The sequence below is a fragment of the Eriocheir sinensis genome, chromosome 46 (genome assembly GCF_024679095.1).
Source record: "Eriocheir sinensis breed Jianghai 21 chromosome 46, ASM2467909v1, whole genome shotgun sequence".
In the NCBI taxonomy this organism is placed as follows: domain Eukaryota; kingdom Metazoa; phylum Arthropoda; class Malacostraca; order Decapoda; family Varunidae; genus Eriocheir; species Eriocheir sinensis.
The window spans coordinates 13,201,780-13,273,868 of record NC_066554.1 but is presented as its reverse complement, the minus strand read 5'-3'; the positions used below and the strand labels follow the sequence as shown (position 1 = coordinate 13,273,868).

The 72,089-nt window shown below is 44.0% G+C and overlaps 1 protein-coding gene, 1 long non-coding RNA gene and 1 other non-coding gene across 4 annotated transcripts; all 3 read left to right on the top strand.

Moving 5' to 3' along the window:
* Positions 1-31,261: 31,261 nt before the first annotated feature.
* Positions 31,262-49,201, top strand: LOC126981150 (CDGSH iron-sulfur domain-containing protein 3, mitochondrial-like). Its single transcript, XM_050831862.1, has 4 exons — positions 31,262-31,395; positions 40,330-40,509; positions 48,306-48,490; positions 48,753-49,201. Exons 1-3 carry the CDS (start codon positions 31,348-31,350, stop codon positions 48,477-48,479), a joined length of 402 nt encoding a protein of 133 aa, XP_050687819.1. The 5' UTR covers positions 31,262-31,347; the 3' UTR covers positions 48,480-48,490; positions 48,753-49,201.
* A 3,707-nt stretch (positions 49,202-52,908) lies between these two features.
* LOC126981148 (uncharacterized) lies at positions 52,909-66,553 on the top strand. Of its 2 annotated transcripts, none has more exons than XR_007733790.1 (7): positions 52,909-53,053; positions 54,812-54,992; positions 55,658-55,778; positions 57,097-57,242; positions 58,222-58,335; positions 66,056-66,334; positions 66,480-66,553. It is a non-coding gene; the product is annotated as an uncharacterized LOC126981148 (long non-coding RNA). The 2 variants fall into 2 exon arrangements; XR_007733791.1 differs by having other exon boundaries at positions 56,985-57,242.
* On the top strand, positions 59,864-59,935 carry Trnal-cag (transfer RNA leucine (anticodon CAG)). The gene has a single exon. It is a non-coding gene; the product is annotated as a tRNA-Leu (tRNA).
* Positions 66,554-72,089: the final 5,536 nt, after the last annotated feature.

Genomic DNA, 72,089 nt, shown 5'->3' with positions numbered 1-72,089 from the left:
TACCTGGGCCTTGTGGAACACCACCAGCGCAGCGACGTCCCGGCGGTGTTCCAGAGTGTCCAGGGGTGTCATATCCTGAGGGAGCTGCTGGTGGTTGTTCTCCTCCAACAGTCGCTGCACACGTCGTTCCACCTTGTCCAGTCTCTGCAGGTGTGTGGCCGCGCTGGACATCCAGGTCAGAGCCCCGTACTCCAGGTAGGGTCTTACCTGGGCTTTGTAGAGGAGCATAATTCCTCGCTTGTCAAGGAAATTCGCCACTCTACGTGGAGCAGAGACACGGAGGGAGGCTTGGTGGGCGACGTGTTTCAGGTGGCGGTCGAAGTGTAGCTCTCGGTCCAAGTCCACTCCGAGGATCCTGACGTAATCTTGGAGCGGGAGGGTGACGGAGCCAAACATCACCCTTCCTTCGACAGCTTATGTGGCTGCCGGGGACCGAGAAATCACCATTGCCTGACTCTTCTCAGGAGTAATTAAGTTCACCTGCCAGCGCTCCCTCCATTCCCGTATCAAGCGTAGTTGCTGGTTGACGTCAGCAACCGCTTGCTGGCTTTCTTGGCGTGGGTAGGAGAGGAAGAGCGTGCAGTCGTCAGCGTATGCAGAAACTGCTGGCAGATTCCTGAGAAGGTCGTCGATGTACAGATTCCAGAAGACTGGGCCCAGCACAAATCCCTGAGGGACTGAGGCACCCACTGGGAGGTCCCTGGATGCTGCCCGCCGCCGACGACATGGAGGCTTCTTCCTTGAAGGTAGTCGCTCATCAGCATCAGCAGGTGTCCTTGGATGCCTTTGGCACGAAGCTTCTCCAGCAAGCCCGGCCCGCGTGCCACACCCGGTCAAAAGCACCCGTGATGTTGAGAGCTACGACAAGGGTATCCAGGCCGGTGTCCAGGGAGTCCTACCAATCCCTGGAGAGGAACAGCAGAAGGTCTGAAGTGGAGCGGCCAGAGTTGAACCCAAACTGCTGGTCAGTGATGAAGGCGTTGTTTTCGAGGTGGCGGGTGATGGCCTCCACCACTGTTCCTTGGAAGATTTTTCTAACTACAGACAGGAGGGAGATGGGTCTGTAGTTGGCAGGATCAGGGTCTCTCTCTCTCTCTCTCTCTTTAACTGGTGTTATCTTCGATTATTTATTCCACTTATGTATGTCTCTTGTTATTTCTGGTAAACAAACCATCCACACCACTCCACAACCATTAAATTTTACCCCCACAAAACATACAACCAAGTCTTCTCAGTAATAATTAAGCAATGCCTGACCTATATATTGCATTTTCTCCATCTACTGGTTAATGTAATTCTAACAATAATATGCATTATTGTGTAACACAGTTGGTTGACGTCGAGTCAAATAGACTTATTTGCCCCAATACTACATTTTGTTTACTCATACTGAATTTTGATAAATTTTGAGACACTACATAAAAGGCTGTACGTATTTCTACATTAAAAGTAAGACCATGGTCAATATATGATGAACATTATATAGAGGAACTATGAGGGATCGAAGCTGATGTACAACATTTCTTCTCAGTTTGCACGGAACATAGACAAAGAAATGCTGGTGTTTTTTCTATAAAACTTGTACATACAATGCATGTTGAATATGCTGCAGCAGTTGAACAACTATAAACATGTGATATGTGGAAGAAGTAAGGAAGACATGCTCATTTATGCTGACGATCTGGGCGCGAGAAACTCAATATTTTGGATGTACTTAGCAGGCTCCGCCCACCGGCTAAGCTCCGTCCCCTTGCTTCACCTCACAGTGAAGAGCTACCTGCTAAGGAAGTCTCCATGTATTCTTCCTCCAGGATTCATACTGCCTGATTCATTATGGAGCCATTTTCCATTAAAAAATGGACAGTGCTAAAACCAAAGTGTTTCCTCAAATCGAGGGGAATACCTTGTTATACATAGAAGCACCATCCCTATATGAGGGCTATTTTGGCTTTGATGAGGAATAATACAGGGAGAGACCTTCAGCGGGTCGCTCTTCACTGTGAGGTGAAGCAATGGGGCGAAGATTAGCCGATGGGCGGAGCCAACCAAGGGCACCCGAAACATTGGATTTCTCCCCCCTAGATCATCGGCGAAGATGAGCTTGTCTGCCTTATTTCTTCTACATATCATATGTTTTTTAGTTATTCAACTGCTACAGAATATTCACTTAGCATGTACAGGTTTTAGTAGAAAAACGACAGCATTTCCTTGGTTTTATTCTACAAGCTGAGAGGAAATGTTCCACACCTGCCACGATCCCTCACACTTTCTCTGTATAATGGTCATTATATTTTGACATTATAAATTGTCTTACTTTTGATGTAGAAACATGTACGGCTTTCTATATAGAGCGCCTCAGATTTGATTAAATTTCACTACGAGTAAACAGGGGCAGGAAGGACAAAACTTACACATACGCAAATAATAAGCCAGTATTTGGCTCGACAACTAACTATGTTACACAATCATGTATGTCATTTTTAGAGATATATTAACCAGTTAATGGAGAAAATGCAGGATACAGGTCAGACACCAATTACTGAGAGAAGTTGGTTATATGTTTTTAGGGAGAGAAATGATTGTGAAGTGGTGGAGATGCCTTGATCACCAGAGATAACAAAAGAGACTTACAAGAGTGGACTAAATAATAGAAGATAACTTCTGCAAGAGAGAGAGAGAGAGAGAGAGAGAGAGAGAGAGAGAGAGAGAGAGAGAGAGAGAGAGAGAATTTTACATAGATTTACACAGAAAATCATACCACACAGACCCCATGGTCCAGACTAGGTGGCCTGTTCTTAAACCTAACTGATTCTACATTAAGCAGATGGCTCCAAAACGTTGCATTTCTACTCTAGTTAATATTAAGTTGAAGAAAGTGACGGTCGAACTTGTTTTTGAAGGAGTCAATCGTGTTACACTGGACCACTGAAGGTGGGAGCTTATTCCATTGTCGCACTACAACGTTGGTGAAGAAAAATTTGGTGCAGTCTGAATTTACTTGTCTACATTTGAGTTTTATGCCATTGTTCCTCGTTCGCAAAGTGTCATCGATCATAAACAATTTTGTTCTGTCTACATTTATGAAACCATTAAGTATTTTAAAACATTCGATCAGTTTTCCTCGGAGGCGACGTTTCTCAAGAGAGAACATGATAAGGGTGGAAAGCCTTTCTTCGTAAGATTTGCTGCGCAAGGAAGGGATCAATTTTGTTGGCCGACGCTGAACACCTTCTAATTTAGCAATGTCCTTTGCGTGGTGGGGAGACCAAAACTGTACCGCATATTCCAAGTGGGGTCTGACTAAACTATTGTAGAGCGGAAGTATTACATCTTTATTCTTGAATAAAAAGTTTCTTTTAATGAAGCCCAACATTCTGTTCGTTTTATTTGCTGCATCGATGCATTGATGTGAGAATTTGAGGTTTGACGCGATTTTGACCCCCAGGTCCTTAACGTATTGAACGCTTGTGAGTTTAACGCCGCCCATTTCGTAATCGAACATCTTATTTCTTGTTCCAACTTGAAGGACCTGGCACTTGTCTACGTTAAAGGGCATCTCCCATCTATCCGACCAAGCTGAAATTTTGTGCAAATCCTCTTGGAGGCTTTGCCTGTCTTCATCAGTGAGAACCGAGTTATCAATCTTTGTGTCGTCTGCAAATTTACTAATGCGATTATTGAGTCCAACATCCACATCGTTGATGTAAATAATGAAGAGCACACTGGGCCAAAAACCGAGCACTGAGGAACGCCACTAGTGACCGGCGCCCACTCTGAGTTAAATCCGTCAATCACCACTTTTTGTTGTCTGTTGCTCAACCAAATCGCGATCCATTGGTTTACTTGACCGTCAATACTTATTTGCATTAATTTATAAAGTAATTTATGATGTGGGACTTTATCAAACGCTATCTGGAAATCACGATAGACTACGTCCAGTGATTTGGTTACGTCATAAACTGAGAAGAGGTCGTTATAAAAGGTCAATAGGTTTGATAGGCAGGATCTTTTGTTACGGAAGCCATGTTGTAAATCCCCAATTAATGAGTGGCTTTCAAGGTAACTCACAATTTTGTCTCTAATTATGCTCTCAAGTAGCTTACCTACAACTGAAGTTAGACTAATGGGTCTGTAATTACCTGGTATTTTTTTTGTCTCCTTTCTTAAAAATCGGTGTCACGTTAGCCTTTTTCCAAACCGAAGGGACGATGCCTTGTCGCAAGGACATATTGAATACGGTTGTGAGGGAGGAGAGTATTTCGCTCTTTGTTTCTTTAAGCAGTATAGGATATACCTTATCGGGTCCGGGACTTTTATTTGTTTTAAGTAATTGGAGAGCTTTAAGGACTTCATCGGTTGTTATTTCAAAATTAGGCAATGCATGCTCGAGATTTACATTAGTACTGGTGTTGTTGGTAGTGGGAGGAAGACTGTTAGTATTAAACATCGAGGAAAAGTAACTGTTTAAGAGGTTTGCAATGTGTTGGCTGTCAGTCATTAGTGCACCGTCGCTGTTTGTTAAAGGTCCAATTTCACTTCTGATCGCCTTTCTGTTGTTTTTGTAACTGAAGAAGGATTTCGGATTATTTTTACAGTTGGCTGCAATATTTTCTTCATATCTACGCTTTACCTGACATACTGATCTTCTTACTCGTCGCCTGGCATCATAATAAAGTCTAATGTTTTCGGGCGTGCTTTGTTCTTTCTTTAACCTGTAAGACAATTTTCTCTCCTTGACTGAGTGTTTAATTTCGCTATTAAACCAAGGTGGGCTTTTATTAGTGTTATTTCGCTTCTCGCACAAGGGGACGAATGTGTTCTGCTGAGTGAGTAAATGATTTTTAAAGCTTAGCCAGGCTTCCTCTACATTGCCGTCATCTGATAGTTGTATTTTTGTTAGTTTTTGTCGGATTTCTACGAAGTTAGCTCTTTTCAAATTGGGCACATCTACTTTTCAGTCACTGATGTTTGAGCTCTAATGTCGACGCGCACTAATTTATGATCGCAAGAACCGAGGTGTTCTCCTACCGTGACATTACTGACTAGGTTAACTTGGGTAGTTATAACAAGGTCGAGTATGTTATTTTGTCGAGTTGGTTCAGAAACCATTTGGCATAGATAATTTTCTTATAAAAATTCAATCATTCTATGTGACTCGCTTTCTGTACCTGACAGTGTCGCCCTGTCGATATGGGGGAGGTTAAAGTCTCCTAATATCGGTGAGTCGTTGTTATTAAGTGACTGCCTTAAAACGCTGTACATTTCAAGATCGTCATCGAGTGATTGCCCAGGAGGCCTGTAGGTGACATATATATTTAAATTGACTTCTGCAATGTTTACTCGCACGCACAAATATTCAATGTTACTATCTCTTGGTGTTTTGTCAGTGGGTTGCAAATAGCTTTTGACAAAAAGGGCAACGCCACCGCCTCTACGGTTTACTTGATCTTTGTTGAAGAGTCTGTAGCCATTTATGTTGTATTCGGAACTTAAATCAATATTTGTGGTGTCGATAAATGTTTCGGTTGTCGCAATTATGTCAATATTTTCTGTTAGAGCAAGACATCTCAGCTCATCAAACTTGTTTCTTAGGCTACGCGCATTGAAACGAATTATTTTTAAGTTATCTAGAGGCTTGGTAATAGAGGTGGTGGTACTTGCGGGATCACGGTTACGAGTTTGTTGCGATGCATGGCGTGTATTTACACGGGCGGGGTGGAGGGGCGTGGCTGAGAGTCGTTTTTTGATCGGGTGTCACGTACTGCGTCGTTTAGGAGCCTTCCGAATCTGGCTGCCTCGATGGGGGACAGGTGTATTCCGTCCCTGTGGAAGGTTCACTTTGTCCGTAGAAATTGTCCCAGGCGTTGAAGAACTCAACGTCAAGCTCTCTGCAAAGAGTCTGTAAGCGGTTATTGAGGCTGTAGGCCTTGCTGAAGAAGTCGCTCTCCGCCCACGTCCGTGGTAGAGCTCCTGAAATCAAAATGTTAGGGGATTTAGACTTATACAGCTGGATGAGCCTACGGTACTTGTCCAGCAGTTCCTCAGACCGGGTCGTGTTGACGTCGTTCGTACCTGTGTGAATAACGAACAGTGAATCATTAGTAGCCTGGGGGGAGATCTCCTCATGAGCAGCAGTTACATCGTCGATCTCAGTACCAGGATAGCAATAGTTCAGTCTTCGACGAGGAACTCTGCCGCAAAACTCAACGACCTGCTGGCGAATCATGGAGTCACCCACCAGAAAGGTGCTCTCCTGCTCGCCATCCTCCTCCAGAATGGCAAACCTGTTGAAGCAATGAACAGGATAAATTGCTTGTCTGGCTGGTTTGGCTCCTCCATTCACGACGGTGAAGCCATCATGGGCAGTGCCACTAGTACCCTCCCGCTGCGTGGTGTTGTCCTCTGGTGTCGACGGTACCGCTGAAGGCAAGGGGGCGGTTGGAGAAGGGTTTGGCACCACAGCAACATTAGCCTGGATGAATTCCTGTAAGGAGGCAACAGTGCGAGAAAGCTCTATTATTTTATTCTGACCTGCTTCCATCTTCTCTTCTTGCTCCTGCAGTCTTGTCTCTAGATGCTGCCTGGTGAGACACAGTCGACAGACAACAGAACGCCCTGTAAAAAAGTGAGCTGGGAAGCTACCGTTACAAGTATTGCACTTCTTAGGCGCCATCTTAGCTGAAAGTGATTAATGATTGCCTGAAATGAGAGATAAAAACACAGAGTGAAGGGGATTAGGAAAGGAGGTGAGGTGAGTGAGAGGGGGTTTAGGAAAGGAGGTAAGGTGAGTGAGAGGAGGAGTAGGAAGGGAGGTGAGGTGAGTGAAGAGGGGATTAAGAAAGGAGGTGAGTGAGGTGAGTGAAGAGGGGGATTACGAAAGAAGGTGAGGTGATTGAGAGGAGGGTTAGGAAAGAGGTGAGGTGAGGTGGGTGAAGGGGTGGGTAAAAAGGATGTGAGGTGAGGTAAGCGAGGGGTGCTCAGGTCAATATGTGAGGCGAGGTGAGTGAAGAGGGGGATTACAAAAGGAGGTGAGGTGATTGAGAGGAGGGTTAGGAAAGAGGTGAGGTGAGGTGGGTGAAGGGGTGGGTAAAAAGGATGTGAGGTGAGGTGAGCGAGGGGGGGCTCAGGTCAATATGTGAGGTGTGGTGAGTGAAGAGGGGGATTACGAAAGGAGGTGAGGTGATTGAGAGGAGGGTTAGGAAAGAGGTGGAGTGAGGTGGGTGAAGGGGTCGGTTAAAAAAGATGTGAGGTGAGGTGAGCGAGAGGGGGGTCAGGTCAGTTTGTGAGGTGAGGTGAGGGAAAAATGGGGGGTAGGAAGGGTTAATCCTCTAGGGGATTTAAAGAGAGTGTAGTGAGGAGGAGCAGATTGAATCCTCAGGGGAATTCAAGGGGTGAGGTGTCGGCATGCACAACGCAAGACACTCATAATCAACATACGAGAAACATACGAGAAACACACGAGAAACACTCAGAAACTCACGTATAAACACCCATATCACTCGCGAAAACACTCGGGAGCACAACACAATCGAAACACACGAGAAACACTTAGTAACTCACGCATAAGCACAAGGTTCAGCACCCCCAAATCACTCGCAAAAACACCGGAAACAAAACAACACACTCGAAACACTCTGAAACCCACGCAGAAACACTCGGGAACACAGCCAAATCATACGCGAAAACACTCGGGAACACAACAACACACTCGAAAGACTCTGAAACCCACGCAGAAACACTCGGGAACACAGCCAAATCACACGCGAAAACACTCGGGAACACAACAACACACTCGAAACACTTTGAAACCCACGCAGAAACACTCGGGAACACAGCCAAATCACACGCGAAAACACTCGGGAACACAACAACACACTCGAAACACTCTGAAACCCACGCAGAAACACTCGGGAACACAGCCAAATCACACGCGAAAACACTCGGGAACACAACAACACACTCGAAACACTCTGAAACCCACGCAGAAACACTCGGGAACACAGCCAAATCACACGCGAAAACACTCGGAAACACAACAACATACTCGAAACACTCTGAAACCCACGCAGAAACACTCGGGAACACAGCCAAATCAAACGCGAAAACACTCGGGAACACAACAACACACTCGAAACACACGAGAAACATTTAGTAACTCACGCATAAGCACTAGGTTCAGCACCCCCAAAATCACTCGCAAAAACACCGGAAACACAACAACACACTCGAAACACTTTGAAACCCACGCAGAAATACTCGGGAACACAGCCAAATCACACGCGAAAACACTCGGGAACATAACAACACACTCGAAACACACGATAAACACTCAGAAACCCACGCAGAAACACAGCCAAATCACACGCAAAAACACACAACAACACACTCGAAACACACGTCGGGAAATCACAGGCAACACGCAAGCAAAGCTGTGCAAGGCTGTGCACGATCGCAGCGTGGTTCACACGTCCGCTTCTCAGGAGAGGTCACGAGCGGTTCGACCTGTCTAAGTGAGGGCAGGACACGGAGTGAGTGAAGGCAGGACACCGAGAGAGAGAGAGAGAGAGAGAGAGAGAGAGAGAGAGAGAGAGAGAGAGAGAGAGAGAGAGAGAGAGAGAGAGAGAGAGAGAGAGAGAGAATGAAAATGAAAGAGAATGAGAACGAGAATGAGAGAGAGAATGAGAATGAGATAGAAAGAGAACACCAAGCATTTCGTAATCGAACCTTTTATTTTTTGTTCCAACTTGAAGATTCTGGCACATATCTACATTAAAGGTATCTCCCATCTGTCAGACCAAGCTGAAATTTTTATGGAAATCTTCTTGGAGGCTTTGTCTGTTTTCGTCAGTGAGAACCGAGTTACCAATCTTTATGTCGTCTGAAAATTTAATAATGAGATTATTGGCTCCAACGTCCACATCGTTGATGTAAATAATGAAGAGGACTGGGCCAAAAACCAAGCCCTGAGGAACGCTACTAGTGACAGGCGTCCACTCTGAGTTAAATCTGTCTATCATCACTCTTTGCTCTTTGTTGCTCAACCAATTTGCGATCCATTCATATACTTGACCGTCAATACCTAGTTGCTCTAGTTTACAAAGTAATTTATGGTGTGGAACTTTAAACGCTTTCTGGACAACAAGATAGACTACGTCCAAAGATTTGGTTACGTCATTAACTGAGAAGAGGTTTTTGTAAAAGGTCAGTCAGTTTGATAGGCAGAATCTCTCGTTACGGAAGCCATGTTGTGAATCTTTAATTAACCCTCTCGCGCACCGTAAGTTTCCAATAAGTTTCTGTTCCACTCACAATGGATTTCTCGGCCCGACCAGCCTTTTTTTGCCGCCGCGATACTCTACATTCCCGGCCGTATTTTACCCTCACAAATATATCGTACCCCAACAAATTTGGTATCAATGGCTTCATAAAGACTTGTACTAGAACATACGCAAATAAAAATAGAGGAAAATAAACAATACAAACTTGTTTTAGGTCTCCGTATAGAGTATTGTAAACAATAAATCCTAAGTACCATGTCTTCCCCCCTCGCTAGCTCGAAAGTTTGTGGGCCAACTTTTCTTGCCGAATATATGTTTCGAAGCGGAATTTAGTGAGGATTCTTTTGGTATCTTCAAAATCCTCATACGCCTATTAGTTCCCGAGTTACACCAAGAGAACTGAATTTATATCTAAATAATCAACAGAGTTGGCGCTCCCTCTCATTTCCTTTTACTATTACGCTATTTTTTTTTTATCATTTGTAAATAAATTTTATAGCATTATATAGCTAATTTCATATGGAAGAAGATGCAACCTTCAAAACTACACCAACCCTTGTAGGTATCGTGTGGTAACGTCTGCAGTGAAGTTCCCCGCGCAATATACGCAACCTTCGCTGGCCGTAACTAAGTACCGTATCTTCCCCACTCTGAAATCACACACAAAAAATATATTATTTTTACGTAGAACACAACGCTACACACGTATATATCATAAAACACTCGATTTTCGGTGGTGCGGGACGGATTAAAGCCCACGCGGGCCTCCCTTAGATGGGAGTGAGGGCGCGCGTACCTCCTTGTGGGACCCCCTCCGGGGCAAACTGATGAACAAAATGGCTCTGCGCTTCTCTCCTGCGCCCCATAGAGAGGTTGCCGTATGTTACCATGAAGAAACTTATCCCACTGAATAACTTTTTTTTTTTTTTTTTTACAACAAAGGAGGCAGCTCAAGGGCACACACACAAAAAAAAACAATAATAAAAAAAAAGTACGCTACTCGCTGCTCGTAAAGTAAAACAAAAGAGGTGGCCGAAAGGAAGATCAAATACAGGAGGAGAGGTGCCCTGATACCCTCCTCTTGAAAGAGTTCAAGTCGTAGGCAGGAGGAAATACAGATGAAGGAAGATTGTTCCAAAGTTTACCAGCGTGAGGGAAGAAAGAGTGAAGATGCTGGTTAACTCTTGCATAAGGGGTTTGGACAGTATAGGGATGAGCATGAGTAGAAAGTCGAGTGCAGCGGGGCCGCGGGAGGGGGGGAGGCATGCAGTTAGCAAGTTCAGAAGAGCAGTCAGCGTGGAAATATCGATAGAAGATAGAAAGAGAGGCAACATTGCGGCGGAATTTAAGAGGTAGAAGACTATCAGTATGAGGAGGAGAGCTGATGAGACGAAGAGCCTTAGCCTCCACTCTGTCCAGAAGAGCTGTGTGAGTGGAGCCCCCCACACATGAGATGCATACTCCATACCAACTATACCAAATTAGACGCAATTTCACCAGAAACTTTATTTTTTATGAATATTTTAAAGTTTTATGACGCAAAACGCGTCATTGTGCGCCAGGACCTTTTTCCCTTATTGACTCAAAACGAGTCATCGTGCGCGAGAGGGTTAATGAGTGGCTTTCAAGGTAAATCACAATTTTGTCTCTAATTATGCTCTCGAGTAGCATACCTACAACTGAAGTTAGACTTATGGGCCTGTAATTACCTTGTATTTTTTATCTCCTCTCTTAAAAATCGGTGTTAGGTCAGTCTTTTTTCAATCCGAAAGGACGACGTCTTGTCTCAAGAACATATTGAATACGGTTGTGAGTGAGAAGAGTATTTCGCTCTTTGTTTATTTAAGTAGTTTAGGATACACTTTGATAGGTCCTGAATTTTTATTTGTTTTAAGAAATTGGAGAGCATTTAGGAATTCATCGGTAGTTATTACAAAGTTAGACAATGCATGAATGAGGCTTACGTTAATAATATTGTCGTCTCTGGTGTTGTTATTAGTGGTGGGAAGACTTAGTATTAATACCGAGGAAAAATAGTTGTTTAACAAGTTCACACAGTGCTGCCTGTCAGTCTAATTCACCATCACTGTTAGTCAGGGGTCTAATTCCAAGTCTGATCCCCTTCCTGTTGTGTATATAACTGAAGAAGGATTTCGGATAATTTTTACAGTTGGCAGCAATATTTTCTTCATATCTCGTCCTCGTATGGAGTATGCATCTCACGTGTGGGGGGGCTCCACTCACACAGCTCTTCTGGACAGAGTGGAGTCTAAGGCTCTTCGTCTCATCAGCTCTCCTCCTCTTACTGACAGCCTTCTACCTCTTAAATTCCGCCGCCATGTTGCATCTCTTTCTGTCTTCTATCGATATTTTCATGCTGACTGCTCTTCTGAACTTGTTAACTGCATGCCTCCCCCCCTCCCGTGGCCCCGCGGCACACGACTTTCTACTCATGCTCATCCCTATACTGTCCAAACCCCTTATGCAAGAGTTAACCAGCATCTCCATTCTTTCATCCCCTTCACTAGTAAACTCTGAAACAATCTTCCTTCCTCTGTATTTCCTCCTGCCTATGACTTGACCTCTTTCAAGAAAAGTGTATCAAGACACCTCTCCATCCGAAATTGACCTCTCTTTTGGCCACTCTATTCTTATCACTATACGAGAGCAACAGTTAGCGGCATTTTTTTTACATCTTCTGTTGATGTTCTGTTGCTAATGTTCAGGTGCTCTCTGTGCTGTAAAAAAAAAAAAAAAAAAAAATCTACAGTTCTAATCGTTTGCCTCACCGCCTGGCTTCATGATAAAATCTTAAGTTTTGGGGCTTGTTTTGCACTTTCTTTAGCCTGTAAGACAATTTTCTCTCCTTAACAATGTTTAATTTCGTTATTATTAAACCAAGGTGGACTTTTATTAGAGTTACTTCGCTTCTCGCAAAATGGGACAAATGTGTTCTGCTGAGAGAGTAATTGATTTTCAAAGTTTAGTCAGGCTCCCTCTACGTTGCAATCATCTGATTGTTGTATTTGTTAGTTTTTTGTCGGATTTCCACCAAAAAATTTGCACTTTTGAAATTGGGCACCATTACTTTATTTCCAGTCACTGTTGTTTGAGCTCTAATGTCGACGGGCACTTATTTATGATCGCAATAACGGAGGTGTTCTCCTGCCGTAACATTACTGACTAGATTATCTTGGATTGCTATAACAAGGCCTAGTATGTTATTTTGTCGAGTTGGCTCAGTAACCATTTGACTTAGGTAATTTTTCCAAAAATTCGAATATTCTGTGTGTCTCGCCTTCTGTACCCGACAGAGACGCCCAGTCAATATGAAGGAGATTAAGTCTCCTAATATCAGTGAGTCGCTGTTATTAAGTTACTGTCGTAAAACGCTATACATTTCAACATCATCGAGAGAGAGAGAGAGAGAGAGAGAGAGAGAGAGAGAGAGAGAGAGAGAGAGAGAGAGAGAGAGAGAGAGAGAGAGAGAGAGAGAGAGAGAGAGAGAGAGAGAGAGAGAGAGAGAGAGAGAGAGAGAGAGAGAGAGAGAATGTTAGTGGCCAATGAATTGATTTCGTGTATATTTGGCTACTCTTCAACTGTAGGCTTGGAGCATGGCAATAATCTGTTGCCCAGCATAATGACACCTCACTTGCAAATTTCTTTTAACAGCTACCTTAAGTAATAGATGCAAATGGTTTACATGGGACTCTTTGTCATACCTCTGTCCATTTTAAGATAAGAAAATATGTTTTTCCTATACATGTCAGCAACACTGAGCTTACCATTTCGTGGAAATCCACTCTTCTCAGTGTACAATGTGATACTTTTCTGTAGGGCATTGTTTCTCTAAAAGGTTTTTCATTTGTTACACATGCCTATTACATCATTCGTGGGATATATTAGTTTTCCTATACTTTTGATATTGATGAGAGTGGATATGGCTGTCACTGGCGTCTGACAAAGTTAAGGCATCAATCAGGCCTCCTAATGCAGATATTTGCTAATGCTGATCACGACGAAGCCAGCAATATATGCTAATATTTTGCTGGGGCACTTGGACATAGAGGAAACAGTGTTGATTTACAGGTGATCATTTTCCCATTCATTCAACTTCAGAAAACTGTTTAACTGTGAGATTATTATTACATCCTCCTTGCTTTCTCTAATTCTTCCAGAGACTTCTGGCATCTAGCCAAAAATATCTCCTCCAATTTCACTTCTTCATCTTTCCCTCCTCTCCTTAACCCTGACGGCGGCACTGTCGTCTCATCTATCTCTAAAGCTGAACTCTTCTCTCAAACTTTCTGTAACAACTCCATTCTGGACGATTCTGGGCATATTCCTTCTACTCATTCCCCCTCTGACTCTCTCATGGCTGTTATTAAGATTCTTAAGAATGATGTCTTCTATGCCCTCTCTGGCCTCATCTCTCAGAAGGCTTATGGACCTGATGGAGTGCCTCCTATTGTCCTTAAAAACTGTGCTTCTGTGCTGACACCCTGCCTGGTCAAACTCTTTCGTCTCTACCTATCAACATCTAGCTTTCCTTCCTGCTGGAAGTACGCCTTCGTACAGCCTGTGCCTAAGAAGGGTGACCGTTCCAATCCCTCAAACTACCGCCCTATAGCTTTACTTTCCTGTCTATCTAAAGCTTTTGAATCAATCCTTAACCGGAAGATTCAAAAGCATCTTTCCACTTCTAACCTTCTATCTGATAGCCAGTATAGGTTCCGTAAGGGGCGCTCTACTGGTGATCTTCTTGCTCTCTTAACTGACTCCTGGTCATCCTCTCTTAGCCGTTTCGGTGAAACTTTCTCAGTTGCGCTAGACATATTGAGAGCCTTCGATAGAGTCTGGCACAAGTCTTTGCTTTCTAAACTGCCCTCTTTCGGATTCTATCCCTCTCTCTGTACCTTTATCTCCAGTTTCCTCTCCGGCCGTTCTATCTCTGCTGTGGTAGACGGTCACTGTTCTTCTCCTAAACCTATCAACAGTGGTGTTCCACAAGGCTCTGTTCTATCACCCACTCTCTTCCTATTATTCATCAATGATTTTCTTTCTACAAGAAATTGTCCTATCCATTCATACGCTGATGACTCCACTCTGCATTACTCAACTTCTTTCAACAAAAGACCCTCTCAACAGGAATTACATGATTCCAGGCTGGAGGCTGCAGAACGCTTAGCCTCAGACCTTGCTATAATTTCCGATTGGGGTAAAAGGAACCTTGTGTCCTTCAATGCCTCAAAAACTCAATTTCTCCACCTATCAGCTCGACACAATCTTGCAAACACCTATCTCCTATTCTTCGACAACACCCAGCTGTCACCTTCTTCAACACTAAATATCCTCAGTCTATCCTTAACTCAAAATCTTAACTGGAAACTTCACATCTCCTCTCTTACTAAATCAGCTTCCTCGAGGTTGGGTGTTCTGTATCGTCTCCGCCAGTTCTTCTCCCCCGCACAGTTGCTATCCATATACAGGGGCCTTGTCCGCCCTCGTATGGAGTATGCATCTCACGTGTGGGGGGGCTCCATTCTCACAGCTCTTTTGGACAGAGTGGAGTCTAAGGCTCTTCGTCTCATCAGCTCTCCTCCTCCTACTGATAGTCTTCTATCTCTCAAATTCCGCTGCCATGTTGCTTCTCTTTCTATCTTCTATCGATATTTTCACGCTGACTGCTCTTCTAAACTTGCTAACTGCATGCCTCCCCCCCTCATGCGGCCCCGCCGCACACGACTTTCTACTCAAGCTCATCCCTTTACTGTCCAAATCCCTTATGCACGAGTTAACCATCATCTTCACTTTTTCATCCTTCACGCTGGTAATCTCTGGAACGATCTTCCTTCATCTGTATTTCCTCCTGCCTACGTCTTGAACTCATTCAAAAGGAAGGTATCAGGACACCTCTTCTCACGTAACTGACTGCTCTTTCGGCCACCTCTTCGGATTCTTTACAGGAGCAGCGAGTGGCGGGCTTTTTTTTTATTGTTGTTTCCTTTTTCTGTGCCCTTATGCTGTCTCCTTTGCTGTAAAAAAAAAATAATGTCTCACTTTCCCAAAAAATATGTTCAATATGGTCTTGACTTAATTTATGTCATCAGAAAATTTAATGAAGAGGCACTCCACGGGAAGCTGGTATGATGAATGAATGCTGCTTTTAGGAAAGGACGCGGGCAGCACAGGTAGGGGTCAAGTCAGGTGTTATGTAAGATCAGGTCAGGGCTCAGTTACACGCTTTCTGCCAATACCAACATGGCCGCCGGTCGGCATGACGGCCTTCATTTTTTTCCGCTCGAGGGCATCTCCTCCCATCCTACCTCCATGATGTGTGCTCAAGCGGCCCTTGGCTCCTCTGAGGCACCTTTCACACCTGCGGGCGAGGCGCTCATCCGCGCTTATAACGCGAACGCGGGCCTCTTAGAGTATCCTTTCACACGACGCGTGTGAAAACTGCCCGCCACTCACGCAAGAAGAAGGAAGGAGAAAGATAGGAAGGTGGAATGAAAGCCAGGGAAAGCAAGGTCAACCATTGGAGGAGAGGAGAGACATAAATAGAGCTGGAGGAGGAGGTGATATAAAGGAATCAATAAAATGAAAGACAGAAAATTAAGAATGATGGCAGAGCAGAAGCGAATGGGGAAGAGAAGAGGAAGGAAAGGGAAAAAGAGGAATTAAACATGAGGGAGAAGAGGGAAGGGGACATCAATATCTGCATCCAAATTCTTCCTAAATATACAGGTAAAATAATAATGTGAAACAGGAAAAAGGAGCGCACAACATATCACATTGAAATCAGCCAGGATACTGAATGAGTTTTCTCTGGAGAGATGCAGAGGCCGCGGGCATAGCACGCGCCGTGTGAAGACATGCATTGCACACTGTACCCTTAGGCTCCTATATGCACTGACACGGGTCCGCATGTGTCCCGCTGAGTGTGAAAGGTTCCATAGAAAACATCCGTCGCAAGTTTGCTCGGGTCCGCTCATAAGCGCGGACGCCTTGGTAATTAGGAGGACTGGGGAAAGAGTATGTATGGAGGAAGGATGAAGGCTACTGGGTTACCCTTCATTATGCAACACCTGCGGTCTCGAATAGTGGTCTCGTATTGTAGTTTGAGACAAATTGAAGACGAGGAAGAGCCTTCAGTTGCTGGTGTGGCCGGCGGCCACATATGGGTACCCACTGGGTGTTACCTCCGCTGTGCTCACTTCTTTACTACCCATGGTCTGTCACGAGGGCCGTAATTTCTTGGGAGGCTAGGAGGACTATAGACCCCCCAGTGTTATCCTAAATGTGCTTAATTAAAAAAAAAATTCACCCAGCTGCGCATGCGCCACCCTTCCACCCCCACTAATGAACCTATGATGCCCTCTAGAACCCCCCCAAAATGTGCCACAATTACGGGCCTGGTCACGATCTTCCACTGTATTCCTGCCACCACAGAGACTCTCTCAAGTGAATATTTTCTGTGAAAATTTCTGATTATAAGTAGTATCAATAAGGTAATAATAATTTCTAGAACGCGGGAGTTACCGTGTTGACAAAGGGAAGAAGGGCAAAGTCTTCCTTCCTTCCTGTTAACTGACGTCGCTCCTACTATGCCAGGCAAGCTATAAGCCTTGGTTGGCCACTTGATGATAAGTGCCGTTGCTCCACAGATGAGATCATCAGTGTCATGTGTGCTAAACGTAGTCGTGCTTAAAAGAACACCATAATATCCGTTATGGCTATTATCAACTTCATTCGCTCTACTTTTAACCTGCAGCAACGTCTGTTTCAGAAATTATTGTCAGTTTTTCAGGTGCGCACGATGAGTTGCTTACTCATAATGAAGTCTGCTAGAAAACACTGAAAAGGTTTTGTAAAGTGAAAGAGATTGTTATCTATCTCGGCAAAGTAAAGCGAAATTAAGCATGAGTTTCTAGCAATTATGCAAAATGGAAAAATTGTAGCACAGTCCAATTTTCAAGTGATTTATTATATCATTAGACTGAACTCAATCATGGACTACAGGGCAAGGGAAAGACTTCGAATGAGGTAAAAAAAAATGTACATTTTGGAAAAATCTGACTCTTTGTTACAGACATATCCATTTCCAAAATGCTTCACTATCCTACACTGCACCATCTTTTTGGCACTTCAATCGCTCAGATAACTGAAGTGATCGCACATTTTCTAGATACAGTGATAACCAACGTTGCCACTCGTTTTCATGACTTCAAAATCACTGCTGGAGTGATATATGTTAAATATCCGTTTAGTGTTGATGTAAATGGAAAGTCTGCGATAAAAGCAAACCAGGATATATATTAAGTAGATGATGAGACCTTAATACAACTTGAACTTATTGATATTCAGTCACTGGGTAGGCGGTGGCTGAGTGGTTAGCGTGCAGGCCCCGCATTCACCGCGTGATGGACGACGCGGGCTCGAATCTGCCGCTACCACCTGGGATTTTTCAGCTGAGTGGCTTAAGACTATCCACATGCTGTCCTGAAGACCAACCATCAACCCAGACTCAAGAGGAAACCGTCCAAATGAATCATGAACGAGCTCCGGGGGTCAGAATTAGCCAAGAAAAGATGGCGCCACTATAAAACACTTGCCTTCGCCATGACGAGCTGGGGCCGACTACCATCCAGGCCCCTCAAGAAAGCCTACCGGCGCCATAGGCTGGCACGTAAAAAAAATGAACTTCAAGATTACCTGAAACATGAAGTCTGCGGAAGGAGAAGAATTCTAAACAGAGGAAATCAGCCAACAAGAAGTTTCCAAAGTTAAGGAGACTAGCGCCGTTTATGTTGAAAATTATTGACTCAACATCTTCAAGAGTCATTCTCACATATAAATGCCGTAAAAGACAATCATTTCTCGCTCAATAATTTGCATCTCAATCAGCTTTTACGCAATACTATCACTACTTATGAACCTTACTTTCTGATCTTGTACTGGTGTTTCTCGTTTTCAATAACACTTAATGTACTAAACCTTCAAAATATTAAACGGTCTAATGTGTGGTTTGAAGGTATCAAGTTCTTTTCAAACAAAAAAAATCTTTTTCTTTTAATTTACGTGCTTAGCGAAAAATGTAAAAGCAAACAATATATGACTTTTTTCTTTTTTGTGTGTTTAAGTGTGTAAATAAAAAAAATGAAGGTATGGCCCTTTCAGCAGTTTCACTTTCATTTTCTGGCTCTGTTCGTATTTTGAATAGGCCTGGTTTATAATGTGCATCAGATTTATTTTTGAACAACACTTATAAAACCTTTAAGGGAGGGAGATATAAAAAGAGGAGAGGTATTCGAACGATTTTATGTTTTGCTTATGAATACATCACACCATTATAAAGCATTTTTCCAATCGTTATAATTTTTCTTATTAGCATTAAAGTTATATTAGTGGCATGTGAGATTCACTTGCCTCACATCTTGCAGAGGTGTAAGAATTTCACTGTGGTCACGGGGATTGTATAATAGATTTTCCGGACATGATTGTTTTTGTAGTTTAAATTTGATTATTGTTTCTATCATTGTTTTCATATGAGCTGAGATTATTATCAGAAGAAAAAAAGTGGACTTCATACTTCACTCATTATATTATAATTATACTGTTTAGAAAACAAATCAAGTGCGTAACTTCAGTGAGAGTATGAATGACAACAAATCAATAATTACACATTGCCGTTTCTTTTCCCAGATCAGCTAGCAGTGACAGGGAGTGGGGCAGGTATGGGTTCCTCCAGCTCCGCTTACACTCAGCCATCCAGACAACGATGTTACTGTCCTTCTTGTGGTCGCAGGCTCAGTCAAAGAAGGTAATTTTTTTCTAGGGGATGGGGGAAAACATCACAATGAACCAAAATTACAAAATAAAAAAGGGGTTCGTTCCTGCCTTAAGGTTAGTAAGCTATGAGAGTACTGTATTAGTTACGCCAGAAAAATATAAGATGCTGCAGAACAGCATCTTTTTTATATTAATTATTATAAATATTTATTTTAGGGAGCTGAGATACACTACAATCACTCTCACACTACAATCACTCTCTCTCTCTCTCTCTCTCTCTCTCTCTCTCTCTCTGAGCAACAGACAACAAAGAGTTGTGTCTGACGGATTTAACTCAGAGTGGGCGCCGGTCACTAGTGGCGTCCCTCAGGGTTCGGTTCTTGGCCCAGTGCTCTTCATTATTTACATCACAGACACAGACACTCGCAGAATCTTGCTGTGGTCCTGGAGGGGCAGACTCTTGCCCCAAAGACGCAGCTGGCCTGAGACTGCTCGATAGGCGTTTGGGAACCGTGAGATGACCATGGCCTGCCTCTCTCCGGAGCGAGAGTGACCTGCCACTCCCTTCTCCACTACTCTACCAGCCTGAGTTGCCTGTTTAACTCTTGGATGTCGCGCTGACTGTCGATGCGGCAGTAGGAGCGGGAGAGCGTGCAGTCATCGGCGTAGGCTGCCACTGCCGATGTCTGCCGGAGGAGGTCGTCGATATATATGTTCAGCAAGATTGGACCGAGCACGGATCCCTGTGGATCTGAGGCTTGCACTAGTGAAGGCCTTGATGACTGCCCGTTCATAACCACCTGAAGTGTTCTCCCTTGGAGGTAATCCTTGAGCAGCATCAGGAGGTCACCCTGGACACCCTTGGGGCGGGGCTTTTCAACGAGCTACGCGTTCTAGACCCTGCCAAAAGCTTCAGCAATAGCCAGGGCCACCACAAGTGTGCCCAGGCCTTTATCCAGTGCGTCTTGGCAACCCTCGGAGAGGAGGAGGAGGAGGTCCGCGGTGGACCGGCCATGCCTGAAGCTAAATTGGCGGGAGGGGTGTTTAATAATAACAGTCCTCCCGCCACCACCAACAACACCAGTACTAATGTAAATCCCGAGCATGCATTGTCTAACTTTGAAATAAAACCCGATGAAGTCCTTAAAGCCCTCAAATCACTTAAAACAAATAAAAGTCCTGGACCTGACAAAATATATCCAACTCTGCTGAAAGAAACAAAGAGCGAAATACTCTCCGCCCTCACAACCGTATTCAATATGTCCTTGCGACAAGGCATCGTCCCTTCAGATTGGAAAAAGGCAAACGTGACACCGATTTTCAAGAAAGGAGACAAAAAAGTACCAGGTAATTACAGGCCCATTAGTCTAACTTCGGTTGTAGGTAAGCTACTTGAGGGCATAATTAGAGACAAAATTGTGAGTTACCTTGAAAGGCACTCATTGATTGGGGACTCACAACATGGCTTCCGAAACAAAAGATCCTGCCAATCAAACCTATTAACCTTTTATAACGACCTCTTCACTGTTTATGACGTAACCAAATCACTGGACGTAGTCTATCTTGATTTCCAGAAAGCGTTTGATAAAGTCCCGCATCATAAATTACTTTACAAATTAAAGCAAATAGGTATTGACGGTCAAGTAAACCAATGGATTGCGAATTGGTTGAGCAACAGACAACAAAGAGTAGTGATTGACGGATTTAACTCAGAGTGGGCGCCTGTCACTAGTGGCGTCCCTCAGGGCTCGGTTCTTGGCCCAGTGCTCTTCATTATTTACATCAACGACGTGGATGTTGGACTCAATAACCGCATTAGTAAATTTGCAGACGACACAAAGATTGGTAACTCGGTTCTGACTGACGAAGACAGGCAAAGCCTCCAAGAGGATTTGCACAAAATTTCAGCTTGGTCGGATAGATGGGAGATGCCCTTTAACGTAGACAAGTGCCAGGTCCTTCAAGTTGGAACGAGGAATAAGAAGTTCGAATACGAAATGCGCGGCGTTAAACTCAAAAGCGTTCAATGCGTCAAAGACTTGGGGTCAAAATCGCGTCAAACCTCAAATTCTCACAGCAATGCATCGATGCAGCAAATAAAGCGAACAGAATGTTGGGCTTCATTAAAAGAAACTTTGTATTCAAGAATAAAGATGTAATACTCCCGCTCTACAACAGTTTAGTCAGACCCCACTTGGAATATGCGGTACAGTTTTGGTCTCCCCACCATGCAAAGGATATTGCTAAATTAGAAGGTGTTCAGCGTCGGGCAACGAAAATGATCCCTTCCTTGCGCAACAAATCCTACGAAGAAAGGCTTTCTACCCTTAACATGTTCTCTCTTGAGAAACGTCGCCTCCGAGGAAAACTGATCGAATGTTTTAAAATACTTAATGGTTTCACGAATGTAGACAGATCAACATTGTTTATGATCGATGACACTTTGCGCACGAGGAACAATGGCGTAAAACTCAGATGTAGACAAGTAAATTCAGACTGCACCAAATTTTTCTTCACCAACGTTGTAGTGCGAGAATGGAATAAGCTTCCACCATCAGTGGTCTAGTGTAACACGATTGACTCCTTCAAAAATAAGCTCGACCGTCACTTCCTTTAACTTAATATCAACTAGAGTAGAAATGCAACGTTTTGGATTCTTCTGATTAATGTAAAATCACTTAGGTTTAAGGACAGACCACCAAGTCTGGACCATGGGGTCTGTGTGGTCTGATTTTCTATGTAAATCTATGTAAATCTCTCTCTCTCTCCTTTTTTTTATAATTAAACATGTTTAGTACATTAGTACATGTCATTATTTTTTTCCTAAGCTAAAGTTCCCCCGTCCGGTGGGAAACTATTCTAAAGTCTTTGCCGAGATATCATTTGTTATAAATATATAATTATTTACAAATATTTACATATAGGTGTCCATCTATCGACCAGACCAAAGGGGAGAATGAACAGCTAGGTGGACTTTACGCTGATTGTCTGAGGTGGTATTTGTTCCCGACCCCTCGGACTCGTAGCTAGGAGAAACTTTAAATGCAGGAATATAATTAAGATTCAACTGATTTAATTTCAAGTGCCATAACATTTAATATTTTTTTATAAGCAGCCTCATTGCACCGGTAGGCTAAATATTAAAAAAAAGAATAATCATGAAGGTTATTAGTGGTCGGTTCAAGAGCCTTAGATACGAAAGCAGATATTTTTTTCTACAATCAACCAATCAGCGGAGTCACACGCCGGGAGGCGCGTCGCCCCGCCCGCCTTGGGGTCGCTCCGGCCGAATCTCCATGCAGGCCCCCTTCCCATCCTGAGTACCTCCTGGAAGGATCTGCCGACTTGCTTAATTAAGTCACGAACTCCGTGGGCTCCTTGGCCTCCTCCACTCAAGATTGTCTCTTACAGAGACAACCCGATGTGACAGAGCAATTTATCTTTCTACCAGGAACATGTTACATGCAGCGTTTTCCATGACAGAAGTCGTTGAAAGTGCTGATGACTTAATGGACCAGGATGAGGGTAGTTTTTCAGCAACTCATCGATGGCTGAACCATTGTCAGTTGACAGTGGCGGGACCCGAACTCGGGGCTCATTGAGTTCATTACTTAAAATCTGAAGTATCTGATGACAACTTTATGTTGCAGAATTTATAAGTAACTATGCAAAATATTTTAAAAGAACCTACACCATTAAAAATAGGAGTGTAGTACTATTTGAAAAAAAGCTAAACAGTTACTATTTTTTTCCTTTTATTTTACGTCTGGTAATTATCGTTCGTAAAATCGTTTGCATTATGAAGTATCACGACTTCTATACTATATTCCCTCCTGTTTCTGTAGCAGAGTTTGGTGACTGAAAATTAGATATTCAAAATCTGTAGAGCTAACGTCAGGGAAAAAGATATGTGTTGATCTCTCGAAATATGACATGATAAATGAGACAAGAGTCAAATCATACAAGTGATAGACTGTTCAGGGCACACGAAAAAAAAAAAATGTTTAAGAGAATGTATGATAAAATTTTGCATTGATATTGTATAAACTCATAGTTTAAATATAAAAAGAAAAAAAAACTTTAAAATAGAAATAGTGATATATAGGTGCATAAGATAACAATTAATTAAAATTTACATTCACAGGAACCTGAAACAGCACTTGGTCACTACACACAAGATGACATCAGAAGAAGCCACTGTAATTGTCAAACGGTACAATTTCGAACTTCTTATTGATGAACCAATCATCCAGCCATCACTCCCTTCCATACCACTTCTCCCGTCTCCACCATTATCATTGTCTGTCATCACCACAATGACTCCCATTTCCCCGATAATGGTGGTCACAAGAAGTCCCCTCTCATCATAACCTCACATTTTGTACTTCTACAATATTTTGTAATTCATAAAGAAAACCTATTTTTTTCCTCTATCTAGAAAAATACAGTATTCCTAGGTGATTTTTTTTAGTAAATGAGTAAATTTCAGCTTATTTTGTTTTATTTCATGCCAAGGCATTAACTTATTACACACACACACACACACACACACACACACACACACACACACACACACACACACACACACACACACACACGGATTGCCAGTTTGGATTCAGGAGAGGGAGATCTTGCGTCACCAACTTGTTATGTTACTATTCAAGGGTGACAGATTTAATACAGGAGAGAGAAGGCTGGGCGGATGGAGTGTACCTGAATTTGAAAAAGGCATTTGACAAAGTACTGCACAGAAGACTAATTTGGAAAATTAAAAATAGGGGTGGAGTGGGTGATGGACTGATTAAGTGGCTGGAGGACTTCCTAACTAACCGGGAAATGAGAACGATAAGCAGGGACAGGGTTTGTCTGTGATGATTGGAGTCCCGCATGGTTCGGTGTTGGCACCAATAATGTTTGCTATTTATATAAATGATATAGTGGACGGAGTGCCCAGCTTTGTGAGTTTGTTTGCAGATGATGCAAAACTATTGAGACGAGTGAATAATGTGAAGGACTGTGAGGCATTGCAAAGGGACTTGGATAGAATATGGGAGTGGAGTGGTACATGGCAGAGTCAGACGGAGTTCAACCTTGGGAAATGTAAAAAAAATAGAGTTTTGTAGGAGTGTCAGAAGATGTGAATATGATTATAAGATGGGAAGTGAGATAATATGCAGAGGAGTGAAGGAAAGATTTGGGAGTGACTATCTCAGAGAACATGTTACCGGACAAACACATCAGCAGGATAACGGGACAAACTCTGAATTTGCTGAGGAACATAAGGGCGGCATTTGTGTACTTGGATGAGGAGATAATGAAGAAAATAATAGTCACAATGATAAGGCCAAGGTTGAAGTATGCAGCAGTGGTCTGGTCTCCCCACGAAAAGAAGAACATAAGGAAGCTGGAAAGAGTGCAGAGAGTGGTAACTAAGATGGTACTGGAACTTCGAGATCGGACTTATGAGGAGAGACTCAATAGCATGGGGCTCACAACCCTGAAGAGAAGAAGAGAAAGAGGAGATCTAATAGCGGTGTACAGAGTGGCGAACGGAGTGGAGCATTTGGACAGAGAGGACCTGTGTGTGTGGAACGAGAGAGAAACAAGAGGACATGGAAAGAAGCTGAGGGCGACCACGTGTAGGAGAGATGTGAAAAAGTTTAGCTTCCCAAACAGAAGCATTGAGCTACGGAATAGACTGGAGGAGGAGGTGGTTTGTGCAAGAAACATTCATGATTTTAAGGAAAAGTTGGATAAGAGGATATGGAGACGGGACAGCGCGAGCATAGCTCTTTCCCCGTATGTCACAACTAGGTAAATACAACTAGGTAAACACACACACACACACACACACACACACACTTGCTTACTAGCTTAAGGCGGTTCATCGTTGCCGATGACGCTGCTCTGCTTTCCATGAGATGAGTGAGAAGTTTAGCGGCCATGTTGCTGGTGCCACCGTATGTGGCATTTGATTCCTATGCGGGAGTCGCATATTTTGCCACACATGTGTCATGGATGTTGTTCCCCAGGAGGCTGGACTCCCGCAGCGCTCTGGTGTCGTCGGGCGCGATTTTCTGCCCTTCTCCTTGATTGAGTATCATCAAGTTGAGCGATTCCTCTGGCACACACTACTTCCAGACCTGTCTGTCGGCAGCCAGTTTTCCAGCTCCTGAGGTTGAATGTTACATCTCTAAGTTAAGCAAGTCCTCGGAGTGGCCCTGATACTTCTTTGTTGTGTCTCCTGCAGTTCAGCTGCCCTCTGAGAGTTGTCCATAAAGAATCTGGCTGGGAAGCCGATGTTCAGGTATTTTTATAGTGTGACCCACCCAGCGGAGATGTCGTTGCGCTAAAATGATTTCTATGCTAGATGACTGAGTGCGGTGATATAATTCATAATGGGTAATTTTGTTCTTTCATGACACACCCAGAATCCTCTAGAGACATCTGATGTTGAAATTCTTCAGAGCGTATATCTGACGTCTGTACAAGGTCCATGTCTCTGAGCCGTACACTAAGGTGCACGAGGATACAGACAGCCTTGTACACGGCAGCCTTCGTGTCTACTCTGAAGTTGTTGTTGGAGAAAATTTTGGATTTTTGGAGATGGATGCAAGGTTAAGGGGAGCATAAATGATAGAGTTATGGCTGAATTTCCCCCCCCCCCTCCCAACCCTCCGCCTTCTTCCGCTCGTCACTTACGTCACTATAAAACACTTGCCCGTGCCATGACGGGCTGGGGCCGACTACCATCAAGGCCCCTCAGAAAAATCTACCGGCGGTGTAGGCTGGCACGTAAAAAAAAAGCAAAAAAAAAAAAAAAAGCTGTATTCATACAGAGGTGCATACATCCTCATGTTTCAGGGTAGAAAATAGCCTAAAAGAATATTCGTATGGCATCTTGAGGCAAACTAGCATCTGCGATGGCCTTGGAGGCAGCAGAGCTGACACATACATCACTCAGTCACCCCGGAGGAGCCAGAGGTAAGTTTCGCATGTCGGTTCGATTTCCAAGAAAAGGACACCACCAGACACACGGAGTCCTTCAAAACAAAGAAATAACAGCAATTCAGAAAAGAATACCAAACGGGAAGGCATCTAGGTTTAAAGGGCGAACTCTATAAATCCACTGACTTTAACTCTCCTTTTTGGAAAACTGGATTAGTTCCAGTTTTTCTGCAATAACCTTGCCGCTATTTGACCTATTTTAATAAACAATACATCATTGGAAAGAGGAGCTGAAGCACAAGGTTTTCATCCAAAGCTTTCTTTGAAATTAAGGGACAATTGCCGGGAACAAATTAATATCTTTAGATTCACCAACAAAACTGAAAAAATTCTCATAATTTAACAAAACCAAAATTGAAAACTTTGCTTGGATGGATCTTTTGCATTATGCTTTAAGTTTCTCTGGTAATTTTCTCAGCAGCGTAGGTCATCAGATGACAGAGATATTGAGAGGTGAATTTTGTTAAAAAATTACAAATTATTTTTTCCTGCTATTATGTATCGACTTACAGATCTGAAAGTAAGCGAATATTACTTCACCATAAGCATACATTTCACACATGAATATAATCAGGATCATACGCTAATAATTAAGAACATGGCGGACGCACCCCTAAATTATCCTCTGTATCTCCAGATCTACTGAACAATCTAGTAAGAACGCTGCCATTGTGCCAAAATCTCCGTCTTGAGTATGTTAATTTTGAGCCCCATAGCAGCGTAGGTGGCGGAGAATATGTTCAAGATATTCTGCAATGAGCCCGCTTCATGGGCAGTATCAGCACAGACCTCAACATATTGCAGCTCAATTATTTGTGTAGAAAATTCTTTGGTTCTGGCTTGAAGACGGCGGAGGTTAAAGAGGTTGCCGTCCAACAGATACTGGATGGTTGCACCAGCATCACTGCCAAAGGCAGCATAACTAAGATTGGTTAGGGCCAGTAGAAAAACAGTGAAGAGGACAGGGGCAAGTACACAACCTTGCGTGACACCGGCGTTTACACTTAAAGGATCTGGGAGTGAGCCACATGCTTGGACTGTAGCTTGCAGCCCTTCATCTAGCTGTTTTAAAACTGAAATGTACTTTTGGGGAATTTCCAATGTTTACAATATTGTCCACAGGAGGGTGCGGTTTACCGTAACAAATGCCTTTGTTAAGGGGCTCTCACACATTCCCGGTCCCGGTCGCGACCGTCCCCGATGACTCCCGATAAGCCGGTCGCCGGTCGACCGGCTGTAAGATCGGGGATTCTCGGCGGCAGACCGCCGGTCGACAACCGGTCGACCCTGAGGACCGTAGACGCAGCTGACCACCGCCGGTCAACTTTAAAATTTTCAAAGATATCGGCGATGCGCCCGGTCGACCGGCGGTGTGGAAAAATGTCGCCGGTCGACCGGCGGTCAGCCGCCGACAACCACGGCAGACCGGCGGCAGACCGGTGGTAGACCGGCGATAGACCGCGAGTGAACACCTGTGTCTGACCTGGGGATTAGCAAGGGAGGAAGGAGGAAAACGAGGAGGAACAGGTAGGAGCGAGGGATGAAGAGAGAGAGAGGGAGATGAGAGAAAGGAGGAAGAGGAATGGGTGAGAGAGAAAAAATAGAAAGATATATGTATATACATATTAGAGAGAAAGAGAGAGAGAGAGAGAGAGAGAGAGAGAGAGAGAGAGAGAGAGAGAGAGAGAGAGAGAGAGAGAGAGAGTTTTTATGCACACGAATTAATTTAGGTATGAGGCTGTTTATTATAAACATATAAAACCTCCCGGCACGCGTCTCTACACCCAAGCAACATGCCCACAGCTATAGAAGACTTTTGAAGATCAAATAATGGCAGAGGACCAGATTACACCATCACTAAATGATTCGTGGGAGCGAAACAAAATCAACTTGTTCACAGAGGAGGAGGAGTTGGTTGAGTGGTACAAGGAGGAAGTGTTCTGAATGGCAGAGTGGCTGGTTTATAAATTACTGGATGGCTGGATTATAGATGGCTGATGACTGAATTGTTGGATGGCTGAGTTATAGATGACTGAATGACTGGTTAGCTGATTTATATAGATGGGTGAATGAATGGGTGTTGAGGTTGTAGCTGGTGGTAGGTGGCGTCAACAGGTGTCAGAGCTGACTCCAATGCGAAATCTACGAGGCAACACTGCAACACTTGCAGCAAAGAGTGTACGTGATCACCTGCGTGATTACTACAATTCAGATGCAGGAGCAGTCGCTTGGCAAATGGAAGCAGTCTCAAAATGAAAGGTAAGCACTATGAAAATCAGTTATAATTACTTCTTTGGAATTGCAGTGTAAAAGTGTAGGGCGGTAAAGGAAATAAGAGTTATTATTTATTTATTCATTAAATCTAACACACACAACATGATGGCTGAATATAGGGAGGTAGGATGGGCGGAGACACGGAGCGGAAAAGATGAGGTTGACAGGTGACAGCAGCCTCTCCCTTGTTTACCAGACCTCACCTGATTTGATTTCACAACAACCAAGATTAAATACTGGGCGGGTCATGTCTGCTTGATCTCACTCGCTGGTGGAGCGAGGTGCTAGTAGGGCCTCTCCCTCCAGGGATGAATAAGTCGAGGTTGAAGGTGTGTAGGGAGTGCGAGGGCGTACGTGGCTGCACATCCGCACCATGGTGTTGAGGCTGGAGCTGGTGGTAGGGGGGGAATGTAGGAGAATAATACGAATGTCTCTTCTCTGCATCCATGGCCTCACCCACGTTGCCTTACGTTTCTTCTTCTGTATTTTTTGCAACCGTCTATTTTCCATCAGACATACAAGCGTCAACAAACTTTGGTCACTGTCCACGTCCAATTTCAGGAGTTCATTTTCGCGTTCACGAGAGCTGAGGAAAGCCATTGCGATGTCAAACTCACGAATGATCAAAACACCTGGACGGGTGTTTATATACCCTTCCAACTGGGCGTGACAACGAAAGTGTTTGCTCGTCGATGTGCCGCCGGTAGGCCGGCGGTCGACCGCCGACTGACCTGCTGCCGTCGCCGGTCGGAGAAATCGAAAATCGTATATGGTCGCCGGTCTACCGCCGGTAAACCGCAGGCTGACCGGCAGTAAGCCGCCGGTCTACCGCAGGCAGACCGGCGGTAAGCCGCCGATCCGGGGATTATTGCCTATTTTGTCGGCGGCCAGTCCCCGATCGGCTTAAGCCCGATTTACATTACCCGTCTTCCGACCGACAGGCAGACCGCCGGCTAGACGCCGTCAGACTGTTGTATATTTACACGACACGTTCTCGGTCCGTCCATCTCTGTCTCGTAGTGCTCACGCAGCTGCTGTCACGTGAGCATCATGGCCCCTCGCCCTCTCAGCATCAAGACTTTGGCAGCGATTGCTTTGCTTTTAGAAGAAGAGGATGAAGAACGCAGTGGAAAGAGGAAGAGAATGTGGGTGCACCAGTCTCTGCAGAAAAGGAAGTCCGAGGGAGAATTCTGGACCCTGTTTAAAGAGCTGTCAGATGATGAAGTGAAGTTCTACCAGTACTTCAGGATGTCCAAGGCTAAGTTCAGTTACTTACTGCAGAAAATAGAGAAGGACCTGACAATATCATAGAGCTCTTCATGGCCACGGACGAGTTCTATCAGTCTTTCGTCCATGGTGCCGGAAAATGAATTAAAAATGTTATGGGCGCGGACGAGGCAACACGTACAAGCCGCGAGATGAACGGGTACCGTACGGGTCTTCGTTCACACTACCCGTCACCCACCCGTCGAGCCGGAGTCAGGCCGCCGTCACGCCGGCCAGGAATTCTCGAGAGGAAATCCGGGACGTGTCGGTTGGGTGTCGGACGACTGCTGCCGTCAGCTTGACGGGTAGTGTAAACACTTCCATTTAAATACATGAAAGAAATCTTGACGGCGTCTAGCCGGCGGTCTGCCTGTCGGTCGGAAGACGGGTAATGTAAATCGGCCTTTATCGGGAGTCATCGGGGACGGTCGCGACCGGGACCGGGAATGTGTGAGAGCCCCTTTAGGACGATAAAAGCAATGAAAAGATCATTGTTTTGTTTTCGTGACTTTTCTTGGAGCTGACGAATAGAGAATCACGGCTAGCAGAAGAGACGGTCCAATCATCCAATCATGCGAAGAGTTGTGACGTCAGTAGGTAACGTCAGCGGAAGCCGTCGAGAAAACGGATGATTTTGTAGCGTAAAATATATTCTCTCTCTCTCTCTCTCTCTCTCTCTCTCTCTCTCTCTCTCTCTCTCTCTCTCTCTCTCTAATATATATATATATATATATATATATATATATATATATATATATATATATATATATATATATCATTTTCTTTAGGATGTTCTCTTTTTGTCAAAAGAGTGTCTTATTCTCTTTAGGTAGTTTGTTGATGGTATCCCCGTAGGATATCATCTGCGTCGCCAGATCGCGATTTCGGGTCCTGGACCCTTCTTCAGTGGCGTTGGGACTTGGGAGTGAGTGTGTCCATCTCGAGGTGTGAGAGGAGAATGACTGGGTGTCGTCGTAAAAGATTTACCCCCTAAATAGGGGGACCGGGCGAGCAGCCGGGTGGCCCTTCTGCGGCGGCGAGGTGGACCCGCGTGGTCATCCTCGCTTTGGGCCACCCCTCCGTAGTCAAGTCGGCTGCTCGCACGTGTACCGCTACGGGCTGCTTCTGGGCAAGTTCTAGTCGGCAAATAGGAAGCGTCGACCAGTCGCGGGATGTAAACACAAATTAGCTGTTGTGCGAATATACAAGGCTCAAAATCACTTAATACTTGTGCTTGAGTTTCAGAAAGTATAATGTTTTTTTCTTTTACTCTAGCTTTTTCTTAGTAAATTATTTCATATTTTTTTTATCATTTTAGGATATTCTTCAAGCAAAACTTCAAATTGTACCGTTGACAAGGAAAATTGTACCGTTCCATGCAAATTGTACCAAAAATGGCTTTATTTTGGAATGTAGGACCACAGTACCATTAGCTTCAAAATGTACCATTTTGATACAATTGTACCGCAGCAGGTGGCAACACTGGAAGGAAGTGGATGGTGCTGCTGCTGGGGCTCAGTGGAGAGACGAGTGGACGAGTGATTGAGGCAGTGAAAGAGTTCTTGGAGGGCATGTGGCGTGAAAGATGTAGGGAATGATATCTTGCCCCGAGAACATAGACTTCCCACATGTTTTGTTTCTTTTCACAGGAGGTGCCGATACAAAGGCCTGACTGGGGAGAAATCCCGAGCCACCTGTGACATCAAGATCAAGATCAAAATCAACCAGGATGCTTGCCGCACTGCACATCAGGATAGTTACGCGTGCTTTTACCTCTGTACGTAGTTTGTCGTCTATACTTACACTTAAGAATAAATAATTGATGTTTTATTAAGAGAGGTGTACAAATGATGTCGTAGATAGCCTGACAGTATGACTTATACTCACCAAAATGAGACTTGCCAATAAGTTCCGCGGGTTTCCTAATGAAGTAACTAGATCCTGTTGCCTGCCTCCATTGTTATCTGTTGCATGTTATTGTCATACCCATGTTTGAAAGAATGCACTGAAGGAGCACTCAGCATGATCTGGTTATTTGCTCCAGTCATTAGTAACTCGATAAGTAAACGAGTTCTTTGCGTTTTGTTGCATCTTTCCTTGTAAATCTGCTTTGCCCCTAAGGTTGGTGGTGGAAAATCTAGAGAAATTGTTTCTATTTATGTTTTTTAATGAATAATTTTGTGCACTTCGATCATGCCTTCTCTCCTGTCCTCCAGCTTTGGCAAGTCTTTAGTCATTCTTCGTTGATGAGGCGCTTGATGGAAGGCACAGTTGTGGCCAGTGTCACTATTATACGTGGACCTGGGTAGGAGGCAGATTTCCTGGTAAAATTCTAGTGTTTGCCCATAATCCCCCATCACCCCCAAAACAAGCTTGGAGACCTGTGGGAATGCGGGGTTTCGGGTGGGGGACACGGAAAAAATACCCTAGATCTAGGGAAACTCCCTACATTTAGTTTTTTTCCTCCCACGACCACTAGAATAAGTGTTTGTGATGAATTTATTGTTTCACATACGGAAACCACGCATTCCCACTGGAGGCCAAGCTTGTTTTGGGAGAGAAGGGTAGTGAACCCACCAAACGATGCTCACCTTACCAGTCTGGCGTGACGTCCTCGGCCAGCTGCGTCCACATGAACTACCTACACCACACTCATGCCCTCTCGCTACCACCAGTTCTAGTAGGTTATCACCTCATCACGAGGTTTCTGTCCTGCTAGTAGAGTCTGTGGAACCAAACACGATGTATCTTCATTGTTTATCACTGACACAAGCAACACCACTAGCTACCCGTGATCCGTCCAACGTCGTGCCCTAGACTAGAGAGTTCTGTGGGTTCTAGCACAAATGCAGGCTCTCGAACTTCCTGCCAGAGCTGTTCGAACATGTTAATCCTGACTAACCGCATTTCGAATCTGCTTCAAGGGTTTGGGTTGCCAGTAATTGATGGTAATTGTGGAGATTGACTCCGCGCCTCCAAAATATGATAATACGCCTCCATATTATAGTTAAAGAAGGAAATACATGTCCCTGAATCATAATATGAAGACTCAAGTACATAAAAGTAGAAAAAGGGGGAAATCTGTTCTTTTAGGTGGGGAGCATATTCCCAGTTAACACAATGACGTATTTATTACTTTGTATAAAGGCATCGGTTTTGTAACTTTTACGTAATTGTGTGGACTCCCAGGCACAGGTAACTCTCGATTTACAAAAATTTGGTTTATGCGTTTTTTTAAATAATGTGGGATCCAAAATCCAAATAAATGTTTAATTTACACGTTTTTTCCACTTATACGCGATATTTTATGGAGTGGCCACCAGATGTCTCACACAACTGGACTCACACGGCGCAGCGGCCACACAGCTGAGCTCAGTTCTTCCCGCTCGCCACTTGAACAACAATACATTACCCACGCTGCCATGCTACTCAACAATAGGGGTGGGCAGGTACCGGTACCGGTACTAACGGTACCAGCTATACACGGATACACGGTACAGTATTGGTACCAGTACCAATACTAGCCAGTTGCTCATGGTGTCCCTCATTTCTTCCTCACACGAGTGAGGCTGAGACTGAGTGCCTGAGTGGATATTCTCTCTCTCTCTCTCTCTCTCTCTCTCTCTCTCTCTCTCTCTCTCTCTCTCTCTCTCTCTCTCTCTCTCTCCACTGAATGAAGTGAATATTTATTTTTCGACAGAAACCTCCCTCTTGTTTGATTTACATTGTTTTTAATTTACGCGACCTCTTCAAGGACACAATACTCGCGTAAATCGAGAGTTACCTGTACGTCCTTACAACGTATTTCACTATATAACTCATGACCTTTCTGCAACCTTATGACGACGTCCATTAGCACGTTTTCTAATGTTTCTACAACCTTTTTACCACATCCCCATCACCATCATCATGACGTTAAACCATTGCGTAGTGTATTCGTAGATGTAACACGAATTACAATAATGTTTTAGTTACGTTTAGGAAATGTATTGTAGTGACGCAACCAAACACTACCTAAATACAACATAGGTATTTTAGGAGGGGACGTATGATTCGTATGTACTGCGTATATACTACAAACTTTCCTAACGTTACCAAAACGCTACCTTATGATACGTAACATTTACGGTGGTGCCGCCGCTGCCGCAATTAAAATAGCTCGCAGAGGGTTTAGGCCCTCAGCACAGCAGCCGTTGGGCTGCGTGTTCTAAATAAGAATAATAACCACGCGTGGTGGACCTGGTCTCACATGCGTGGGCTAATCGCTAACCAAGTGTACCATCGCTAACCACCCTAAAACAGCCACGAGCCATGACTCAAGGCCCCGGATGACCTTGAGTCATGGCTCAGGGCTGTTTTAAGGTGGTTAGCGATGGTACACTTAGTTAGCGATTAGCCCACACATGTAAGACCAGGTTCACCACGACTTTTTTTTTTTTTTTTTTTTTTTTTTAGAACACGCAGCCCAACCTATTTGCCGGAGTGTTTTAGGTGTCCGCCACTGTTTACTTATGTATTATATGTATACAAAGGGTTTTGTGAAGGTTTTGAAGAAAACAGACCAAAATTAAGGTGCCGGAGTTATACTGGACTTTTACCTAACAAAGCAACTAACAAACATTAGAGAATAACCAATAATCTGAATTCGAATGAAAAATTTTCGAACACAAGTAACTTGCGTTCGAACCTGGTTCATGCATTCATACGTGGTACCGAACCTGCTTCACGCATTCGTACATGCTACCTAGGGTAGGTGGTGGCTGAACAGATAGCAAGATGGCCCCATGTTCAGGAGGACGTGAGTTCAATCCCCGACTGGTGCCACCAAGCTGGGATTTTTCAGCCACCGCCGAGTGGCTTAAAACTACCCACATGCTGTCCAGAAGACCACCTATCAACCCGGACTCTAGATTCTAGGATTAAAGATGAGCTCCGGGAGGGCAGCATGAGCCAATGCAAGATGGCGCCACTATAAACACTCGCTTGCGTGAGAACGGGCTGGGCCGACCATCAGGACCCACCAGGAAGAAGCCTTGGACCGACCATCAGGATCCACCGGGAAGAAGCCTACCGGCGCAATAGGCCAAGACGTAAAAAAATAAATAAATAAATAAAAAGTGAGTGAATACATAGTCGTATATGACGGTTGCAAGATTCTTATGACGGAAATTACTTACCATTTAGATGCTTCATTATAACCTTAGTTTTGTAACAGGGGGCTTCGCCCCCCTCGAACCCCCTTTGGTATGGAGACTGAGTGAAATTGCATGGTTTCCGTACGTGGTAAAAAAAATCCCTGAATGTATGGAATTTCCCTACATCTAGGTAAATGTAAGGAATTTCCCTACATCTAGGGTATTTTTCAACCCCCCATAACTCAAAAACTATGCATTTGCGACGCATTTCATGTTTACCACCGCATTCCCCACAGTCTCAATGGCCCCCTAGCCAATTTTGGTTGCAAGGGGTGAGTACAGGCAAACACTAGAATAATACCGATTTCCCACTTCCTCAACCTTTCCCTTGAAGTCTTCTCAGAGCCTACCACTGCGACCCCTCTCCACCACATCCTTCTCCATGAACTTGAACTTGAAGAGTTTCTGCCTCAGGAGGGTGGTGTTCCCTCAGTATTGTTTGAGGCAAGGCCATGGCATTGCCGACACCCTTTGCTTCTCTGAAGATGTTCTAGTTGGTCCATGATGGAGTTAGATGCTGCTGGCGGCGCTGAGATGTACCCTGGTGTCGTGTTTCTCCGTGTCCTCCTATTTCTGGCCTTCTGTTTTGTTTACAAACCAAAGGGAAGATTGCTATGAATACGTATCCATGTACGCAGCTAGTTGGGTAAGACAAATTTGTTTTTTGAAAATAGCAAGATGCTATTTCCCGTAAATTTACTGATTAATCCCTGCATGTAGGCTATTTATTGGTCCTTCACTTCATCTATTACAAACAGAGTGCTGTACTGGGTAAAGATTTGTTTTAGTACCATGCCAGTATTTCATTACCTACCTTATGAAACCATTAGCTCTTCATATATCTCTTCTACAAACGTTCAACAATCATGGAAAAGCTTTTTAAATCCAATTCAAGGACTATTTATTGTTGGAAATAAGGGATGATATTCACGAAGTGAATATCATCCGCTGCAGCCGCAAAATAGCTCACAGAGGGTTTAGGGTGGGGCAGCATATTTAAACTATTCCAACTGAACTTTACAACCTACTAAAAGGAGGGCTTCGACCCCCTCGGCTCCCCCTTCTAACCATGGGGGGGTGCGTCCCCCCCCTGGATCCCCCCCACATGTATATGCGACTTATTTTTGCAAGGAGGTATTTCTCGCAACACCGGCTGCACCGCCGCCGCGGCCGCTGCCAGAGGAGGCTGCGCTTTCGTGAATATTATCCCCTATTTTCATCAATAAATAGTCCTTGAATTGGATTTTGAAAGCGTTTCCATGATTGTTGAACGTTTGTAGAAAAGATATATGAAGAACTAGTGATGTTTCATAAGATAGGTAATGAAATACTGGCATGGTACTAAAACAAATCTTAACCCTGTTCTGGATTCATTGATATTTTCCTATGAAAGAATAAAATAATATGCCATTCTATGCTTGAAAACACTGGGGGGACAGCCATATACACACACTCAAAAAAGTATCGTTACAGTGGGGCCCGACGAGTTTCACACTGAGCAACCCGGTAATCTTGGCAGGGTTGGTAAAAGTGCGATGACCCCCACCACCTCAGCTCTGCTGGGGGGAGCAGGACAGGACCCCCGTAAGGGAGGGATAGAGAGGAAGGGAGACACTGAGATACCAGATATCACCATAATGCTAATGGAGTGATTTGAGTGTCACTTGTTAAAGCTTTATATTCACAAATTCTAAAACAAAAATGTTCATCTAATCTACGTAACAGCGGTGGGTAGAAGTATTGCCCCATGTCAAAGACAAACACATCAACCATCAACGCATGTCATATATAGTTCTGTTCATAATGTGCCATCCTGGAACTAATGCTTCCACTGAACGTGTCTTTTCTCTCATGAAGAAGCTGCGGGCAATGAAAAAACAACAACTTCAAATTGCAACGCTAAAATCATTGCTGGTTAGAAAGATGAAGTCTAACAATAATGCAAGGTGTTTATGATAATTGTATCCTAAATGGATAAAATTATAGATAACTATTCACACGTGTGTGAAGTTTTAAAGCATAATTTCACCCTAACACGACAATATTATAGTGCTACATACAACACAGATCAAGTCACTTCGACTAAGACTCCACCGACACCCTTTGACCTCAGTTGGCAGTTGTTGGGGTTGGACGTGTTCCTGAGTGCTCTCTTCCCGCGCTGCTGTCTACTGAGTACTGGGCGGTATATCCCGGTTTCTTTTTTGTATTTTTTTAGTGTTAGTCTTTGTCTTTTTTATCTAGTAGTAGTTGTCTGAGTGTGTTGTTGTGTTTTAGTAGCTTTTTCTTGTTCTGGGGGTTGTTTTGGTCTTTCCTGAGTTCAGGCTGGTTGTTCCTGGTGGTTGTCTTGTCAGCCTGTTGGTAAGTGTTGGCTTTGTTTCTTTCATGAAATTGTTTTTCTATCCTTGGAACAGTTTTGGTTCTTATTTCTTTGTTATATTTTGTGTTATTTGGGGTTTAGCCTTAGCCATGCCAAGTGGTGGTGGTGGCTGTGGATGGGGTGCGGCGACCAGGTCCTGGAGGACGAATACCGGGAGGGGCAGTAGCCCAGCTACTAGGGTGCAGAGGACCACTGGTGCAACCAGTGCTCCTTCCCTCTGTGTTACCTGCCGTTTTCCCGTTAAGGATGATGAGGAGGGGGGGATTGCCTGTGATGAGTGCAAGAGTGGTGCCATGGGTCACAGACTTGCACAGGCCTTCCCTCAGATTTTATTAAGAAAGTCTTGAAGCACCAGGGTAAGGGCGTGAAGTATGTGTGCACTAGATGCAGATTATCTTTCCCTGTTAACTCAAGTTCACTTGCCAACCCTTACCTTCAGTCACTTCAGCAATGCTTGGCACAGATGTTTAACACCATTGCTGGTCTCAGAAATTCAGTAAAATCGATTGATTTACGGATCTCTGAGACTCAAAGGGACAGCGTTGCTTTTGGGGGAGAAGGGAGGACTGACAGATCTGATGTGTGTACCATCATCAGAGAGGAGGTACGAGAGTTAAGTGAGAGAGAAGAGGAAGGATAATATTATTATCAGAGGTCTACCCTTTCGGTAGATGTGGTCTAGTGGTCAGTGCGCCTGGCTTCTACTCCACGGGCCCGGGTTTGAATCCCGGCCCGGGCAGTCGGCGTGCAGCTTACCCAGCTCGGGCTGGTCAATAAATGGGTACCTGGGGAAACCTGGGGAAGGTAAACTGTGGTAACCCAGATGTCACACTGGCCCTGTGTCCCAGGGTAATGGGCTCCCTCCCACCACAGGCTCAAGGGCCAATGTTACGGAGATGAGCACCGAGGCCAAACGCTGTTACAGCGTATGCCCCCAACTTTACCTTTACTTTACCCTTTGGAGAAGACTTCCAAGATAAATTTAACCCCATTGCCTCTTTCCTATTGCCAGAGAGATCGGACCCGATTGATTACCTTAGTTGATATTGTACCAATTTCTCCTTATTTAGTCAGAGCTAAAATCCCCAGTTCCAACTTGAAACAAGAATTATTATCAATTATCATCATCACTTCATCGATGCCTGTTCCTAGGAGCTCCCACCATGGGATAGCCACAGCAGAAGAGTTTCCAACTTTCTCTCTCCAGACACTCCCTCCTTGCCTGCTCAAAGTTTCTCAAAAATCTATCCCCCTCCTCTCCCTAACGTACTCCTGCACCCTATCTCTCCATTTCACTGGAGGTCGTTCTCTAGCATTCCCTCCCTCTATCTCACTCACATACACCCTTCTGGTCATCTTACTCTCCTCCATTCGCTCCATGTGGCCAAACCACTTTAAAGTCTGTCGCTTCACTTCTTCCACCACTCCACACTTCTTCCCTTCACCCCTGTGACACATTCCAAAATGCTCGTACACACTTTCATTACTCATTCCATCCATTCTACTCACACCACAAGCACTCCTCAAATAACTAATTTCCACTGCCTGCACTCTAGACCTCTGACTTTCATACCAGGCCCACGTTTCACTTGCATATGTGAGGGTTGGTACTATTATTGTATTTCTCAAATCCCTCTTTACCTCCATGCTCACACTTCTGCCATTCATGATTCGTCCCAAAGACCCAACCACCCTTCTTCCTTGCAATGCCCTTTTTCTTATCTCCCTCCATACCACCATGCTTACACATAACTGATCCGAGGTACTTAAACTCATTGACCTCCATTTCTTCACCATTCAAAATTATTTTGCATTCTTTTTCACATTCAATTCCCACTCTGTATGGGCATACAAAATCTACAACCTCACTTCTACTTTGCTCACAAACCATCACTTTACTTTTGTTGACATTTACTTTCAGCTTTCTCCTGTTACAGACAGTCCTCCCTGGAGGAATTTGTGGTCCCCCCCCCCCCCCCCCCCAGGTGGGGACTCTGAGGCTTTGCTTATGAACGCCATTTTTAATTTGAAAAATTTTGGGAAATGATGTGTATGTAGGGAGTCCTTGATTTGCACGACTTTAGATTGCACGAATTCAAAATAGCACGGTGTCAAAAAACAGGGTTTTTTCCTCATATTACACAGATTCTTTAAAATAACACGATTTCAAGAAAATCAAGTTTCGCATGGCTGATTTAGTTCATTAATGCAGCCGCCAGGCGTCACTAGGTGTTTCCCGCCACCCGCTGTGTTTACAGCCACCCGGGCCGTGCCGCTCATTCTTTACCCACGCACGGCTGTGGTAGCATCTCTCTCCCCGTTCGTTCAGTGTGTTACCAACTTACCACCAATTAACCATGGCTCCCAAGCACCCATCGGATTCTCCAGCATGTGGTAGTACTCCAAAGAGATCGAGGTTTACTCAATCAACTCCCATCCTTTAATATAGTGTATGTACAGTTTAGTCCAATACTGGGGGTGATCATCCTTACATTGCACGAAATTTACTTTGCACAGTCCCTTCTGGAACGCATCTATCGTGCAAATCAAGGACTTCCAGTGTGGTGTGGAAAGAATGAGAATTTGTCTCGACTTTAGAGAGCATGTTGAACTACTCTCTGGTGTTGATGAGACAATAGGGAAATGGAAAATAAGGACACAGGAAGGGTCTTTGGAGGGCATGCAGCACCCTCCTTGCTTCCCATATATACCTCACCAGGAGTGGCTTATGCCTGTTTCGGTAGGTGTCTTCCTACCTACTCCTTCAAGCCCATGCACGTCCAAGCCACAAAGCAACGCCACTTGTGGTGGGGATCTGCGTCTCCTTGCTACAGTCGCCAGCCACAGTTGCTCGTGTGAAAGGGTTTGGTTCAAACAATGGAAACCTATGGGAAGCTACATACCCGCTACCGTGTGTCGTCACGGCGTGGCGACCACGTCACTCGTGTGCCAGCGGCCTAAGACAAGTAACATCAGTTGATGTTACAAATGCAATCCTTCCTATTCGCACTCAACTAAGCTAAACACACATAAACTAAAAACAGCACATACATATGCTGCCTCTATGCATGTTGTATATTAAATTTATGTCTGTTATGTTTATGAACTTCATATCCATTTACTTCATGTGTTTCAGAGTCCGGTGAGCTGTATTAAAGCAGTAAAAGATCCAGGAATGGAACTAAAAGAGAAGATGTGGCAGAAAGAGTTTTACCAGAAAAGTAAAGGAAAAATATATGACAAGAAACCTTTCAAGATAACACTGAAAGCAGGGAAGAAGTACTTTTGGTGTGCCTGTGGTCACAGCAAGTCACAGGTGAGGTCAAGAAAATATTGTTTTACATTTGCATGTGGTTTGAGTTATCATGACTCTTAGATACACAGCACTCATGTAAAATTACAAGTATTAAATTATTTTCCATGAATGTTAATTGGGTATATTCTTCCACACCAGGTGTCACCACCAACTATGTCTTTGTGCCCCAAAAGCTTGAATTATTCTTTTAATTATCATAACTTACTTGTGTTTATCTGGGACTTGTAACAATTACAGTAAAACCTCACCATTTGCACACTCACCATTTGCACGGCCTTAATTTGCGGCTATCGTCCCACCATTTGCGTAGGTGGTCTTGCCATTTGCACACCTCACCAGCTGTCCTGGCCAATGAGCTCCTTGCAACAGAATATAAAAAGGAAGTTGCAGTGGTTATGGTGGCACAGAGGGGTGAAATGCAATGGAAACACTTACATGTGTTTGTTTGGGCCGCCATATTTGCTGATGACATCATCACAACACCAAGGCGCTCCACTTCTCAAAGCCGGGAGGGAGCGGATGTGCCGAGAGAGCAACCCGTGCTGTGGCGTCACTCGTTTGAGAGCTCTTGGAACGTTCTGAGAGTCCTGATTCCCTCTCTCAAATGCAGCCCTGGGCTGCGTTTGAGAGGGAATCGGGCCACCCAGACCGACCCGGGTTCTCTCAAGCGCGTGATGCCGCAGCACAAGTTACCAACTCGGATCGCCCGCTGCAGCTCGGTCTGGAGAGGTGGAGCGCCGCTGTGCTGTGATGACACCATCAGCAAATATGGCGGCCCAAACAAACACATATAAGTGCTTCCATTGTATTTCACCCCTTTGTGCCACCGTAACCATTGCAGCTTCCTTTTCATCCTCTGTTGCAAGGAGCTCATCGGCCAGGACAGCTAGTGAAGATCAGCGGACGCCATTTTGCTACCAGAACAGCTAGAGAGCAGCGGAAGCCATTTTTCTGCCAGTAAGACGCCGCTGGTCTCGTGGTGACTGCGATTATTCGATGTTTTCTGCCTCACCTTTGCACCACCATTATACTAATCCATTAATCTGTTGTACAGTTAATTGTTAATTTAATGTGTTTCCTGCCAGCAGACCTTTTTTTGTCTGGTAGGGGGGTTTTGGGCCATGACCGCCCATATGTATTTTTCCCTATAGGTTATTAAGTACGCCATTTGCACATTCGCCATTTGCGCACCTTCAGACCGCCCATATGTGTTTTTTTTTTTTTTTTTTTTTTTTATGTGTACGCCTATAGTGCTGGTAGTCTTGCTTGAGGGGCCTGGATGGTGTTCGGCCCCAGCCCGTCATGGCGCAGGCAAGTGTTTATAGTGGTGCCATCTTCAAATGTGCAATGGTGAGGTTTTACTGTGCACTTCAATGAGGTATATTCTTTCTTAGCAGGTGTCACAGGGCCCACGAAGCTTGAGCTGTTCTTTCAATTATCGTAAATTACCTGTTTTTCTCTGGGAATTACAACAATTACACTTCAATATAATAAGTGACACTTGTTAATAAAAATGTTGCTGATCATTCTCGTTGTTTTATTTATTGGTAAACGAGCGAAAATATAAATGCTGTCCGGCAGCCACTCCTCATCCAAAATTGTTCTAACATGAAAGACCTGTGAAATCAAGCAGAAATGAGCTTTAAAAAAATATTATTTACATTACATTATATGCTGAGTACCTGCTTTGGGTGCATCAGTATCCCCTTCGGTGAAATTTATCAAAAACATATGGGTGCCAGGCATCTCGACAGAGCAAGCCTCCTTTGTTTTTGTCCATGTGCGACATTGGCTTCCATCCAATAGTATTTCCCTCCAACCACAACTCCTGGCCTTAAAAACCATCCGCCCAAGCAGTCACTTGAGGGCGGAGTATAATATGCTGGGAGCAGAAGCCGGTGACCTCACTGAGACAAACACCTGGCCTTCCTAGTGTTAGGGGGGAGGGGGTTGTAGAGATGCCTGACGCCCTAATGTTTTTGATGAATTTCGCTGAAGGCGACACTAATACACCCACGGCAGGTATTCAGCAAATATTGTAATGTAAATAGAATTTTTATTTTTGCTTGATTTCGCAGGTCTTTCATGCAAGAACGATTTTGGATGAGGAGAGGCTGCCAGACAGCATTTATATTTTCTCTCGTTTACGAATAAATAAAACAACGAGAATGATCGCAACCCTGACCTTGATGATAGTATCTATGACTGTATGTTACATTCTATGGCTTAAATTTAAGAACCAGATCGAAAATCTTCTTTTATCTTTGTCAGTGATCTTAACCCTTAAACCGCTGCAATCGCTTATTTAATCAAGCCTCTCCGATCCCGTGACGCTGTGATCGCTTATATAATCATGAATTTTCGCGCCGTATGTTTTGAATTTTCCTGGCGTGCTTCCTTTCAAATGTGTTCTCGTGATCGCTGGCAACTTAGTCATACCTTCACCAGAGCCTGAAATTCTACGATAAGGCCCTCATTCGAGTGTTTGTGGAAATGTAGGAGGCACCTGGAGAATTCTATCCCTAAAAACATTATCTTCCACACGTTGGCATTTTCATTCTGAATCAGTGAAAGCACTGCACTTAAACTACTCTAGCATCTATGGTATGTTAAATGAAATTGCAGATAATGAGGAACTAAAAGGAGATGCTCGACTTGCTCCATCAGTTTTTGCAGAAAATATGTGCCTTCTTGAAAATGCATTTATGTGTGTTCTTTGGAACAAGATCCTCTAGCGCTTTCAGAAAGCTAGTACTCTTATCCAAAGCACAAATATTGATATCAACATGGCTGTTTCATTGTTTCTATCACTTGAAAGTTTTGTTGCTGAGCTTCGTGGTGAATTTGATGAACTGGAGAATGATGCAAAAAATCTCATGGAAAATGTTCAGCAAGTATATGTATCGGAAAAGGTACGGAATAGAAGACGGCAGCATCAACCTGATGATTATGCTGAACCTGATGCAGATCTTCAAGATGCACAAAAATTCCCTGTACAGAGTTTTGTTGTCGTTATTGACAAGTTACATGCAAGTTTAGCTCAACGTCGCCAGGCTTATCACAAGATATCTGACGACTTTGCCTTTAACAAGTCATTGAGGGAGAGTGATATTGCACACCTGAGAGTTGATGTATCCAGCTTGGTGAAAAAAATACATCAATGACTTGGAACTCCACTGCGAGGATGAATTTGTAACATTCTTAGAATTTGTAACCCATTTGAAGTTGGATTGTGATCCTCATGTCCTGTTAAAATACTTAAGGAAGAATCCAGTTGTAGAGTTAACATTTGACAATGTTTCAACTGCTCTGCGATTGTTCTTAATATTACCAGTCACAGTCTGCAAAGGTGAATGTTCATTTTCCAAACTGTCTTTGATCAAAAACAGATTTCGTTCAACAATGACTCAAAAACGATTGAATGCTTTGTCTGTTATGTCAATTGAAAATGATGTCACCTCCTCAATGACATTTTAAACCATCATTGAACAGTTTCCACAAGAGAAATCAAGAAAACTGGCATTGGTGTAGCTGCTATAGTTACCTATGTACATAAGTATGGTATGTATGCTGTTAATACAGAATATAAAGAAAATAAAGATGATGACAATCTGTATTAAATATATTGTATCATTAATTCATTCTGATGTTTCAATAAAATATGAAATTGTCCAGATCTTGCCTATAATTTATTCAAGGGGGGGGCCAAAACTGTGGGTGGCGTAGGGCCCAATGCAAGCTTAACCTGGTAGCGGGCAAAATTTGTGGCTTTATCGTGTAGCAGTGACGGGCCAAATTTATGCCATGATATAACCCCCCAAAATGGATGATACATAATCTGATCACAAATGCTTTGATATACATTATGAAATGGTTTGTGTGAGGGGTGATTTTTTCTCATTTTTCTCGCTTGGAGGGACCATTAACCCTATCGTTGCTAAACGCTCGCAGCGAGCACTAGCGTAACTTGCCGGTGGTGCTAAATACTCGCTGTGAGCTCCAGTCGCATTCAAATTTCCTGCATATGAGAGTGTTCCAACACTGTATCTCACCCCACAGCATTGCCAATTTAGTGGGTTTTCCACTAAATTAGGTGGAAAATCATATCAGCCTAGAGCGGAAAAGCGCGGAAAATCTACTGCAAGTAACTGGTGGATGTTGTTGTCCAATATAACAGTATTTTTGCATAGCTTCACCTATCACCTGACTGATATTTTGACCAAATAGTTGTAAATTTTGCAGTTGGCAATACTACCCTGCCCATCATCAAGAGATCTACTCGGTAGTTGCCTCAATATGGCTGACCGTTGCGCACACATAAATGTACGTCTTCACAGGCAACACCCCCTGAATGTGCCTGTACGTTTGCAGGAGAGGCTTACATAACCAGATCTTATAGATCTTGGCCTCCTTTTTCCAATGGTGATTTTGTTTTTTAGCTGTGATGAATAGTTTTTTCAGATACAGAGGTTAAAAGAGCGAGCACTAGCATCACTTGCTGGTGGTGCTAAAAGCTCGATAGGAGCGCAAGTCGCTCTCAGCAAAAAACATCCCCTGAACGTGCCTGTACATTCGCAGGAGAGGCTTACATAACCGGATCTTATAGATCTTGGCCTCCTCTTTTCAATGGTGTTTTTGTTTTGTTTTGTAGCTGCCTGAGCGCGCCTGGGGGGGATAGTCTCGCTGTGAGCACTTAGCAAGGAAAGGGTTAAGAAACATGACCCCCGCTGCTACCGGGTTAATCCGGGCCTGCGCTGGACATCCATGTCAGGGCCCCATACTCCAGGTAGGCTGTTGCCTGAGCCTTGTAGAGAATCATAATTCCTCGTTTATCAATGATTTTCGCTACTCTACGTAAGGCAGAGACCCAAAGGGAGGCTTAGTGGATGACGTGTTTCAGGTGGTGGTCGAAGCGCAGCTCTCGGTTCAAATCCACTCCGAGGATCCTGACGTAATCCTGGAGCGGGAGGGTGATGGGGTCAAACATCACCCTTCCTTCGACAGCTTATCTAGCTGCCGGGGACCAAGAGATCATTATCGCCCGGGTCTTCTCAGGGGCGAAGTTCATCTGCCAGCACTCCCCCCACTCCTGTATTAATTGTATTTACTGGTTGCTGTCAGCAACCACTTGCTGACTTTCTTGGCGTGGGTAGGAGAGGGAGAATGTGCAGTTTTCAGCGTATGCAGAGACTGCCGGCAGGCTCCTGAGAATGTCGATGTACAGGTTCCAGAGGACAGGGCCTAGCACATATCCCTGAGGGACTGAGGCACCCACTTGGAGGTCCCTGAATTGCTGCCCACCAACAACGACAGCAGGCGTCCTTGGATGTCTTTGGCACAAAGCTTCTCCAGCAAAAGCCTGCGTGCCACATCCGGTCAAAAGTACACACACTCCCCCCTCTCTCTCTCTCTCTCTCTCTCTCTCTCTCTCTCTCTCTCTCTCTCTCTCTCTCTCTCTCTCTCTCTCTCTCTCTCTCTCTCTCTCTCTCTCTCTCTCTCTCTCTCTCTCTCTCTCTCTCTCTCTCTCTCTCTCTCTCTCTCTCTCTCTCTCTCTCTCTCTCTCTCTCTCTCTCTCTCTCTCTCTCTCTCTCTCTCTCTCTCTCTCTCTCTCTCTCTCTCTCTCTCTCTCTCTCTCTCTCTCTCTCTCTCTCTCTCTCTCTCTCTCTCTCTCTCTCTCTCTCTCTCTCTCTCTCTCTCTCTCTCTCTCTCTCTCTCTCTCTCTCTCTCTCTCTCGACCTCTCTCTCTCTCTCTCTCTCTCTCTCTCTCTCGCTCTCTCTCTCTCTCTCTCTCTCTCTCTCTCTCTCTCTCTCTCTCTCTCTCTCTCTCTCTCTCTCTCTCTCTCTCTCTCTCTCTCTCTCTCAAGTTCCAGCACACTCAATTCTCTCTATGAGTGTTGCAACACTAATTCTCACAACACAGGATTGCCAATTGAGTGGGTTCTTCACTAAATTTGGTGGAAACTCATGTCAGCCCAGCGCAGCAAATCTACGGACGAGCAACTGGTGGATGTTGTTGACCAATATAGCGACTTTTTTGCATAGCTTCACCTATCACATGACTGACATTTTGACCAAATAGTTGTAAATTTTGCAGTTGGCAATACTGCCCTGCCAGCCCTGCCATCATCAAGAGATCTACAGTAGTTGCCTTACGGCTGACCGTCGCGTACGTATAAATGTACGTCTTCACAGGCAACACCCCCTGAACGTGCCTATACTTTTGCAGGAGAGGCTTACATTACCGAATCGTATAGATCTTGGCCTCCTCTTTCCAATGGTGTTTTTATTTTTTAGCTGTGATGAATAGTTTTTGAGATACAGAGGTTAAAAGAGCGAGCACTAGCGTCACTTGCTGGTGATGCTAAAAGCTCGCTGCGAGCGCCAATCGTCCTCACAGCAAAAAACACCCCCTGAATGTGCCTGTATGTTCGCAAGAGAGGCTTACATAACCGAATCTTATAGATCGTGGCCTCCTCTTTCCAATGGTGTTTTTGTTTTGTAACTGTGATGAATAGTTTTTGAGATATAGTGGTTAAAAGAGATCCCTTTCCCCCGCTGGGGTCCCTGAGCGCGCCTGAGGGGATAGTCTCGTTGCAAGCGCTTAGCAATGAAAGGGTTAAGAGACACATGGATTCAGTTATGTCAAGGTTTAGTAAAATCATTCTCGGCCCGTTAAAGTCGTGGGCAGAGTATTGATGTTTTAGGCTACGTACTGCAATTAGTTAGATGGCTACAAGTATACATGCCTTGGTGTTACCCTGAAAAGCACCATGAGAGAGAGAGAGAGAGGGGGGGGGGGGGGGGGCATGTGAGTGAATTAGCTGATTAATGACAGAGTATTGAGGGTGGAGTGCTGTGCCCATTCATTTCCTTAGGCCCTATTCACTCTTTGGAGATGGTCACACTCAAGTCAAAGGACATTTTCACTCCGATCATGGTCTGAGTGCATTCAGACATCTGGACAAGGGGCGTTCTTGCTCTGGTCATGGAACCCGTCATTACTACTCCCTCGGCAATATAAATCACACCATTGTTGATGGAGGATGTGCGAGTTTTCACAAGCAGAGTTAGGGATGATCATCGTTGTATTGAATAAGGAAGAAAAAGAAAGAAAAAACAAAGTTGGAAAAGAAGAGTTTGGGTCTATTCAGTCTTGTAAGATTGGAAGATTGAAGGGGAATTCCATACATTATTTCCTCATTTGACTGATGATGAAAGTAGATATTAGTTACAGTGGGGTCTTATGTCTAGTGATAGTGAGAGGCTGAAAAAAAGTTGCTAGTTTAGAAGCTGCTAGTTTGAGGGCAAACTTTGAATAGTTAAAAATTAAATTAAAGGGTCAATCAAAATCACTGAAGTTGGGGTTGATTAATGATTTGGACAGTATGGGAGTAATCTTCCACAACTCAAAGATGGTTGATAATTTGCAGCTACTTGTGGTGGAACTTGAACCTGGGTCCACAGGATCACCACATCTGTGCATTGTCCACTCACCCATTGTCTCCTGCCTGATGACTGATGATGATTTTCGTCCTCATCCTCATCCATATACCTGATATAATACTTTCTAATACTTTTTGAAGCCTTCTTCCCATGGTTTTTAGTATTTAAGTCACAGGAATCCACGTCACCTTACTCGCTATTTTAGTGTTATCAACATTCATTCCACTTTGATTACATTCGATAGGATTCATGCTGACTAACCCCCTCCTGATTGTATTCATCCAAACACTTCCTTCTTTTATGTTATGTGAATTGTTGAAGCTCCTAACAATATGTCTTATTTTCTTTTGCAGCCAATGTGTGATGGCACTCATTTAAATCAACAACTAAAGATAGCTCAAAAACCTCTGGTGTTTCATGCACCAGAAACAAAAGAGGTTTGGCTGTGCAACTGTAAACAATCCAAGAATCCACCTTTTTGTGATGGGACACATCGCAATAAAGAAATTCAAGAGGTTGTTAATTAAATATTAGGGAGGTATGCATTGCTTATATTTTAAATTGGTGAATTAGTAGAAATATAATGAAAAAAAATATAGATTTTTCTCTCGAGTCATGCTGATATCTGTCATAATTTAGTTTGACATGAGTGTATATGAAAGCTTAAGTTGGGGGCATACGTTATATGAGCACTTATCTCTGTCACCTCAGCTTTTGAGCTTTTGGTTGATAAGATCCCATTACCTTAAGACACTCAGGTCCAGTATGACATCAGAGTTACTACAGTTCACCTTCTCCAGGTTTCCCCAGGTACCCATTTATTAGCCAGTTTGAAGGAGACAATCAACAGCTGGGTGGGTTGTGTGAGCTGCCCCCACCCCCCTCGACTGGGATTAAACGCATTTGTGGCTGGGATGATAACCACTACGCCAGTGTATAGTGCTTCTGTGTAGATATATATCATGTAAATATTATCATATGATACTTCAGATTTAAATGAGTAGTAATTGGATTATTTTATTTCCAGCTAAAGACAATGAGATTGTAAAAATATTAACCAGAAAATATCAAATCCCCATTTTTTATTTAGTGATGTAGGTGCCATTCTTTTACTTTAATTTGTAACATATTTGTGGATTGCAGTAGTCATACATGAATATGCTCATTTTTTTATATTCTTTCAATAAATGAATTATGGTTCTCCAGGTATCTCAAACAAATGTTTGTCAATATGTAAAAGTGATCTGTATATAAAGTTAGTTTTGAAAAATTGTTATTTTATCCCTATGAAAAACTTGAATGTTTCTGCCAGCCATATGACACAGCTGTGTTTTTAGTATTGTCTTATTTAGCATGCCTAGCACATGAATTACCAGCTCATATGCTAGGGTGCTTAGATTATGGGCATGTTGTTGACCTTCAGCTATTACAGATGTCTCACTGGAGGTGGCTGCCAGTGAGGGCTCTTCAGTCATCAAAAATTATCACAGACTAATACACCCTTGTCCCTGTTTGAAAAAGCATTCAGTGAAAAATTTGACTAGCTCCCAAAATACATGTGAGTCTTTCAAATCAAATGGCCCCCAGTCCCCAGCAACTTTTAAATAAATAGGCAAGATATGCGAAGAATCTCCGAATTTCAGAGGAAAGGTGTTAAGGAAAAGATCATAAGACTGGCCACAGTGAATGTTGGTTCCATGGTGGGCAGCAGTGGAGAGGTGGTGGCAATGTTTGGGAGGAGGAAAGTGGACGTTGTGTGCAGTGCAGGAGGTTAGATATGTGAAAAATGGTACAAGGATCTTTGAAAGTGGAAAGAAGTATGAATTCCGGTGGAGTGGAGGTAGTGAGAAGAGAGGAGTGGGAGTTTCGATGCAGGGGGAGTGGGTGAAGAATGTAATAGGGGTGGTACGATGGGATGACCACATGATAAAAGTCAAGTTGCTGAGTGGGGGGAAGATTATGAATAGTTTCACTGTATGCCCCGCAGCAAGGAAGGCCATAAGAAGAAAAGGAGTATTTTTGAGAAAAGCTGGCAGACAGGATTTCAGAAGTAACAGAGAGAAATTGTAATAGTGGCAGGAGATTTAGATGTGCACATCAGTAGAGACAGAAGAGATTATGAGGATGTTATGGGCATGTATGGAATGGGAAAGAAAAAACAAGAGGGGGAACAGATGTAGTTGAGTCTGCAACAAAATTTGAAGATGTGGAATACATGGTTTAAAAAGAAAGGAGAACATCTTTTCATGTTTAAGAGAGGGGAAGCAGTGACGCAAATAGATTACATATGAAATAACAGGTGGAGAGGGCGTGAGGGTGACCAACTGTAAGGTGATCACCAGGAAAGGAATGCTTAAGGAGACCGACTGAGTAAAATCCAATCTTTCCTAATCACCCAAATTGCAGATTTGATTTTTTGATGATTTGTTTTGCATAAGTGAATCTATAGTGAACGTTTGAGCAACTTTGGTCCATATTTCATTTTTTTTTAATCAAAACACCAAAATATTAGAAAAACATTTTGATGAATACTGACTAGGTTTTCCTTTATAATTCCTTGCAAAATTGTCTAACAGTAGTTTACATCATAGGTAAGAAAGCTGTTGTGGCAGAATTTTTACTTTCTCTTTAGTTTAAGAGCAAAAAAAAAAATTCCATTTTCCCCTGTTTAATTATATTTTCAAAAATATAAAAGTTCCAACTCAAATTTTTAAAATTCTGAGACAACAGAAAAGAAGCCATTTTAATGCTCTATCCACCAGTACCTTATTCATTAAAATCGAATAATAAATGTAGGAGTTATTCACCAATGTATTGTAAAAAGTTAGTTTTGAGCTACGGGGCCTTAAAGTTACGTCAGTACATATAGATGTTCCTCGTCCATGAATGGCCACACTGTGCCGAATATTGTTAGTAGTCAGTATTGTAATGTTGTTGTCTTGCTATTTAGGTGTTCTTGAGTCATGAACATGGCACCTGATCCCACTTCTTGTAGAAGTATTACTCACTCAAAGGTGAGGGTGTCGGGGAGCCACCCCCTCCCTCATTGTTGCCAGTTTTTTTTTTTTTTTTTTTTTTTTTTTTCATCGCTTGGTGTTAGAAACTATCTGGCGGGTAGGAAATGCCCCCTTTCTTTTCTGTTTTGATCTTTCTTGGTTGTGATGATCTGTCAGAATTAAGCTGTCTTTCCTTGTCTTGTATTCGTTTTAATTTTTTTTTTTTGTTGTTGTATGGTGAGATGCTTTTCTCTCTTGAAACTGAAGTAGAAGGCTGTGGTAATGATGGTGTTGATGCAGAAGCATCAGGAACAGCAGTCGTGGCAGCAGGGAGTGAGTGAGAGGTGGTGGCGAGTAAGGCAGCAGCGGTGGGTGGTGGCGAGTCAGGCCTCGTCTGTCTGTCTCTTCATTTTCTGCTCGACCATGGCGTGCCTTCTTCAAGCAGACAATCCTTTTGATAATGGCAGCCTTTCTTCTTGGCATTTGAACTACATGAAGCGAGCATCATCAGCAGTTTTGTCATAAGAGGAAAAAAAAGGGCAGTGTGGGGGGAGACACGCACTGATGAAGTATGGTGAGAGGTACGGTAGTGTTGTCCCTCGCGCACAGGAGAAAGTATCAGCCACCACCAGAGAGAAAACTATTCGTGTCTAAATACTACAGTGTTTTTCTTACAATTTTTTTTTCTAAAGGTATCTTCTGCCTCGCGTGACCTTGACTGAGCACGTGGGGTGATTTAAACGGCGATTTAAACGCCCATTTAAACTCGGTCGGTAAAAATTCTCCCTGTAATGTTTTCTCTATGCCCTTAGGGTGATCACCGACGAAGTTTCTCATTTTCGATAATTTTTTGCATTTTTCACCTGAGTCGTTTGCCTTCACAAGCTTTCAGTGCACGAGGAACACACAAAGAACAAGTCCACGTCACTGCTCGCCGCTGCCAGTATGACGCAGGCCACTGACCTATATTCTGTCTCTCCTTGACCTTAACAACCTTTCATTACTATACTGCACGAGGAAGTCAAGGAAAATACAAAGAAAAGGTCCATATAATTATATACCTCTCGCTGATCCCACGCATCCAATAACACAGTGCCCCCTCGCAGAGACAGTGTTGCACCTATATGACCCAACCCATTGACATATAGTCTATCCCTCCTGGACCTTAACAACCTTCCAGTACTATTCTGCACGAGGAAGGCAAGGAAAACACAAAGGTAAAAGCCAATATTTGTTTTTTTATATATACCACTCTGGGATCCCACTCTTCTAACGCAGTGCCCCCTCGCAGAGACAGTGTTGCAGCCCCCCGCGGCCCGCTGACCCGCCCAAAATAGCCCACGAGTACCCGGCATGAAGGACCAAGTAAACGTTGATATACTACAGTGCACGATGTAGCATTAATGGCAGCTGTGTCCTGTACGAGCATCCGCAGCCCACGACTTATCCGTATGCGTCCGTCAGAGCCTCTACAGAAATAGCCCAAAGCGGCGCGGGAAAACAGCGGCGCGGCGTTGGCAACGTTTGATTTCATTTCGGGATATAGGCTTCGTGCGGGGAAATTAACCTTCCTCCTCGGGGGAAGAACGAGGAGGGATTTTGAGGAAAAGAAAGGGGAGGGAAAGTTGAGGAGGGAGGGGAAAGGTGGAAAGCAGAGGGAGGATTTTTTCTTCTCTTCTTCGTATTTTTTATTCTTTTCCCTGATTTTTTTTCCTTCTGATTTCGATAGAGTTACTCCTTAGCCTCAAACACAAGAAAACACACCAAACATACGACAGGAGGAAAAAAAATAATTATATACATGCTCCCTTGCAGAGGTGCCAAGTCTTCATCCTCACCGCCATCTATCTTCCATTTTTTGACCCATAACCATTACAATGAACCATCAACAATTAACAAATATAACGAGAAATACAAGTAAATTTTATTAATGGGGTTGAGGGGGTAGTTTTTAGGTGTACACTTGGCATATAGAATGTGAAAATGTGGCGACATCGTTGCTTCGCCTCCTCCTTCCCGTGATCCGAGGCGGACGGCGTTCCACATATCGGCCTTTTTTCTTGGTAATCCAGAATGACGAACAGACGGCCATGGATGAAAGCAAGGTAGGTAGTCACGTTATCAAGGATTAGGCCGGGCGAGGAGAGTTAATCAAGGCGAGATAAGTGATAAATAGCAAAAAACATGGACAGGGTGGCAGGGAGGGCCATGGCTGGGAGGTGGCGTCTTGGTCAAGGTTTGGGAATCGTTTGGACGGCGAAGTAATTAAGGCTTTAAATGTGGAAAACTAAATAATTTGTGGGCGTGCGGGCGGGGACAGATGCGGCGGTGGGTGCTGTGGGCGTGGGTCTAGTTTGCTCTCTTGAAGGCGTGGAGGAGGAGGTGATACATGGGGAACATAAGGCTGCTGCTGCTGCTGCCTTGAAAGTATCTGTAAGTCGGCCAGAGAGGCGGCCACCTGCCACCTGGTAGTATTCTCACCTGGCAGGCCATACCAACCAGCCTAGACTGGGCAGGGAAGGCAAAAGTAATAGTCAGACACTCCAGTCAGGCGAGCAGGCAGCATTATAGATGACATAGTGACTGGTTGAGTGTGTCTTCCAATTAAAATAAACTTCAGCTTTACGTAATGACAGACTTGAACAGTAGAATTAAAAGTTATAGAAGGTACAGTTAGCAAAGGGTAATTAGAAGGAGGAGAGTTCAGCACTCAAAAGTAGTTGTAGCTTAGACTTAAAAGTTGACAGGCTTGGAGCATTAGCCACATCAGAGGGCAAGGAGTTCCAACGCTGAATCACCCGACGAGAAAAATCGCCTACGAGCTTCCATTTCTGTGTGCTGCATCAGGATCTTGGCCTCTAGTGTGAAAACATCAGAATAGACTATGGAATATTTTGTAGCAGTAGATCATGTCTTGTCATAGCATTCTACCTTTGACTGAAAAAAGGTTAAGCCTGGCCAGTCTATCAGCATGCAAGAGGTCATTTAGCCCGTCAACCTGTTTAGTCCACCTACGTTGCAGATCTTACCATATTTACCCCTGGCCCAGTCCAGTAGAGGAGCACCAACCCTATCACGAGTGTCTTCTCCTTGATAGAGATATGCTATTTTAACAAGAGCATGGCCACAATTAGGAAAAGGAGGAAATATGTTGATATCTTGAATACGGTCATCTTCGGTGGTAAGGATTAAATCCGAAATGTTTCCTGACTTAATAAAAGTTGGTTCTAGAACCCAGTGATGGAGACCCAAAGTTTGGAGTAGGTTAAGAAACGTTGTGTCACAAGCAGTAATGTTATGGTCTGGCACCACATCGTTCCAAGAGATGGAGGGCAGATTGAAGTCCCCCATAATTATAAATTCTTTACCGACTCAGATATTTGATATGAATTCAATAAGGGCAATGTTGTCTTCCAGTGTGTAGGATGGAGGACGGTAAACTGTTAGGATATACAAATCCAACGTGGGCAGACATAAAGTTAAGGTGTTGGGAAAGGAGCCAGCGTCGTAAACCTTGATACCATTTCTGACACGAGTGCAAACACCATGCTTAGGAAAAAAGGAATCATAATCATTACAGAATAGCCATCAATACTAACAACTGAATCCTTTATAACTGGTTGCAGCCATGTCTCTGTGACTGAAAATAGGGTTAAGATCTTGTAGGTCTGAATCACATCACCTCTAATCCTTCAAGAGTGGTGAGGCCAGCTGGGTTAACCGTTCCTGGTAAGGACACCCTGCCAACCCGGGGACTAGTTTTGTTGCCCTTCTCTGTGCCTGTTCCAGCTTCCTGATATTTCCTCTTCCCTGATGCAAATAGTTATAACCTGTGAATGTACCCTCTTTACACCCCCCCACAGGCACTCCCGGAGGAACAGTGGAAGAAGTACCAGCTGATGACCGGAGAAAGCAGGGAGAGGCTGGAGTGCTGAGGGGTGCTGCTGGAGTGCCTGGACGAGGCGGCCCGGGAGGAAAAGCACTGGGCCGAGGAGATGAAGAGGGACATTGTTGACTTGGTGGACATGTACCGGATGGGCAATGGTGTGTGGTGTGTGTGTGTGTGTGTGTGTGTGTGTGTGTGTGTGTGTGTGTGTTTACCTAGTTGTGACATATGGGAAAAGAGCTATGCTGGTGCTGTCCCATCTCCATATCCACTCTTATCCAATTTTTCCTTAACCCGGTAGCAGCAGGGATCATGTTTCTTAATGGTCCCTCCAAGCGAGAAAAATGAGAAAAAAATCATCCCTCACACAAACCATTTCATAATATATATCAAAGCATTTGTGATCAGTTTATGTATCATCTATTTTGGGGGGTTTATATCATGGCACAAATTTGGCCCGTCGCTGCTACACGGTACAGCCACAAATTTGGCATTCGCTGCTACACGGTAAAGCCACAAATTTGGCATTCGCTGCTACACGGTAAAGCCACAAATTTGGCCCGTCGCTACTACTGGGTCAAATTGACCTCTCTTTTGGACACTCCTCTGAGTGCTTTTTGTGGGAGCAGCAAATAGCAGGCTTTTTTTTTTCATTAGTGTTTCCTTTTTTTTGCCCTTGAGCTGCTTCCTCTGCTGTAAAAAAAGAGAAAGTATATAATCCCCGTGATCATTGCTCCTCATCCTCACATGGAAATACCAGCAACAAGAACAATGCAACTCACACCAATCCTTAATTTGTTCCCTTCCTCACCCTTCCCCGCAGCCATCGTGCTGCCTCGGCCAGGAAGCACTCGCTGGAGACTCACAAGCTGCTGGGTGACTTGGAGGGCTTGGGGAACAGCCTTGAGGAAATTGCCAAGAATCTGAAGCAGCTCTTGTCCAAGGTGAGGTGTTAGTGACATAGTGCAGGTCTCCCATAGTTCCCAGTGCAGAGAAATGTTTTGAGGAGCCCAAAAAAGTTTGCGTTGAGGAGTACAAGGCATAGGGTCCCCCTAACATGAGACAGGTACTGAAGAAATTCAGGCAAAATGGAGGCGTTACTTCAGTGAGATTTATCGCTTTGGGAGTGGCGGGACTTTGTGTGTGTGTGTGTGTGTGTGTGTGTGTGTGTGTGTGTGTGAGGGAGTCGGCTCCAGGGTGCATTGTGAGGAAAGCCTGCAAAGGGCAGTGGGTTAACCCCTTCACTACGGCCGGGCCAAAACAGCGCCCCTCGCCGTAACCGGGATCGCCATGCGTGCCAAATTTCAAATGTCGCTATTGAATGTAACAAGTTTTCAGCCACAAACTCAAAACAATCATCATGTATTATATATGAAAACATGCAGAATTAAATGGTGCATATAAAGAAACATAAATTAATTGATAGTTTTGAGATGTAAGCATAAACATAGAGATAAAATAACTCGTATATTGGTTAAAGCGAGCCTGGACGAAGTATGCAAGTCCTCGGATATGGTACGGGGCACGCAAGGATGCAGTATACTCGTGTTGAAGGGGTTAAGGTCAAAGAGAGGGGTCAGTCGGGTTCTAATGAGTGTTTCTTTAGGTTCACAGTACATAGGAAGGGTCACACTACCACCAGGGTCATAAAACTACTCCTGGAAATGCCCACAACTCATACGAAAGCCTTGTCAAATAGGTGTTCTACTACTTAAGGTCAAAGAGAGAGGTCAGTCAGGTTCTAATGAGTGTTTCTTTAGGTTCACGGTACAGAGGAAGGGTCACACCAGGGTCATAAAACTACTGGAAATGCCCACAACTCCTACAAAAGTTTTGTCAAACATGTGTTTCTTGGTTCAAGGTCCAGAAGAAGGGTCACACACTACCACCAGGGTCATAAAACTACTCCTGGAAATGCCCACAACTCCTACGAAAGCTTTGCCAAATGTGTGTTCTTGGGCGATGAAATGTCTTATAACATGACTCTCAGAGACTCATTGTGGCTTTACCGTGTAGCAGCGACGGGCCAAATTTGTGCCATGATATAAACCCCCCAAAATAGATGATACATAACCTGATCACAAATGCTTTTATATATATTATGCAATGGTTTGTGTGAGGGGTGATTTTTTCTCATTTTCCTCGCTTAGAGGGACCATTAAGAAACGTGATCCTTGCTGCTGCTGCTGCCGCCGGGTTAAGGGATAAAAGGGACGTTAGGCTGTGAAGTAGTGTTGTGATACTCTTGCTTGGTACCAACAGCTGCACAACACCACGCTGAAGGACGCTTCTGCACCCTGTCGTGTGTGCGGCCTGCTTCATGTGTCAGAACCTGGACCTCAGAAAGCTGTGGAGCCTCAGAAGGGGAAGCACTAGGAGCTGTGGGTCTCTCCAGCCTGAGCCTTGAGGTAATGACATTCCTCAAAGCACACGAGAAATTAGTTCAAAAGTAGTGTGTTTAGAAATTTGTCTAGATTTTTTTATAGAGTTCAAAAAATTTCTTTTGGAAGTTTGTTGAAAGATTTTTCCATGTTGTGGTTCTTGGTAAAAGCAGACCAGATTTATCAGTACATATTATTTGGGGAGGCAATGGCTGAGTGGATAGCGTGACGGTGCTGCGTTCAGGAGGATGCGAGTTCAATCCCCGCCCGGTGCCACCAAGCTGGGATTTTTCAGCCGCCGCCGAGTGACTTAAAACTACCCACATGCTGTCCAGAAGACCACCTATCAACCCAGACTCTAGATTCTAGGATTAAAAATGAGCTCCAGGAGGGCAGCATGAGCCAATGCAAGATGGCGCCACTATAAACACGTTTTTTTTTTTATTTATTTATTTATTTATTTTTTTTTTATATTTTTTTACGTTGCTTCCTATTGCGCCGGTAGGCATCTTCCCGGTGGGACCTGATGGTCGGCCCAAGGCTTCTTCCAGGTGGGGCCTGATGGTCGGCCCAGCCCGTTCTGGCACTGGCGAGTGTTTTATAGTGGCGGCATCTTGCATTGGCTCATGCTGCCCCCCGGAACTCGTTCTTGATTCGCTTGGACGGCTTCCTCTAGAGTCCGGGTTGATGGGTGGTCTTCAGGACAGCATGTGGGTAGTTTTAAGCCACTCGGCGGTGACCGAAAAATCCGAGGTGGTAGCGTGGGGATTCGAACCCGCGTCGTCCATCACACGGTGAATGTGGGCCCAGTACACTACCAGTTCGGCCACTGCCTACCCATGCCTGTGCCAGAACGGGCTGGTCCGACCATCAGGACCAACTGGGAAGAATCCTTGGGCCGACCATCAGGATTCACCGGGAAGAAGCCTACCGGCGTAATAGGCCGCGATGTAAAAAATGAATATAGAAAGAAATAAAAATAAATAACCCGGCACCTTTCTTACAGGACTCAGACAAAGCCTGTTGGCTCTGGGTGGGTGCCGATGGGCGGGAAAGGTCAGGCCTGGACCATGGGAGGAGGAAGACTTTCCCTCGCTTGGCTCTGAGCAGGCCAGGAAAGGTACAGTGCTTATTGTTTCTTGCATTCAGCTACTTGTAGTATTTGACCATTTTATATTGGACATTTTCCATATTTATTTATTTATTTTATTTGTTTATTTATTTTACAACAAAGGAGACAGCTCAAGGGCACAAAAAAAAGGAAACAATAATAAAAAAAAAGCCCGCTACTCGCTGCTCACAGATATACACCGGGTATTCCATACTTACATGCAACTACTACATGCAACTTCGCTCATATGCGACTAACCTAAATGTGCCAAGTATTCGTTTTATGCGAGAAAAATTCACTATTATGGGAGTATCGGCGCTGGTACTGGTGAGGTTTGGTGACACACTAGAGGGTGCAAATGTTTTCCCGCACTTTCCTCGCCTATAATTAACCTTTTCCTCCCTCTGATCCTAAAGTTAATCCTCAGGTAGCTAATTATCAGCTTAAATTGTAGACTTAGGGTGTGTCTCCCCAGAAGCAATCAATGTGTTTCATTGTTGCTTTAGTGCTTTGTTATTGTGAAACGGTGCCGGAATAAATAGTTAGAGGGTTCCAAAACGGGTCGTGGAACATAACCCCTTATTGGGATGATAGCTTCCATATATGCGAATTCACATGAGGCGAGCTTTTTGCAGAACGTAACCCTCGCATATAATGAGTACTGCCTGCTGTACTGGATTTGAGTTAATTGTATATTGGGCATTTTCCATATATACTTCTGTCAAGCCATGGATGCTCTGCTCTGCCTATTTCAACTCTTTCAGAGCGTCCGCACCAAAATACAGTGAACCCTCAATATAACAGACTAATTGGGGGAGGCTTTAGTCCATTAACCCAGTGGTGGTGGTGGTAGCAGCGGGGATCATGTTTCTTAATGGTCCCTCCAAGCGAGAAAAATTAGAAAAAATCACCCCTCACACAAACCATTTCGTAATATATATCAAAGCATTTGTGATCAGATTATGTATCATTTAATTTGGGGGGTTTATATCATGGCACAAATTTGGCCCGTCGCTGCTACACGGTAAAGCCACAAATTTGGCCTGTCGCTGCTACACGGTAAAGCCACAAATTTGGCCTGTCGCTGCTACACGGTAAAGCCACAAATTTGGCCTGTCGCTGCTACACGGTAAAGCCACAAATTTGGCCTGTCGCTGCTACACGGTAAAGCCACAAATTTGGCCTGTCGCTGCTACACGGTAAAGCCACAAATTTGGCCTGTCGCTGCTACACGGTAAAGCCACAAATTTGGCCCGTCACTGCTACACGGTAAAGCCACAAATTTGGCCCGTCGCTGCTACACGGTAAAGCCACAAATTTGGCCCGTCACTGCTACACGGTAAAGCCACAAATTTGGCCTGTCGCTGCTACACGGTAAAGCCACAAATTTGGCCCGTCGCTGCTACACGGTTAATATGCTGAAAGTCCGTTATAAGTGGTGAAAAAAAAACAAAATAATTGTTAACCTTTCCACCAGTTCATCTCCCTAAAGTTCCCTTCCCTGCCCCCACCTTTACCCTTCTCCTCGCCTCGGGGGGCTTCGTGGTGCAGTGGTTAGCACGCTCGGCTCAGAACCGAGAGATCCTGGGTTCGATTCCCGGGTGGAGTGGAAAAATTTGGGCGGCTTTTCCGATACCCTACGTAGCCCCTGTCCACCCAGCAGTGTACCAGGTATTAATCAGGGGTTGTGTCCCGTCTCCTGGGGTCTGTTCCCTTCTATAATTCCTTCCCCTTCTGTCTCTCTCCGGCACATGACCACAGATGTTGCGCCCACTAAACAAAACATTTCGCCACACACATTTGACAAGGCTTTCCTAGGAGTTATGGGCATTTCCAGGGGTAGTTTTGTGACCCTGGTGGTAGTGTGACCCTTCCTCTGTACTGTGAACCTATGAAAACACACATTTGACCAGGCTTTCCTAGGAGTTGTGGGCATCTCCAGGGGTAGCTGTGTGACCCTGGTGGTAGTGTGACCCTTCCTCTGTACCATGAACCTAAGGGAACACACATTTGACCAGGCTTTCCTAGGAGTTGTGGGCATTTTCAGGGGTAGTTTTGTGACCCTGGTAGTAGTTTGACCCTTCTTCTGTACTGTGAACCTAAGGAAACACATTTGACCAGGCCCTTCCTAGGAGTTGTGGGCATTTCCAGGGGTAGTTTTGTGACCCTGGTAGTAGTGTGAACCTTCCTCTGTACCATGAACCTAAGGAAACACATTTGACCAGGCCCTTCCTAGGAGTTGTGGGCATTTCCAGGGGTAGTTTTGTGACCCTGGTAGTAGTGTGAACCTTCCTCTGTACCATGAACCTAAGGAAACACATATTTGACCAGGCTTTCCTAGGTGTTGTGGGCATTGCCAGGGGCAGTTTTGTGATCCTGGTGGTAGTTTGACCATTCCTTTGTACCATGAACCTAAAGAAACATATTTGACCAGGCTTTCCTAGGAGTTGTGGGCATTTCCAGGGGTAGTTTTGTGACCCTGGTGGTAGTTTGACCCTTCCTCTGTACTGTGAACCTAAAGAAACACACATTTGACCAGGCTTTCTTAGGATTTGTGGGCATTTCCCAGGGTAGTTTTGTGACCCTGGTGGTAGTTTGACCCTTCCTCTGTACTGTGAACCTAAAGAAACACACATTTGACCAGGCTTTCTTAGGATTTGTGGGCATTTCCCAGGGTAGTTTGACCCTTCCTCTGTACTGTGAACCTAAAGAAACACACATTTGACCAGGCTTTCTTAGGATTTGTGGGCATTTCCCAGGGTAGGTGTGTGACCCTGGCATAGCTGGGCGTTATCGCGATACTTTATCGCTGATAACAAAATCGGGTTATCGGCCATCCGCTACTTATTTAAGTATATATCGGTATCTTCGTTACTTTTGTAACCAAACTAGTGATAATCGCTACTTTTTTCCGCCTCAAAAAAAAAAAAAAAAAAAACTTTGGTGAAGAGATTTCATACTTAGATCATCAACATTAAAACACTAGATTCTTTTTTATGTTAGATTCAGTAATCAATATATCAAAGAGAAAAATCATTCAACTTTGCCCAAAAAATTATTCACTGCCTCAACTTTGATATTCCATATTCGTTTGTGAGCATGTCATGGTATTGAAGGCACCCGGTGTTGTGTTATTTGGTGTCCCATTGTGGCGCTTTTGTTTACAAACACTGGTCTCTCGTGAACTGCGCATGTTCAGACCAGTAAGCGTAGCCCTGTACAGTCTCACAAAGCTTTTTAACATATTAAGAGTTGCTGGAAGGCTGAATCAGACATACAGTACCACCATCCTCGCTGAACGACACTGTACATATAAATACAACTTGTACAGAGTGTCGTTCTAGAAACAACGGGGATGGTGGTAATGGTACTGTATTTTTTTTTTTTTTTTTACAACAAAGGAGGCAGCTCAAGGACACAAAAAAAGAAAACAATAATAAAAAAAAAGTCCACTACTCGCTGCTCCTAAAAAAGAAACAAAAGAGGTGGCCGAAAGCAAGATCAAATACGGGAGGAGAGATGTCCTGATACCCTCCTCTTGAAAGAGTTCAAGTCGTAGGCAGGAGGAAATACAGATGAAGGAAGATTGTTCCAGAGTTTACCAGCGTGAGGGATGAAAGAGTGAAGATGCTGGTTAACTCTTGCATAAGGGGTTTGGACATTATAGGGATGAGCATGAGTAGAAAGTCGAGTGCAGCGGGGCCGCGGGAGGGGGGGAGGCATGCAGTTAGCAAGTTCAGAAGAGCAGTCAGTGTGGAAATATCGATAGAAGATAGAAAGAGAGGCAACATTGCGGCGGAATTTAAGAGGTAGAAGACTATCAGTATGAGGAGGAGAGCTGATGAGACGAAGAGCCTTAGCCTCCACTCTGTCCAGAAGAGCTGTGTGAGTGGAGCCCCCCCACACATGAGATGCATACTCCATACGAGGGCAGACAAGGCCCCTGTATATGGACAGCAACTGTGCAGGAGAACTGGCGGAGACGGTACAGAACGCCCAGCCTCAAGGAAGCTGATTTAGTAAGAGAGGAGATGTGAAGTTTCCAGTTGAGATTTTGAGTTAAGGATAGACTGAGGATGTTTAGTGTGGAGGAAGGTGATAGCTGGGTGTTGTCAAAGAATAGGGGATAGTTGCTTGGAAGATTGTGTCGAGTGGATAGGTGGAGAAACTGTGTTTTTGAGGCGTTAAGGACACCAGCTTCTTCTTGCCCCAATCGGAAATAATAGTAAGGTCTGAGGCTAAGCGTTCTGCAGCCTCCAGCCTTGAGTCGTTAAGTTCCTGTAGGGTGGGTCTTCTATTAAAAGAAGTTGAGTAATGCAGAGTGGAATCATCGGCGTAGGAATGGATAGGACAGTTCGTTTTGGAAAGAAGATCATCAATGAACAACAGAAAAAGAGTGGGAGATAGGACAGAACCCTGTGGGACACCACTGTTAATAGATTTAGGGGAAGAACAGTGACCGTCTACCACGGCAGAAATAGAATGGTCAGAAAGGAAACTGGAGATAAAAGTAGAGAAAGAGGGATAGAATCCGTAGAAGGGTAGTTTGGAGAGCAAAGATTTGTGCTAGACTCTGGGTCAAAAGCTTTCGAGATGTCTAAGGCAACAGCAAAAGTTTCACTGAAACGGCTAAGAGAGGATGACCAGGAGTCAGTTTAGAAAGCAAGGAGATCACCAGTGGAACGCCCCTGGAACCCATACTGGCGATCAGATAGAAGGTCAGAAGTGGAAAGGTGCTTTTGAATCTTCCGGTTAAGGATTGATTCAAAAGCTTTAGATAGACAAGAAAGTAAAGCTATAGGACGGTAGTTTGAGGGATTGGAGCGGTCACCCTTCTTAGGCACAGGCTGTATGAAGGCATACTTCCAGCAAGAAGGAAAGGTAGATGTTGACAGGCAGAGGCGAAAGAGTTTGACCAGGCAGGGTGACAGCACGGAGGCACAGTTTTTAAGGACAATAGGAGGCACTCCATCAGGTCCATAAGCCTTCTGAGGATTGAGGCCAGAGAGGGCATAGAAAACATCATTTTGAAGAATCTTTATAACAGGCATAAAGGAGTCAGAGGGGGGATGAGTAGGAGGAATATGCCCAGAATCGTCCAGAGTGGAGTTTTTAGAAAAAGTTTGAGAGAAGAGTTCAGCCTTAGAGATAGATGAGACGGCAGTGTTGCCGTCAGGACTGAGGAGTGGAGGGAAAGATGAAGAAGTGAAGTTGGAGGAGATGTTTTTGGCTAGATGCCAGAAGTCACGGGAAGAGTTAGAGAAAGCAAGGTATGTATGTCTGATTCAGCCTTTCAGCAACTCTTAATTACGGTTAAAAAGCTTTGTGAGACTGTACAGGTCTACGCTTGCTGGTCTGAGCATGCGCAGTTCACGAGAGACCAGTGTTTGTAAACAAAAGCGTTGATGGCAGGGACGCCGAATAACACAACACGGTTCAGGCGTTTCTAGTATTACCGTCCATAGGTACGTGTCAACGTGTGGTTTTCAGGTTTTGTAAGTTTTCTAAAATACAGATAATGAAAATTTGAAGTCAACTATGTTTTTTATTTGAAATATCAATAATATCGTTTTCGCCTATCAGAATTGTGGATTTCTATCGGGTATCGGTTATCGCCTATATTTATGTCTCCAGTTAACAAATATTGGTTATCACCGATAAGGTTTTTCATTATCAGTTATTGGTTATCGGGAATAAGGTTTTCAGTTATCATGCCCAGCTATGGACCCTGGTAGTAGTTTGACCCTTCCTCTGTACCGTGAACCTAAAGAAACAGACATTTGACCAGGCTTTCTTAGGATTTGTGGGCATTTCCCGGGGTAGGTGTGTGACCCTGGTGGTAGTGTGACCCTTCCTCTGTACCGTGAACCTAAAGAAACACACATTTGACCAGGCTTTCTTAGGATTTGTGGGCATTTCCCAGGGTAGGTGTGTGACCCTGGTGGTAGTGTGACCCTTCCTCTGTACCGTGAACCTAAAGAAACACACATTTGACCAGGCTTTCTTAGGATTTGTGGCCATTTCCCAGGGTAGGTGTGTGACCCTGGTGGTAGTGTGACCCTTCCTCTGTACTGTGAACCTAAAGAAACAGACATTTGACCAGGCTTTCTTAGGATTTGTGGCCATTTCCCAGGGTAGGTGTGTGACCCTGGTGGTAGTTTGACCCTTCCTCTGTACCGTGAACCTAAAGAAACAGACATTTGACCAGGCTTTCTTAGGATTTGTGGGCATTTCCCGGGGTAGGTGTGTGACCCTGGTGGTAGTGTGACCCTTCCTCTGTACCGTGAACCTAAAGAAACACACATTTGACCAGGCTTTCTTAGGATTTGTGGGCATTTCCCAGGGTAGGTGTGTGACCCTGGTGGTAGTGTGACCCTTCCTCTGTACCGTGAACCTAAAGAAACACACATTTGACCAGGCTTTCTTAGGATTTGTGGCCATTTCCCAGGGTAGGTGTGTGACCCTGGTGGTAGTGTGACCCTTCCTCTGTACTGTGAACCTAAAGAAACACACATTTGACCAGGCTTTCTTAGGATTTGTGGGCATTTCCCGGGGTAGGTGTGTGACCCTGGTGGTAGTGTGACCCTTCCTCTGTACCGTGAACCTAAGGAAACACATATTTGGCAAGGCTTTCCCTAGGAGTTGTGGGCATTTCCCAGGGTAGTTGTGTGACCCTGGTGGTAGTTTGACCCTTCCTCTGTACCATGAACCTAAGGGAACACATTTGACCAGGCTTTCCAAGGAGTTGTGGGCCTTTCCCAGGGTAGTTGTGTGACCCTGGTGGTAGTTTGACCCTTCCTCTGTACCATGAACCTAAGGAAACACATTTCACCAGGCTTTCCTAGGAGTTGTGGGCATTTCCCGGGGTAGTTGTGTGACCCTTCCTCTGTACCATGAACCTAAGGAAACACACATTTGACCAGGCTTTCCTAGGAGTTGTGGGCATTTCCAGGGGTAGTTGTGTGACCCTGGTGGTAGTGTGACCCTTCCTCTGTACCATGAACCTAAGGAAACACACATTTGACCAGGCTTTCCTAGGAGTTGTGGGCATTTCCCGGGTTAGGTGTGTGACCCTTCCTCTGTACCGTGAACCTAAGGAAACACACATTAGAACTCAACCCACCTCCGTTTTGGCCCTGGGAGGTGTGAGGGTCTGAACCAGGCTCACCAGCAGGGACTTGGCACGACACACACTATAACTTGTGACTATAATTCAGCGTCTAACTGCTGCTGCTGCTGCAGTCATAACTTTGGGATGTAACAGAGATGTTTTTTTGTGTGTGTGTGTGTGAGGAGGAGGAGGAAGAGGAAGTAAGATTATAGATTTTTCCTTTTCAGATGTGGAGGTGACTCTCTCTCTCTCTCTCTCTCAGGAATGAGAAAAACAGATTAATTTTATATACTTTTATTATTATTATTAATTATTATTACAGATCGTGCAACTGATGGAAGCTGGGACAGGAAGTTGCTGATATGTGTTAAGTTACTATTGTCTCTTTCAACCATGATTTCCACCAGTCTACCACAATCTACCATGGTCTAACCACCACACAATATTCGCCCAACATCCCTCTACCAGTCTACCACAATTCAACCATCAGTCATCACAAGTTCAACCCAAAAACTCAACTTGTTCAAAACTTTTTCAACTCTGTAATCCCAAGACCTGACATTCAACCATGATTTCTACCACAATCTACCAGGACCTAACCACCATATATCTTTTCAGGGCTATGGCTGACTGGCTGGTGCTGTCTGGTCACTCAGCTCAGCAAGGGACTGGAAGCTGGAACTCTCTCTCTCTCACAAAAAAAGTAGCATAAAAGTGTATAAGGTCCATTGAAAAGAAGAGAGAGAGAGAGAGAGCGAGCCATCTCATCCTCTCTCTCTCTATCCCCTCAATATCCAGGCAGCATCTTGGGAGGGGAGGGGAAGAGAAGGGAAGGGAAGGGAAGAATACAGTAGCTCACTGGTGGACAGAGGAAAGAGACAAGGAAGAAGAAGAAGAGTAAGTTTAAATATATCCATTGCAATATATATTTCCAAACTTTATTAGTCTTCTCTTTATAGAAATACAGAGAGAGATAGTTAGTTCCATCTCTCTCTCTCATCTCTGCCCTTCAATTAATCTCCCTCCATCTTCTCCCCAACAGGACTCGTCTCATCTGATCTCCCCCAGCATCCTGAAGGCCTGACTGGTTCCCTCGGCTCAGTGGTCTCGTCTCTGTCTCCCTCCCTGCAAGAGTCTGGCAGAGTTTACTGCCAAGAATATATATATATATATATATATATATATATATATATATATATATATATATATATATATATATATATATATATATATATATATATATATATATCAGAGCTGGGATGCTGTCGAAAAATCTACCACCGTATCGGTAGTCGGTAGCAGCCGCGTCCAATCGGTATCGGTAGATCGGTAGATTTTTCAGAAATCTACCGATCGGTATAGATTCGGTATCGGTAGATTAAAAAACTCTATAATTATATAATAAAAAAATGCTTTTAAAGGCCCATAACACACTTTTTAAGTTAAGTTAGTTTGTGTCATCAATTTGGAGCCTAACCTAACAGAGCCTCACTCCCATGGCCTCTGCCCAGGACACGTCCTCAAGTCCACAGGGGGAAGGAGACGCTGCCTCCACACCTCACCTCTCCCCCACGCTGCCTCACACGTGACACTGGCTTACGTGACTAGCCTCACTCTGCCGCGTCCCTCTTACAGGGTTCACACACTCCTACACACGGGCCCCGCCGCGCCACATACAAAACACTCACTCAACACACAGCATATCCTAACCTCTGGTTCGTAACAATATGATTAGATAGTTCACTGACTTGATCAAAACTTTTTTTATGTAAAATAAAGTTTAAAAAAGGAAAATCACTTGAAAAGTTAAAAGCACAAAACGATTAAGTGCTGCTGCAAGCGGTGGACTTAAAACACTGCCACTTAAAACACTAGGCGATGAGGCTGAGCACGTTGTCGAGAGCGTAGGAGCTAGAGCGTAGGTGTAGGCTACTCGGCCGGCAGGCCAAACAAGAGTGGGGCTCCCGCCAAAACTTTGGCGGAGCGAGAATCTGCTAGGTCGTGGCTGCCTCTGATTGGATGAGAAAGACCAGAACTGCCGGTGATTTGCTAATCGTGATGACTTCAAATTAATACCTGTAATTTCCTGCTAACTGATTCCCATAGATGCGCCGAACGTGTTGAAACTTGTCCGTTCATTTTGCCGGGTCGCTTCTCTTAAGTCTTAAAAAAGTCCCGCCGCTTTTACAATCTACCGATACCGATTGACTGCCAATCATGCGATCGGTAGCGGTATTCGTAGTTTCTTCAAAATACCGAATGATCGGTATTGGTAGCAGTAATCTACCGGTAGTACGATCCCAAATGTCAATCGGTAGTCCCAGCTCTGATATATATATATATATATATATATATATATATATATATATATATATATATATATATATATATATATATATATATATATATATATATATATATATATCTCTGGGTGTCTCCCCCACAGTGTGTTGACAACCCCCACAGACACATGCCCCCTCAGACACATAAGGGAACCCCCCCCCTCTCTCTCTCTCTCTCTCTGCAAGAAGTGTCAGTTTGCTCAATAAATATACAAGCAAAATCTGGTGTTTTTTTCGTCCAATCTGCAAAGTTTACAAAGACACAGACCTTGATAAAAGTGGAGATAACAAGGAAACGAAGAGGGAGATAACAAGGAAACGAAGAGGATGAGGAAGAGGAAAGATTAAGCTATTTTTTGGCATAGGAGGAAGAGAGGAAGGAAAAAAGAGAAAAATGGACTTGAACTTGGAGGAGGAAATGAACAAAACCACCAAAATTACACTGGAGAAATACACAGACCTTGATAAAAGTGGAGATAACAGGGAAACGAAGAGACGGAGGAGGAAGAGGAAAGATTAAACTATTTTTTGGCATAGGAGGAAAGGAATGAGAAAAAAGGACTTGAACTTAGAGGAGGAAATGAACGAAACCACCAAAATTATGCTGGAGAAATACACAGACCTTAATAAAAGTGGAGATAGGAGAGGAGGAGGAGAAAAAGGAAGGCAGGAGGAGGAAAAGGAAAGAGTAAGCTATTTTTTGGTGTGGGAGAAAAGGAGGAAGAGGTTGTGGAAAGTGGACTTGAACTTGGAGGAGGAAATGAATGAAACCACCAAAATTATGCCACAGAAATACACAGACCTTGACAAAAGTGAAGATAACAGGGAAATGAAAAGGATGAGGAGGAAGAGGAAAGATTAAGCTATTTTTTGGTATAGGAGGAAAGGAGGAAGAGAGGAAGGAAAAGGGAGAAAAATGGACTTGAACTTGGAGGAGGAAATAATGAAACCACCAAAATTATGCCACAGAAATACACAGACCTTGACAAAAGTGAAGATAACAGGGAAATGAAAAGGATGAGGAGGAACAGGAAGATGGGAGGAGGAAGAGGAAAGATTAAGCTATTTTTTGGTATAGGAGGAAAGGAGGAAGAGAGGAAGGAAAAGGAAGAAAAATGGACTTTAACTTGGAGGAGGAAATAATGAAACCACCAAAATTACATTGGAGAAATATACAGACCTTGATAAAAGTGGAGATAGGAGAGGAATGAAGAGGAGGAAGAAGCGGAAGACAGGAGGAGGAAGGGGAGAGATTAAGCAATTTTGGGGCATAGAAGGAAAGGAGGAAGAGGTGGAGGAAACAGGAAAAAAATGGAGGAAAGTGTGGAGAGAAACGACCTGTTCTTGAGGCAGCCCCTGACCTGACATAGCCTGCGGCCTGAGCATACACAAGGGGTGTGTTGCTTCACTCACCCACCACCTTCATGCATTTTCCCCCAAGCCATGAGGTGCGTGGCTGTCCCCCTGGTGGTCTCCTGGGCTCACTAGAGGGCTGAGTCTGGTCTCATCTCAGCTCCTTCCCTGCAAGAACAATCTCAGAGTTAGTGTGTGTGTGCGTCAACTTCAAGTGCCAATATCTCGGCAAGCACATCAGTTAGGAACACAAGATTCTAACACAAGATGCTCCTAACACTCACCTACAAAACCTATAACTGGCAGTGCTCATAACCTTATAGCTCCTGAGAAATTTGCACTTAACCAAAAACTTTCCAGCATAAAAATATCCAAAATTCAATGACAACTACAACTCTAATAACTGCCAATATCTCAGAATCCACAAGTTAGGAACACAATATTCTGACACAAGATGCTCCTAACACTCACCTACAACACCTGTAACTGGCAGTGTTCATAACCTTATAGTTCATGAGAAGTGTGGGTTTAATTACTTTCAACTTAAAAATCATGCCAAAAATGACCTCAATTTAACTCTAGCTCTAAATTCAACTGCCAATATCTCAGAATCCACATCTGTTACAAACACAACATTCTAACATAAGAAGAGAGGGAGCTGTTATATGACCTGGTGTTAATGGGAGGAGGAGTTTAGGGCAGGGAAGAGGGCTGAGGGTGAAAAAGACAAAGGTCGTGGCGATGATAGGAATGGAGAGTGGCGGGAGATATCCGTGAAGAGGGAGTGTGCAGGAAGTGGTGTCATGGGAGGTGTTCGGGTGTAGGAGACGTGCGTCGAGCTGGTGCAGCCTTCCCTTGTGTTGGAGGACAGAGGCGGAAGTGTGGATGGTGACGACCTATAGTGGACACCTGGGGATGTCATACGGAGGAGCAGCGAGAGGCAGGACAGCTTGTGCTTGGAAGAGCTGGAGGGAACTGGCAGGCTTACTAGTGAACCAGAATATCCCGCCTGGCAGCACAGGTGTGTGTGTGTGTGTGTGTGTGTGTGTGTGGGGCAGAGACTTGGGCTGGCAGGAAACAGCTGGAAGCACTAGTGTGGTGTGAGATACTTGATGGCAATCACATGGCAGGATGGAATCTCAAATGAAGAAGTGGTGAGGAGTGGCCTGGAGGAGTAAGGCCAGATTAAGGTGGTTTGTGAGGAGAAGAACACATCCTGAACTGAACCTTGAGGCAGAAGAGAAGGCCAAGGTGGAGGAAGATATGAGGAGGCTGAACATCACGGAGGAGATGGACCGCCAACAGTGGAGGAGCCCGTCCACCATAAGGAAGAAATGGACATTAAACGATGATGATGATGATGATGTATTTGTAATAAGTTTATGTAAAGATGACCTACTATAAGATGCTTTCAGGTAAGGGAAATCCTTCATTAGGTACAGTTTGTGTAAGAGTGACCTGCATTTTTTAGCATTGTGGAGGCTGTTTTGTGGGCGCACCAAACACTGCTGGAAATGTACTGTCTGCCAGGACCCCTATTACTGACTCCTCAGGAGACACTTCCCACACTAAAAAAGCTGCACTTTATTGTTCTTCTTGGGCAAAAACAGTTTTTCAGTAAGGCACAAGCTCACTAAATTATTGTTACCCTCAGCTAGCCATCGCCGGCCAAACAATGCATGGTGACCTTACATCCCTGCCTGCCGCTGCTCTAAAGCAACTCCCTCCTACTGCCAAACACCAGCTTATCTTGGTAAATCAGTCAATGATATATAATAAAGCTTTACCCAACCCCCCTTTAGCACTCTCTGGTGAAGACAGCATTATTCCTTCCTCTTTGTGCACTCCAGGAGTCACTTGCTGCACTATAAGGCAAGAAAGGTCTGTCTGTACACTCCAGGAGTCCCTGGCCCTCACTGGAACACAACAACAACAACCACTTGCTGCACTATGAGGCAAGAAAGGTCACGTCTTATCATGCGGTTTTAAGGGTCTTTTTAGTTTAGTTTTCCATAATGTTACTTACTGACCAGCAAGTGTGTCTTAGGGATCTATCTACCAGGAGACAAAAATACCCACAAAACAATCTATCTATCTATCTATTATCAAGAAAGACTGAGAGACAGAAAAAAAAAAAAAAAAATATATATATATATATATATATATATATATATATATATATATATATATATATATATATATATATATATATATATATATATATATATATATATATATATATATATATATATAATTTACCAACATTATGTCTTCAGTTACTCTGAGTTACAGCATTTGAATAGAGATTTGAGTTTACCAACTGACGTTTTCATCCTGGTGTTAGTAAAATGACTGTGCATAATAAAAATAATAAAACCACAATACCTGATGAAACTAAAAAAGATTCACAAAAAACACTGGTTTTATTGATGTTTTTTTTGGTTTAAACCAGGGGTGTCAAACTCATGGCCCGCGGGATAGTCATAAATGGTCCGCGGTATCACGGTAGCTTCAATCTCGTCAATGTATTTTCTAGCCTTGTTGGCCCCCATGACGGCACTTCAGAGCATGAATTGGCCCTCCAAGGGTTTTGAGTTTGACACCCCTGGTTTAAACCGCCAACCCTGCTGTACATAATTAAAATCTTACATATAGTTAAAACCACAATACTGATGAAACTAACAAAGATACACACAAAAGAAAAAAAAATGGTTTTATTAGTTGGTTTAAACCATTTTTTTTTATTGGTTTAAACCATTTGTGGCTTAGTGCAGTACAGTATGTTATATGCATTTGCTCAGTAAGTTTCAGAAAACAATAAGTTTGAATAAGTATTGTACTACATTTGAATTTACACATAATTTAGCTACCAGTATTTTTCTGTATGCATTGTTGGAAAGGATTTTTTTAAACAATTTATCTGCTGTTTAGTGAAGTGGCAAAAATATATATATATA

Bases quoted from the DNA above. Each gene is read 5' to 3' on its own strand.
- LOC126981150 (XM_050831862.1), top strand. From the start codon at position 31,348: ATGCTTGCCGCACTGCACATCAGGATAGTTACGCGTGCTTTTACCTCT. The intron at 31,396-40,329 runs GTACGTAGTTTG...CATGTGTTTCAG, and splicing joins TTACGCGTGCTTTTACCTCT to AGTCCGGTGAGCTGTATTAA. The intron at 40,510-48,305 runs GTGAGGTCAAGA...TTTCTTTTGCAG, and splicing joins GTGGTCACAGCAAGTCACAG to CCAATGTGTGATGGCACTCA.